At 42.3% G+C, this 55,792-nt stretch overlaps 2 protein-coding genes across 3 annotated transcripts in view; both read left to right on the plus strand.

Annotated features, from left to right (window-relative positions):
- eif2b3 (eukaryotic translation initiation factor 2B, subunit 3 gamma) overlaps positions 1–1,358 on the plus strand; it is a 34,644-nt gene extending 33,286 nt beyond the window's left edge. Inside the window, exon 12 of one of the 2 annotated variants that reach the window (XM_083928477.1) lies at positions 1,002–1,358. In XM_083928477.1, coding sequence (XP_083784603.1) covers positions 1,002–1,054 — 53 coding nt within the window. In that variant the 3' untranslated portion in view covers positions 1,055–1,358. The remainder of the gene's footprint in view (positions 1–1,001) is intronic. The other variant, XM_083928476.1, reaches the window with a different exon arrangement.
- Positions 1,359–12,411: 11,053 nt separating this feature from the next.
- ptch2 (patched 2) lies at positions 12,412–40,038 on the plus strand (the record flags this gene model as incomplete). Its single annotated transcript, XM_083928876.1, has 23 exons — positions 12,412–12,558; positions 14,169–14,361; positions 23,565–23,754; positions 23,845–23,914; positions 24,006–24,097; positions 26,353–26,461; positions 26,585–26,671; positions 26,781–26,902; positions 27,819–27,966; positions 28,930–29,061; positions 29,171–29,326; positions 29,429–29,521; positions 29,616–29,741; positions 30,642–31,029; positions 31,152–31,679; positions 32,279–32,421; positions 32,602–32,782; positions 32,893–33,173; positions 34,665–34,802; positions 35,250–35,392; positions 38,406–38,811; positions 38,928–39,456; positions 39,665–40,038. The coding sequence occupies 23 exons, from the start codon at positions 12,412–12,414 to the stop codon at positions 39,697–39,699; spliced, it is 4,437 nt and encodes a 1,478-aa protein (XP_083785002.1). The 3' UTR covers positions 39,700–40,038.
- Between the last annotated feature and the right edge of the window lie 15,754 nt (positions 40,039–55,792).

Consider the following 55,792-nt stretch of genomic DNA (forward strand, 5'->3'; position numbering starts at 1 on the left):
CACAGTTTTATAAGCGTAGGTATTGTAGACAATATGCCCTGTAGAAGTAAATCTCTCTATTCATGTTGTTTGTGTGTGCGCTGAAATCGTGCCGCTCACCTGAAGCAGTAAGAAGAAGGGCTGTAAATATGTCAGAGTGAACTGACACTTCAGCCTTATATCCGGCAAAAAAGTGCCTTAAATCAGCAGCGTGGGAGCATTTTGACTGTCTGCAAAATGACCAGGGACTTGTTGTATAAGATGGATATCAAATTTGCAAAGCGTGCTGCAAAAATGTGAATGCAAAGGGGTCCAACCCTTTGACTATGTTCCAGCATCTTCGAGATAATCATCCACCCCTTTAGACTCAAATAAAGGCAACTTGCGAAGGCAGCTTGCGAAGGCAACTTGCGAAGGCAACTTGCGAAGGCAACTTGCTAAGGCAGCGTCTCTAAGCTGGAAAAAAACTTGGCTGGAGTAGTTCTAAAAGTGTCACTTTCTGAATGTTGAGGTGATATGTAGTAGATCCCTGGATGTAACTCCAGTTTTATGAATATGTGCAGACCAAAAGATCGGTTGTTTGGCTTTTTCCTTCCATAGTGTCGAATAATACATTTCCTCATTAATATGAAAACTGTGACGGTAATCATGATCACCCCTTCCTTCAACATGTGAAACATACTGTTTATTGATTGTGTTTACCATTATATTTATATTCTAATTCAGTGTTTGCCCTGTCTAAACAGACAATAGTATTTACATATGGTTGAATTGGAGTGATAGTAGTGATAGTATGATTAAATCTGCTGTTGGCCAAGGTAAAGACAGGCTTTTTTTCCCCACAACGTGTTGTTTACTTTACTAGCTGTCCATGTCCACTGACCACTACACACTTTTTTTGGGGAAGATTTAAAAGCTGAAGAATCTTACTTTTCTTAACCCTCAGAGAAACAGCCAAACTGTAGATTTTTACCTGCCATTGATATAATAGTTTTTTGTGTGAATGTATCTCTGTTCTTCAGCTGAGAGGACTAACGAGCTCATTGTTGGAACGGACCAGCTGATGGAGATCTAGCTCCTACAAGGATTGAGTGGCATCCCCTCATTAACCAATCACAGAAGACAACTAATTCACTGGCTGACTGACCAATCAGAAACCTGAATGCTGCTGGATGGTTCTGCACTCTCTTCTCATAGGCTTTTTTTGTACATTGTGTCCAAATAAAGACAAGTGCTTAAACCCACGCCTTAGCATGCCAGTTTTGTTGTTTTGTTCATCTATTAGGTTTTTTTGTAATAGGTCTTCTTCCCTTTGAGAAAACAAATACAAAAGATGATGTCATCTGAAAGAGACAGCTTGACTCTCAGTTATAGTAATATATCCGTCTAAATGTTTTGCCACACTAGTTCTTATTAGATTGTTGCTGTCTCCTATAATGGCAGGACTCAATTTACCCTGTTTGAGAAGGTGGACACTCGTACACGTTTGAATGTGCATGAGTGTTATCTTGCACACTGCAGCTGCGAAGACCAGAGATGGAGGAAAAAAGCCGTGGGAGGGGTGACCACAACGGCGTGGGGGTTAAGTTTATTTGTACACAAAAATGGTGTATGTGTAGGCCCCGGACCACCCAGCTTGATCCTGTATCAGTTAACACCGACACCCCACCCTCACACACACAAACACAGCAGAGGAGGAAACTAGCTCGCTCTTGACACTTTTCTTTCTTTTATCCCCTTTTTTCCCCTCTATGTCCCCTTTGCTGTCACAAGATTTATTGCATTCCTTCAGCAGAGCATTTCTTAAATTACAGGTTTGAAGTTTCTTCATCACTAAGGAGGAGGACAGGGATGTCTGTGGGGGTGCTTTGTGTGTACGGGTGTGTGATACTGTCCCCTGTTTATTGTGTCTGTGGCCTTGACTCTTGTGGCATGATTGTGTGTCCGCGTGTGTTAGGGAGAGCGATTATGATTTCTCGTTTTCCAACTCTACTGTCCATTAGATGTCCATACTGACAAGCTAATAATCACGTTTTTATGATAATTCCTTAAGAAATTATGATACTTTTGTGGCTTTCATTTGTACCATGTAGTATTTATATTCATCTGCAGTATACAGCACAAAATCGTAATCATGCGGAGGAGCTTTCTAAAGTCTGAGAATATAACCCTGCTGATGTCATCAGCGTTATTTTGAGTTTGGAAGCCATACTGGATCATTTTATTATGAAATACGATTAAACCTTTTCTCAACCCTGTCGCCAACAAAGTATGTTTACATTACAATTTTTCAGTGTTTTGTTGATGTACACATGTTTTCCCACAATGCAATGCACCAAGGAATAGCTGCTCACAGCTGTAAACATTTAGGTTGTGTGTGGTGGTGGAGGAATGGCTCCACCCACAATCTTTGGAAAATAAAACAAAAAAAGCTTCATATAATGTGAAAGTATGATGATTTATTTTTATTGTTTGTATACTTACAGCTTAAACAGTTATGATTAGTATGTAGGATGGATGTGGGATACTTCAAGTCTGCTCGAGTGCAAAAACAAGGAGTCCCGCTTTCATTTGACTGGTTTCATTTCACCAATACATTCCATAAATGTGAATCCCACGCTGAAAAGATGAACTGCTAAACAAAGTATTCTATGGCCCGCCGCTGAATCATCTTCCCACTGTGTTTACTTAGATGCGGCTTGAGCTCACAGACTGAATACTTCATTTTTCACTACTTTTCCATGCCCTTTATCTTACCTGTGTTCCTCTTCCTGTTGCACTGTTCAGATTTCATTCACATTGTGTACTACATTTAATTTCATCAATTGTCAGCAACTGTGAATTACAACAAGCTAGGGATTTTTGTCATTTAGCAACCCGGTGTAGCAATTTTCCTCAGAAGACAAGAGAGACTAGATGAGAACGGGAAAGACATTTTGTCAGCTGAGTTTTGACTTAAAAATGGTGAAAACCACAATAAAAGTTCACTTTGTCCGTGCTCTTTGTCTTGGCTGTGTTAACCTTTTCAGCGGTCCCACACTCCGACCTCTCTCTTGATGAGATCTGGCAGCCGGGTGTGTTTGGGTAGAGGTTTGTATATTTACTCAAAGACCCCAGAGTCCCCTCAATACAACGCCACCATGGCTGAGCCCGCCTTCCACCACATACATGTGTTTGCTGGTGTATGTGCACACATGTGTGGAGGCTTACCTATGTGTGACCATTGTTAATCCTCTGTCACACAAACTAATCAATGCTGTCTCACACCCCTTTGAGTGAGTGAATGCATGCATGCATGTGCACACATGCGTACACAAATGTGCATGTTTGCTTTGCAGATCTGGAGATCAGATGTCGAGCCGCAGATCATATATCAGGCTGTCATTGGTTTTGAAGCCTTGTGGAATTTTCTGACATCTCTACAGAAGATTTTCATCTAATTATGCATCCCAAACAAATCTATTTTAACACCGGAGGGAAGAGAAGTGATCTGTAAAATAAAACACTTGTACGCACAGATTATCATCAGTTCCCCGTTTTGCTGGCAGCACATTTGTCCAAAAGATTTGTTTTTAAGAAGGATGAAAGCATGTGCTAAAGCATGAAGATGCTTTAGCACATCTGCTGTGACATTTAAAAATGTACTTGTTTTGTTTTGTGTCAAAATCTGTTTCTGTTGCACCATACTCCTTGGCTACTCGATGTGTAGTTTTATTGTGTGCAGAGTGAATCATGAAGACCTCATTTTTTAAGGACATTAATTTCATAGAAGTTGACAGAAGTCTGGAGATTGAAAGATTGGTTCACATCAGAGTTTTTTCAGAGTCTGGGAATGGACCCAACGGGTGTCAACATTTAGTGCTTTCAGTCAAGATAAAGGCATTATATGACACTTCTGGACATGTTATCTTGAAACTTACATGTCTCACATGTACCTCCAAAACACAGTTTTCTGAATAAAATCCAGCTGGTTGTTTAGTATTTTAAAGGGTTTCCTAAATCACATAAAGCATATTTACCCATAAATGTAGAGATATTGACCTCTGCCACCACCTGAATGCATGGAAGTGAATGGAGTTTTGTTTGGGGTGCAGAAAGTATTTACAAATTACAGGCAAATATGTGTTTTGGGAGAAAAAAATAATAATAATCCAGAGACCCAAAAGTCTTTCTACTGAAGAAGAAGCTTTGATGAAAACATTTCCAAAGTAAAGTCTGTGGATTATCTAGAGAAAGTTAGATAAAGTTAGGGAGGAAGTGTATGAGCTTCCTCAACTTTGATTTATGAAGTGAGATGAGGACTAAGAAGCAACCAGGTAGCACTTTTTAGGAACAGAAAATGTTTGGTCAGGATTTTATTTGACAAGAAATATTGTCCCCCTAAAGCAAAGTGGTGGGTGAGTCATTACAAACATTGCAACCAAACATTAAGTTTATTCAAGGAGAACAGCACCTACATTTAGAATTCCAATATGTTATTTCCTTGCCCTAAAAAAAGTTCAATGAATATTTCAGAACATGAGCTACTTGCTCTCTCAAAGTCTGAAACCAGATAAGTCAGTCTCAAACTTGTGATGTCATCAAGTATACAATTTGGAGCGGCTCCATATACAATGAATGGGAGACTGATTTTGATTGTTTTCTCTTTTTTTATACCCAAAAACAGTAAATGTTCCCATATACTCAGAATATTACCCCGGTGCTCTCACTGTCACCAATAACATATTTCACAATTCACTGTCTATGAAGCAGCTACAGACTTTAAACTTGATGACATCATGGTTGAAATCTAGCACTCTAGTTTTTGGAGAGTTGTTCATGTTTGCTAGTATTTTTGGACTGTCTTAGACCAGAGGAATAATGTATGAGTTTTCAAAGTGGGTTTAAATTTTAAGATACCAATGTATCATGAACTGCGTATTCATGAGACTGTCGATTCTTGTGAAATTAGTTGGTTTTAACGATATTTACGGCTAGATATGGGGCAACAAAATGGCAACGTGTGTTAAGGGCTAACGCATGAACATGTTGAGGGCCTTCACACATTCTTCGACATCCTCTGCAAACACATGATGTCTTGCTATTGCTTCTGCTGAGCCCTGAGGGAGGGAAATAGATAATAAAGAACATAGTCATAGCAGATAGATGGATTGGATGGCTGGTGGAGACAAATGTGATACATAGTCATACCCAGATGCACAGGGAGGTGGGGTGGAGTCTGAGCACCGGGTTGGGGGCTTGCCTGAGTAGCTGGGTGGCTTCATGGCTTGAGGGCTGATCGTGGGTGAGCAAGAGACAGACAGACAGAGAGAGAGAGGGAGAGCGGGCCACCCAAGTGGCAGTCAGTCAGAAACCTGTGTGTGTTTGCTTCTGACCCCTACACATTAGCACAACACTTCCTCAATTTGTCTTCTGTGTTCTCCGGCCACAAATGAATTTCCTCCCTCCCTTTTTTTTCCACACACTACGTTTCAAGATGCTACCAACACCCCCCACCCTAACACACGCGCACACACCCACCCACACACACACACACACACACACACAGACACACCAACACTACCCCATCTCTAACTTAAACATCTGAATACATGCGCACACACTCTTTTTACAAGCTTTAGAGATAGAACAGTTGCTTATGTTGCTTTGCCAACAAAGAGTGTGTGTGGAGAGACAAGATCCCATGTATGGGATAACAACCTCAGTGACATGCCACACACACACACACACACACACTAAGCCAGATATCCCTGTCTGTCACTGCGGAGGCCCCCAGCTAATTAACTAAACATTGACTGGGTGGTTGATTGGGATCACATCTTAAATTGCTTTAGTAAAATCACAGGAAGAGGCAAAAGACTGACCTGCTTTACACCCCCGGGTGACCTTTTCTTTCTAATCTTATTAGTTAGAATGTTTATAACATCTACAGCTGTAACTGCAAACAGATTGGCTTTTCCAAATCATTAAAAATAAACTTTTCAATCATGTTTCCCCTTTATTTTGCACTTTGATTTAACTTCAATCACTGCCCCCTTAAAGCCACTTCCCAAAGTGGTAAAGACTTTTGGATTATAAGTGTAAGAGATAAAAATGGTTAAAGAAAGTTCCCATGTGGTTAAAAAAAAAAGAAGAAAGAAAAATCAAAAAGGCTTATCTTCCTACTTTTCTGTTACAGCGCTTCAAAAATGTATCTAAATATAATTTCTGTGCATTAAGGAAAAAGGCCAATGTATGTTGTCTCAAATCGTTTAGATCTGAGCTTTTCCAATAGGCTTGCTCATAACTGATCACAATAGTACAAAGCTTTTTTGAAAAGCTACACCGTTTCAGCTATGTTTGCTCTTGTATACACACACACACACACACACACACACACACACACACACACACACACACACACACACACACACACACACACACACACACACACACACACACACACACACACACACACACTTGTGAGGTTCTGTGCTTTCTTTTAAAGCTACAGGTCTGAGTTTGCATTACCACCTGCTAGCTGCGTTTGACAATACCTCTGTTACAACCGCACAAACAAAGACTTAAAGAAAAGTGTGTTTCTCTGTCTCTCTCTGTGTTTTGTGTGTTTTTCCCCCAGAAAGGCAACCATTCATTACGATGACAAAGGGGTAAAGAAATGCATTATCATAATTAATCTTGTGTGAGACTGTGGGTGGCAGGCAGCTTTGACTCTGCTCTGAGACTGACAGAGGTGCTCAATGCAGAAAGTGTCTCCCTTCTATACCGGGCAACTTTTTGCCTTTTCACTGATATCTGAGAAACATGTAATTACAGACTAGTAAAGTTGAAAAACTTCTTATGGGTTTTCCCCAACAATATGTGAGATCAAACAGCCAAAATGAGAATGTTTTATGACTGAGAATTTTTTTTGGTTTCTTAGAATATGGTGATTATTTTTTACCATCATCAAATCACACAACTCTTTTTATTTGCCTAGTCTGCCGGCCCATTACCAAATATTCTGTTTGGTTATAGTGAAAATGATTTGTTCATTTGGATAAGACTTGACCCCGAATGTGTTTGTGATTGTTCCATTTTTATGTTTGGTTTCAGTCTTTTCTAAGACCTGGATGTGATGCCCTTAATAGTTTTGTGCTTTTAAGTGGTTTGCTGATTAAATTATCGTAAATTTCCCTCACACATAGATAAGTATACACAGGATGTAATTAAAGGGTACAAAAATGATTATCATCATACCCCCTCAAGCACCGTCAGATTCCTCAGTGATTGTATTATGTTAATAGGGCAGTTATCTTTATTCTTTATTGCATCTTTAGACCTGCATCAACCTGTTTTTTTCTCTTTTTTTTGGTGCCAGATCGGTTATCTACATACCTCATACCTGACTGTCGTGTTTGTTGAGGCACAGCTTTTAAATCTTAAGTATATTTGTCATTTAGATGCTGTAATACATTTAGACATTCACGGACAAGCGTGGAAACGTTCTTACTTTAATACTTATCTTTGACTATGTGATCTCATCATGTTTCTCTAACTATGTGCGATAGCTGTTATGGCCACATACTTTCTATGAAGTCGCACTGAGATAATACACACACAAGGACTAACATTACAAGTTTGGTTTTCCCCTCTCCTTATTATTTCAATCATGAACATGTGACAACAGTACAAGATAACATGCAACAAATAGTCATCATATGGCTACTCAGACATGGATCATAGACATTCTCATTTCCAGTTGTTCCATATTTAATCCGTTTTGTTACTCGATTGGCATCTTTTTCCAATTTCAGTCCAAAAAGATTTCCTTTCTTGGGAATATAAGCCTCTTCCTTGTGTAACCTCCTCAGTGTTCCCCAGATAGACAGCACTGTTGATTGCAATGACATATCCCATAATTCATTTTTACCCTACCTCTACTGTGTATCCTAAATCATACCAATTATCACTGTTGCTCCAGTAAAATAAAAAAAGCATGATACATATTTTTGATCACTCTTTTATTCTACTCACTTAGCTTACTCCTTATGAGAGAGAAAAAAGAAGAAAAGCACCAGTCTCACAGCCTTTCTCTACGATAAAAAATAAACACTCTCTGGGCCTGAACTCTGTGTCTCGGCTGTTGGCGACGCCTGAATGCCAGAGCGGTTCCGTAGCTCTGCCTATAACACATACAGAACCCCGGGCCGGACAGCAAGCCATGCATGCATGGATGAACGGATGGATGGATGGAGTCACTGGGGAGACATGAAATGGAGGAATGAAGATAGGGAGGGGGGAGGAGAAAGAAGGAGGAAGAGCACGAGTAGAGAAGCAGATGAAACAGAGGGGAAAGATAAAGGTGTTAAGAAGAAAAATCAGAAATAAAAGGACGAGTAAAGGAGATAAAGAGGGAGGGATAGATGGAGGGAGATGTCATATGGGACATAGGACATGGAGAAGAGAAGGAGGGAGAGAGGGCTTGGGCAGTTTTTGTTTGGAGGCCGGGGCAGTGTGATGGCAGATATCTGCACAGCGCATGGTCATCTCAGATGGTTTATTTATCCAAGGCCTCCAGACCAGGCCTCGGACCTCCCTGAGTTTGTTAGGCTTGTAGGGGCCCCCTACTACACAACCCAATTCCTCACATTCCACATTAGCTCCCATTTCCAGCTGCCTGTTTCCCCTCTACCACTCAACCTGACCCAACCCAGTCTAGGCAAACTATACCCAGTTCCAGAAAGTGATCAGTGCCACTCTAGAGCGCGTTATAAGAGCGTATGGTCGGCCCCATTTGGACAGATGGACGAGTAAGTATATATGTTTAGTGTATCATTTAACCGCGTCAGAGCTGCGATGTGGCAGTAAAGGAGAACAACAGTATCTGTGATGTATGTTCCACTACACGTCAATACATTCTGTTTTATCAAGAACAATGTACAAATGTTTGACTCTATCTCTTTAAGATATTTAAGGCTTCAAAAATGCATCTTCAACCGCATCTTTGTTGTTTTTTATAACCAAAGATGCAGTGTAAAAAACTGTTCTTGCTCATTTCCTATTCTCCTGTATGAACATGGGAGAAGAGGAAGATCTGAAATGAAAAGTTCAAAGAGGTAGATTACGAGATAATGATAAAAAAGAGTTGCACAGGCTTTTAATGTTTTTAATAGCCCAATTTATGTGAAAATATTGCCAGCCTTTTCACTTTTGAAGTAAGCGCAGACATAACAATTTAGAGCTTTATCATAATTTATATTATAAGGATTGTGATCGGTGGTGAAATATATAAAAGTACCAATACAACAATAGGGAAAACAATCATTAGCCTATACTGTAAGTAAAAGTCCTGCATTTAAAATCATATTCAAGTAAAAATACAGAGGTACAATCTACTTAAAGTAACAAAGTCAAGTACTTGAGTCCTGAAATATGCTATCATCAGACTGTTAATGCGGACCAATCAATGTGTGAATAACATTTATTGTTGTAGTTGTTTGAGGTAGAGGTCATTTAAATTGTTTTATGTTTAATCATCTTAATGTATAACAATGCATGAATGCAAACTAAAGAGTATATACAGCTCTCAAATAAATATAGTTGAGTAAAGAGTACAATATTTTCTTTGAAATGGTGTGGAGTAGAAGTATAATGTATCATGGGTTAAGTACAAGTACCCCAAAAATGATACTGAAGTATAGGACTTGAGTTATTGTACCTATTTTCATCACTGATAATTAGTATGATTTGATTCAGTCTTGAAATATAAATGTGTATCATTTGGATACTGCTGTTTAACTTTTTAGAAATCTCTTTTTTGGTCATGAACTTACAGTCTTACAGCCACATTCAATCAAATGTCACACCTTATTGCATATGTTTGGTTTGTTTATGCTGTTTTGATATGTAATACTAGACAAGGCATACCCGACAAACATGTTATATAACGTATGATGTACTAACTAAACAACAATATAAAAAAAATATTTTGTATAAGTATAGGGCTGTATCACATATGTGACATTGGCTATACTCATCTAAGACAAAATACACACATACTTGCTTGTTTTATCATTGTAAATTGTATATCTTTGGGTTTTTGATGAAAGAGGAGATTTGAAGATGTCACACTGGTCTCTGGGAACTTGATATTTTCCAGTTTGTTCTGACAATAAACAAATAATTAAATTAATCATAAAACATACGGTCAGATTATCCAAAAAGGAAAATAATCAGTAGTTGCAGATGTCAAAATCAATTCAGTTCATCCTGGACACTGAGTGAATGAGAGCTGTTTTAAGGAAGACTTAGTCTGCCATTACACAACTACATTATTATTATTAACATTATTTACAAATTTGTATTCATTCATTATCTACTTCCTTATTTTTCTCTCTATGAAGCCATACAACACTGCCTAATGCCGATCCTATGCAACCTTTACGACCCTAACACTGCACATCCACTATCTGTTTCTCATGTCCTTTGTCTCATGCCATGTAAACAGTGATGATGGACGTAAAGGCTCGGCAGCAAGCTGTGACATGGATTGAACGTGCACCTCCTGTAGCTGTCACAAACAGAATGAGCGTATAACACCGACACCTACGTTCAAATTGCTTTGCGTCAGCTTCAAATTGTTTTACATTCCCCCAAAGGGTCTCAAATTAGCACCGGCCACCTGACAAATGTTCCTCAGCAGCAGCACAGGTTGGTGTGTGTAGGCAGAGAAGGAGTGTGTAATCTGGTAAATTGTTTCTTCTTCACCCACATACTGTCATGAGTGGGGCCAATGGGGGCTTACATTAGCAAACCACCAAGACACCCCTAACCTCTTTTCTTTTTTTTTGTTGAGAGATTAGAAACAATGTGGTATGAGAACTCCCTTTCTTTTTTTTCTCTTTCATTCTCCCTCATTTTCAGATGTTGTTCTTAAGTGAACTGTTCTTTGAACTGATGAAATCATGCATGGCAAGACATGGAAACCTTCCAAAAGTCTCCACAAAGATAAGGGTGTCACACTGAATCAGGGAGCTCCAAGGTGTCGGTGAATATTTTATTTATATATATATATATATATATATATATATATATATATATATATATATATATATATATATATATATATATATATATATATATATAAATATATGTGAGTGTGTGTGTGTGTGTGTGTGTGTGTGTGTGTGTGTGTTCCTATGAAATGTCTAAGTGTAACTTTACAGGCATGAGAGGTTACATTTTCTAGGGTGTAAGAAGGCCTATCAACCTACTTTTAGAAGCTTTTGGCCACAAGAGTTGAGGTTACAGCTGTTAGTGCTAAAAAACCTACATACACACATACACACATCTTCTCACAGCTGCCTAAATAGTAAAGACTTGAGAGGGTTAAAAAAGTATATTTTTTGCTGTAACACATGTGAGGTTCCAGAACCTCATCAAACACAAGATGACCTGAAGTGATATGAAAAGTGTTGAAAGTTCTGTAATTCCCCTTTGTATGGAAAAAAAAAAGGATCACATGTTTACATTCTTGTCTAAAAAGCTGAATTAAATTGTCTCTTTTTCTTCCATTGATTGGCCTCTGCTGATGAAACAGAAAAAAAAATTGTGAGCGTGCGTGCCTGTGGCTGTGATATCAATAGATGGCATGTGCGATTGCCTCTTCCAAACTGGAGGGCCCGGCCACTGGGAATAATGTTCACAGAGCAAGTGAGGCGGGCAGGCAGCAAACTGTGTGCGTGAGAGCGTTTGTGTGTGTGCGTGTGTGTGTGTGTGTGTGTGTGTGTGTGTGTGTGTGTGTGTGTGTGTGTGTGTGTGGGCGTGCGTGCGCGCGCGGCTGTGCAGAGTTTATTGAAAGAGTTCCTCTCTCCCTCCCCCTCCTCCTTCCCCGTCCTCCTCCCCCTCCTCCCCCCTCCCTCCAGCCCAGGCAGCAGCAGCCTGGGTGGTCCCCCTCTCTCTCCACTTTGGTGAGCTGTTGCTTAGCAGCTAATAATAGGCGATGTTTGCAAAGTAATTTGCCTCTTCCTTGGCCAATGGGAGCCGGAGCACTTTTCCATCAAACCTCCCTTTTCAGGATTTACCGAGAGGCGAACTTATCCAAATGTTACCGCTACGGGATCGGAGTTAGACTTGACACGGACGGCTCAGACATAGGCTACTAGACTACTACTACTACTACTACTACTACTACTCCTCCTCTCTGAGACGTCGTTTAATAAACTATCTGGACGAATGAAGACTGAAGGATCTATACGGATTTCGGCGCATAATGTTGGGATGGAGTTTCGAGACTTGTTTGGCTCCAAGGAAGACTAGAAAACTTTCCTCTAACTTGTCGCCGGCGGTGCTGGATGCGCTCCTCTTCTATGTTGGATTATTGTCGCTTTTTCTGAACTCGAATCGATCCTCTGTCGCTTCGCTCTGTGCCCCGTTCACCCTCTTTGGACTATGGCCACGGATCGCGGGGTCCCAGGGGCCGGCGTCTATGGAGATTTACCCCCGAGTTATACGCGCTCTCAGCCGCCTGCGAACCCAGACGTACTCCGGAGACCCAGCTACTGCCACGCTGCTTTCGCACTTAAACAGATCTCAAAGGTGATACAACGATGATCACAGTAATAGCCTAGTGTGGACTTACTATGAAGGAAGCTTTCATTCAGTCCGTAAATGTGAATGAAAAGTTTTCAAAGGCATTTAGCCCTTATCTAATCGGGAGTTGAGGGCACATGTGGAAATGTAGGGTAGGCTGAAGCAGCAGCTCCAAAAACCGGGGTCCGGGGACCACCAGAGCTCCCTGAGGGAGTCCACAGCGAAACCAGGAATGGTTCAGTCAAACTGTTTATCATTTAACGGGGGGGAAACTATATAAGTAGTCATCAGAGATCCATGTAGACAACAGAAACATTATACTTTATGTTTACTGGGACAAAACCTGTTAGAAGTCTGAGCTCGCATGATATTCCGGGAAGCTCCTGGAGTAAAGTGATTACGACTTAACAAGAGTTTCATATTTGGCAGCATGTTAACTTTGCTTTTTTGTTTCAATGGACACGGTGCTCTCATTCATTTATGTTGTTAAAAGCCACCGGGAGGGAGTCAGTCAGTGAGTGAGGGTTTGTTCCCATATCCCAGCCGTGTTGTGCGTGTTTTTGACTTTGTGCAGACAGCGGAGAGCGCACTGGCCCGGGGTCTGTTTGGAAATGTGGTGGGTCCTGTAAAGGAATTCACTGATTGAGTTTGATCTGACAAAGCATCTTTGGACCGCCCGGATGCTTGGACGTGTTTCAGCACTGCTGAGAGAAACCACAACACCAGTGCAATGTCTTCTGCAGCAGTGGCATTTGTAGCACAGGCACTGAATGGTCCAGATTCTTACAGATATTTTACAAATGAGAGGAAAGCCGCTGTATAGCTCATGTAGACCACTGCAGGGAAATAGATGTCAGCTGAAGCTTTATTTGTAACCAACTCATTTTGTTAGTACTGGTATATACTCATGTAATAGCGATTGAACAAAGGCTTCCACTCACCCAAATAGTTAAAAAAAAAAAAAGTTAACCACCACTATTCTGTTCTAAAGCAGTATACATATGCTGATAACCCTGTGCTGCATTCTTCTTTTTTTAAAAAGGTTCAAACTGTAACTTTAATCCGATTTTTCCTTACTGTAGCTTCCATTAAGTCCTGGGTTTTTCAGCTCTTTTTTCAATCACCATTGCTTTGAACTCTGTAGGATACTATTAGGAATTAGTTTCCCCGGAATTTTAACACAAGTACAAATTGTTGCCACAAGTGTGCAGACTGAATCATCTCAGATGTGGGGTGTCATGGGAGATCATGCCCCAGGTCTGGACTGAGTTCAGGCGATGGACATGATTTTAGCAGGAATCTGACAGCATGTATGCAGAGTAGGACAGCACTGACATCAAACCTGTTGTGTGGCAGTTAACACCTTAACTTATCATTGTGTTATACAAAGCTTCTCCTTAAATTCCACACAAAGTCACCTCTCTCTGTATACAGATGTTGTCCAGGGTCTTGGATGTAAGTTGTCCCCAAATTCTTCAAACTTGTGACACAGATAGGGGATACGAGCTCTGAAATTTTGGGGACAGTTGTGCAATGATGTGTGATTAATGTGCGGCAACACAGTGATAATAATTCTTTCTTTTTTTCTCGCCCTCCCTCCTTCTTTGAAAATCTAGGGGAAGGCGGTAGGTCAGAAAGCTCCTCTGTGGATCCGGGCGAGGTTCCAGGCCCTCCTGTTCTCTCTGGGCTGCCACATCCAGAGGCACTGTGGGAAGGTCCTCTTTATTGGACTCTTAGTATTTGGGGCTCTGTCCGTGGGACTCCGAGTCGCAGCCATCGAAACAGACATCGAACAGCTATGGGTGGAAGGTGAGTTTGAGATATTCCTTTCGATCTTTCGAGCGATGTTGGTGTCGTTGCTGTTTCTCACATAAAAAAGAGCATCACTCGTCCTTCAGGTTGCATCCTTCTGTGTGTTCACTTTAAGGTGCGTGGCTGGATTTTACTGACTTTTTCTTCAGAATAGTCAGCTGGGAAAAGGTTGTACATTTTGATGAGCTTGTTTTTTCACACTGGGTTTAACTGGAGTTTGAATGACAATAGTGGCTGGTGGAAAGATGCAGGGTGGCCATGTTAGTGTCATCTTAGTGCCGTGGGAGGGCACTCGGTGTTCAGGGACTGATAGACTGACTGCTTGACTGGCTGAAAGCAGAAGATTGACTAAGATTTGTAGAATCTGGTGTCAAGTTGTTTTATCAACACTGTCATCACTATATTGGAGGACCAGCTTGTAGATGATCATTTCTTTTTGCGTAGCAGTATTCCAACTATCTGTTCCGTATGTGGATAAGAATATATGTTGTATTCGCCCTGTGCTGTTTGCTCACGTCTGTTCATGTCTTAATAAGTCACAGTTTACCTGAGAAACCCAATCACACTGCATTACAATAGTCTCTCTCTCTCTCTCTCTCTCTCTCTCACACACACACTTCTGTCATACACACACTATCTGTGGCTTGTCGTGCATGACTGTGTTTGTGGGTCTAAGCTGTCTCACAAACCTTTAGGTTTGACACTTCTCTCATTTCCGCTCTTTCTGTGCATTTTAGATTTAGGCTATGTGTACATTTTCAGCGGTGGAGGCAGCTTTATTTGGTTTTTCACACCGGCCAAATTCCTTTTAAACCCCCAGGCTTTCAGTGCCGGGCTGATCCCCACAGCAGATGGACTGTGTGAATGGTTAGCCATCTTTGAGGGCTCTGACCCCTCCCCCCCTCGGCTCCCTGTGTGGTCCCTAACTATTCTTGGATTCCATTCAACAAGAGGCAAGCAGGCAGGCAGGCAAGCAGGCACCACCTCCCTAACCCCCCCCCCCCCTTTCCACCTCCTCCTCTCCTCCTCACAAGAAGAAAAAATATAAGTGAATGCAGCTGAAGTTTACCCACCTGTTTTGCACACTCTAAAAGCGCTACAGCAGTTGGTGAATATAAACAGACTCTATGGGGTTTTTTAAGCCCACCATGTCACCAGAGGACGGGGACAGGCGGCTCCCACAGGAGCCGTGTGGAGGTGTTGCAGAAGTCACACGCTGCTGGTTTCAGGAGTGTTTGAAAGCTGCGCAGTTACTTGCACAGGAATTTAAATATGTTCCTGTATCAGACACACTAAAAAATCAAAAGAACAATCTGTGTATATCTAGTCGTTGAAATTATTAGCTTGACGTTGCAAAAGCCTGAATTTGGAACTAAAGAAAGCAGGCAGCAAGCGTTTTAATTTCCACAGTCTCCTTTTCTTTGGTTTCATTCTGGTTAGTGTAAAGCTTCAGGATTACCTCTTGAGCTAATTGGCAGATCCATCTCTTAAAGGAAATGTTTAGATGTTTGTGTGCCAGTTGTTTTGCTGCGGGATTGAGAGAGTTGAACAAGGGGGGGCTGAAAAGGAATGCTGTGCCTTTAAGAGGCCGTGGCCATGTTTCTAAAGTTTCTGTCTGCCTTGTTTCCACCAATAGCCCATTGACAAAGCTGCTAGGGCCTCAATGGAGAGTAAAGTGGTTCGGTAACAAGGAGAGGTTAGCTCTCTCTCTTTCTCTCTCGCTTTCGCTCTCTCTTTCTCTCTCTCTCTCACACACACACACACTCACAGAAACACACCCACATGCACCATTGCGCATAAACCAGAAGAGGCAGGAATGATATTCTCTTTAATAAGACAGCTGATTTCATATATTAGGGGACTTTTTCCCTATTAGTTTTTTAAGTTTTATTGGAATGGGGTTTTTTTTGTTTATATTTCTTAACCTAAGACCGATTTCATTTCTCATGCAACGTAATCTCACGAAACAGCTCTTTGAGATTGCCGCATAAACAAAAGCTTTCGCACTTGTATCCTCATTTGTTCAGAATAAACTAGCTGGGAATTGACACTGTATGTGTTAGCACTGCCAATATGGTGTAACCTATGAGTGTGTGTGTGCATGTGTGTGTGTGTGTGTGTGTGTGTGTGTGTGTGTTTGTGTGTGTGTGTGTTTGTGTTAGAGGCATATGCTTCCCATCATATATTCATACTACAGGCAGCCACACATACACTTGTCATCTTTGCCACCTCTGGTGTGTACAGCCTGCCTAGCCGTCTGTCTGCCCGCCTTAATTTCCTGACTGCGTGCCTGTCTGTCTGCCTATGCTTTGTGTATGTCTGTTTATATTTCTACCTGTCTGTCTGCCTGCTCTGTGAAGTCAGGCCACCAGGGCTTTTTTAATTGCTTCCTCCCCTCCTACAGGACCAAAACACTGTGAAGCAGAGCACAGCAGTTTTGGCTGTCTAGAGTAGACAGGGAGAGACAGAATAATGAGGTCGGTGATGTTAGCGTATATGCCTACCTGCCTACCTGCAAGCAAGTATACTTCTACAGTTTACAGCCTTTATTCGTATAATTTCTGCATTTGCAAGGGGGCAGGCAACAAAAGACTAAAAGGGCCTTCAATTTTCCCACCTGTGTAGGTGAGATTAAAGCCACAGCATCAGGGTGTTTAGTCTGACAGGGGGATTAAGGACTCTTTCTGGTTTACTGCTCCATCATTGAGAATCTGAGACAGACATAACCCATCACAATACCTCCAGTTACTCACACAGGTCTTTGGCAAGCTGTGTTTTAAATGTTGCATCATGTGTTATTGTAAAAGTGTCTGTAGACCTTAGAGACAATAGTCCAATTACTTGGATGAAGACTATACGAAGATGTTCATTATTCCTTCAGCAGCATATATTATTTTAGAGTGCCTGAGTTACATTATATTTCTATAATACCATATAATAATAATACTAAGCTTTGCATACTGTAAACATACATCACGCTACCCTATGCAATTTATGTTCATATAGCCTGTCCAATTTTGAAGGTATGAAAGTTGGTGTGAGCTTGGCATCGTGTGACCAAGTCTTTATTGTCCACAAGTAGAAAAGAGAGATCGTAAAAAGAGGTGCAGGAAGAAGAGAAGGAGGATAGCAGACATTGGGGGGTTGGGGCAGGAACAGAGGAAGGTTTACGGCTTAACACTTTTTTTTTTTGCCTGATTCACTCGAACAAACATAAAGTGTGACACTGTCTCATGCACATGTCTTTCTTCCACTGTAAAGGATTGTGAGAGGGTAATTTTTCATTAAGCCTAAGCTTGTTAAGCCTAAGCTTGAAATGTTTTAACAAAATCTGTTTTCTTTTTGCAATGTATTTGGATAATTAAAAATTATTTATTATTTAAGTCAATCCTGTATGTAAGCGTTAGGGTTAGGACTTTTATTATTCTCCGTTTACAAAGACCCATTTGAAATGATTTTGTGGGGGAAAAGAGGAAAGAAAAGGCCTCCATCTACAAGTGGTGGTGTTTACTCTTACATTAACTAAACTCATCCTTCTTGGCAGAGTTTGGGTGAGACATGACAGACATGTACACAGACTCAAGCTGTCCAAATATGAGTAGAGTGAGACAGGGCCTATCCGGATAGCAGGCGCACCACATGTCCCATAAAGAGGCCATGTAGAAAGAGGATAGGAAAGGGGGAGGTAAAGACCATACACGGCACATAGCATGAATGCATAGAGACTGAAGTGTTAGCTTAGCTAGCTAGCAATGAAATCAGACCAAGAAATAGATTGATTAAAAGAGAGAAAAGACATCTGAGTTTGGGCAAATGAGCGAATGCACACGTGGGCATTTCAGTGTTTGGAGCAGTTTCTCTAAACAAACCTCAGCGCTGCACAGCAGGTAAATGCTATAATTCATTGGAGCGCACACAGCGCCCCAGTTCAGACAGAGAAAGGGAGCTCTATGAGGCATTATTGGAGGTGAATAGTGCGCGGTGGTGCCCCAGCTAGATAAATAAACTCCCAGCGCTCAGGGCCCAGGACCTCACTGGTAGAGAGAACAAACAAGACCAGAGTCAACCTGGGTCACTTCTAAATGTTTATTTCACCACCACCCCCTTCCCGCCATCCTTCAATCCTACTCTCCCTCATTCCATCCCCTTTTTCAGCATCCCCCCAATACACACACACACACACACACACACACACACACACACACAAACACACACACACACACACACACAAACACACATACACACACACACACACACACTCTCTTCAACAGTCAGACCAAGTCCAACCCCCAACAAATAAACACACATTGAACGGCTATAGACACGTGCATATTAGCGCTCCCTACCTGTCTTTTTGAAGTAGAAATTTTAAAACAAAAGTAATTATCATGTGGCCACGTTTACAGTGATGACATCAAACATCTTTATACTGTTGTTTTGGAGCCAAAGCTTTTATAAAAGACAGGGCACCACACTGTCAGTCTTTGCAACATTGAATGCAATATACGGAGAAAGGCTACAATGCAACTGAAAACGGGATAATGAAAACTCAATCAATATAGTGTGGCACCCTTTCTTTACTAGCTGAAGAGCAACCTTTGTCTTTGGTCTGCGCCAAATAAAGCGGCACCAGTCACCTTGGAGTTTGCACCATTTTGCCTCTGTCTTTACACCATGAAAGTATAAAAAGTAAAGGGAGATGGAGAGACTAAACATTTTCTTGGTACTTGGGAGGGAAAAAAGAAATGGTTCTTGGGCTCAATAAATTCATTTCTCGTCTGAATGAGACCAGCAACGTGGAAAAATTTTGCCTTTCAGGCAAGGATGAATGTATGTTTCAACCACACATTAAGCAGTATTAGCGGTCAGTGGAGTGTCTAATGTGACTATTTTTCACAGTGGCCAACTCTGCCCATGATTAGCATAATTAGCAGAGGCAAGCCTATACATATGGAAATAGAAAGTGCCTAAATGCCAACCCTGGTGGAAATTTATGTGTGGTGGCTAACACCACTGGCACATCTGAATAGAATGTAAGTGAAACTGATTTTTCATGTTGTTTTCACTGTTTAATGCTACTTTTAAGTTGTGATCTCATTTTGGTTGTCTGTCATGATGCTGGGAGCTGCATGATTTAAACACACTGAAACTGATCACTTGAGATTTCCCATGTTTGTACATTAATTACAACATTCTCCTCCTAAAACAACACAACTGTCTTTGACGATTAATGAACAGATATAGCATCCATGTGAAGACAAAAACACGCTCACACACAGTGTGTTTCTATAGGTAAGATACCAAAGTGCCAGTTTTTCTTTCTTGCCCCACAGCCTCACCCTCCCACAGCCAACTCTGGCATTGTTTTACAGGCTGGGAAAGTTTGGGTCCATTTGCTTTTGTTGTGGAAAAAAAAGAACGTTCCCTCTTTATTTTATTCTGCTGTTTGTTGGGAAACATCTGAATGAAATTGAAGGGTTGAATGACAAAAGGGTCTGCATTCAGTCTGGAACTGCTGCACTGAAGGATTGTATGGAGGAACAGCCCATCTGCTGGGGGCAGCCTGGTTTAGGCGGTGCCCTGGCTAGGGAATGCCATAGGGCAGGGCCAGTCAGAGGAACCGAAGTGGGGCCCAGTCCTGATTCTGGTGGGTCCACATGTGACAAAAAGAGGGTTTTTTGGGGGCGGTGCTTGATTCCAGGCCAAGAGAATGAATTTTTCATTTGGCTCCTTTGCCGAAAATAAAAAGAAATAAAGGACCTCTATTGCAGAACATTGTAAAAAAAAAAACAACCAGCTGACTGAAAAAGTAAATGGATGGAGGTTGGCAGCCGAGGGATAACTTATTATTACTACTTTTTCTATTGTTTCTACTCTGTGGTGATCAGACCTCTTTTTATTTTATTTTTACTAAGAAGGTTCTGTGTAGAAATCAGCTGTTAGCAATATCTCTCATGTTGCCATGCAGTGTAAATCCATAAAGGGTAACTTGCAATGCACTACGTAGCAGGTAAAAGCATACATGTCACTTTCAGCCTTCTTCGTCCTGGGTCTTCCACCATATCAGCGTGAGGCCTTTTAGAGGCCCCCTAATCCAGCTAATCTACCACACTGAACTTTGAAGGTGGCCTGGTCTGACCTAGCATGGCCTGGAACTGGGAATAGGCCCATAAGCCATGAAGACAGAATAGAATACAATAGAATAAATTTGAAGCACAGCACTTTAAAGATGGCCTTGCCTCGTCAGAAGCCAGATGTGAGAAGCCACACATATTTCACCAAGTTAGCGGATTCTGGGTGTTCGGGTTTTGGGAATGGAAGGGTCAGGTGGAGAGGAAAACCTGTGCGCACACACACACACACACACACACACGTACATTATATTTGTACACACACGGCCAGGGAACCATGTCAGGGCTTGTTGTGACATTTTTCATTGGCTTTTCACTTTCCCAATGTCGTAACTGTTGTGAAAGTGCTTTTCGTGGTGAAGCTAGTAAATTAAATCACATGTTGCTCCCAGCACAGTCGAGCTGTTTGCTAAAATTTGTGAGCTGGTGGTCGAGTTTCTCAAAAACATGCAGTGAAAGAGCTGTTGATGTCTTTTAGAAGGAGTTGTGATCATTTTTGCAAACAAAATTTTGCGCAGTGTTTAATGATGTTGCCAAACATGGACTAATATTTCATGTTACAAAACTGCTCATGTAATAAAATTACCAGTCACTGGTGTGATGAAACCCAGGGCTTCCATGCTCAAAGGCGCTTTCTTCCCAGGGTGGGGAAATTTCCGGGAACTGTCTCTTTAAGGCTGTGTGGAGCGCAGGCTGAGTGCAGGGTGAGAGTGGAGGGGATTGAAAAAGAGTGAGAAAAAGAAAGAAGGAGAAAGAGGGAGTAAAGGGAGACGAGAAGCGAGGAGATAGAAAGGAAGACAAATAAGAAAAGGAAGGACAAGGTTCCCTCTGGTGAGAGCAGCGAGCTGAGCTGAGCTGAGCTGAGCTGAGCAGAGCGGAGTAGTCGAGAAGCTCAGAGTTGGGTGGTTGGGGCCGGACCAGGGGTTGAGGGAGAAGGCGAGAAAGAGAGAGAGAGAAGAGAGAGGACTGGCTGCCTGGGTGGTCCAGATGGGAGGAACAAGACACAAATAGCTATAATTTACTTCAGGAGGCCTGTAATTACAGAGCCAGAGTCTCTCCGAGCCACCCAGTTCCTGTTGGGATCAAAACCCCACACTGCAGAGGTTAACATACGAAATGTCAAAAAAGGTTTAACAGATGTCAAAGAGGTCCACTAACGGAAAGGGTTCCATTTTGTAGTAGCCTTTTTTGATTCCAAATCTGTGTGGCAAGGAAACTGAGTCGTGGCGACCATTTTTACACCAAGTCAGACTCTTTGGCCTAACGTTAATTGAAAGTGTGAAAATAATTTAATAGAAGTCAAATAAACTCACAGAACCAGTATTCTGTTTAATAAAAACCTCTGCATTTTCTCAACTACAAGAGTTTTGAGGACATTATTCTACTTTTTTGTTGTTGTGGCTCTCAGTGAAAAAGTGTTATAATGAAAATAAAAATATTAACAAACTGACTTTTTTGTAGGACCAGATGTGCAAAGAATATCCAGCAAGAACATTTTGAGGTTTTTTTTCTCTTTCTTTTTGGGATGCACTGAGCCAGACATAAAAAAAAAAAAACACCCATGACTGCAGATAAACGAGGTGACCTTATATTCTGAAGCCCCTGTGTAGGTAATTAAAGCCTTGAAAGCAAAGCCTAGAAATATTGGACTGTGTCTCCAAGGCCCAGAGTTCTAACCTGATCTCACACTTTTGCGGCGTAGGCTGAATAGTTTGTTTTTTCTTTTCTCCCCATCAATTATAGGAGCCTGCTCCAGGCTGGGGGAGGTGCAGAGAACGTGAGGGGGAGAGAGAGAAAGAGGGAGACAGACAGAGAGAAAGACAGAAGCAGGAGCTAAAGAGAGTATCATGAGAGGAAGAGATGCAGTCAGGATTGAGTGTGGCCTTGGGAAAGTGGGCAAAAGAGTGATGAGAGTTAGAATTAAGAAAGAGGTAGCCCTAGTTTCCAAACTTCTCCCCCCTTCCCTCCCTCTCTTTCTCTCTCTGGGGTTGTCATGCAGTGGGACAGCGAGAGGGGCAGACGGGCCCTCTGTGATCCAACGCGGCATGTTTCATGTTCACTTGGCACCGGCACAGATCCCCCCGGCTGGCAAACTCTTTTCAGGGCAACCTCCTGTAATTAGGGGGCTGGAGTCTACCACGCAGCACAGCATAGCGCTCTCTCTCTCTCTCTCTCTCTCTCTCTCTCTCTCTCTCTCTCTCTCTCTCTCTCTCTCTCTCTCTCTTTCTCTCTCTCTCTATCTCCCTCTCTCTCTACAATATTTTTTCATCCTCTCTCTATCTCTTTTTTGTTCATCACCAACTCTGACATCTAATACATCTCTCTCTATGACTCTTTTTACCTCGATTTATCTCTTTGTATCTCCAAGTTCTTTGACATCTTTTATTCACAGTTTTGTGTGCGCCATATCAACACCATTTTCTCTTCTCTTCTCTTCTCTTCTCTTCTCTTCTCTTCTCTTCTCTTCTCTTCTCTTCTCTTCTCTTCTCTTCTCTTCTCTTCTCTTCTCTTCTCTTCTCTTCTCTTCTTTCATGTACTCAACATGTCTAAATCGATAACTGCGGCCCTGACTAGAGTGGCAGAGTCTTTCGGGGCATCAGGGGCTGGTTTTCCAAATGAACAGGGCACATCTGTTTCGCAGAAGGAGCCAATGAGAAGCTGTATTACTCATTTCTCTTGGCCAGACGTTGGGCTTGTGTGAAGTGCCTTCAAAACCAACACTGGCGAGGGCCAAGGGCGTTGGTCGATATATATGTATGTGTTCGTGTGTAAGTGTAACACACTTTGTTATAGGATCCAAATGTGTGAGCAAAGAAATTCTGTGCAAATGTATGACTATTATACAGTATCTATCTATCAATCTATCAATCTATCTATCTATCTATCTATCTATCTATCTATCTATCTATCTATTTATCTATCTATCTATCTATCTATCTATCTATCTATCTATCTATCTATCTATCTATCTATCTATCCATCTATCTATCCATCTATCTATCTATCTATCTATCTATCTATCTTTCTAGGAATGCCGTAATAATTCGTCCTTTATTCTTTGTTTTCTAGCTGGTAGTCGAGTGAGCACGGAGCTTCGCTACACCAAGGAGAAGCAGGGAGAGGAGTCAGTATTTACCTCACAGATGCTTATCCAGACCCCCAAAGAAGAAGGCACCAATATTCTTACCCAGGATGCTTTGCTGGTTCACATGGAAGCTGCCCTGTCTGCCAGCAAGGTCCAGGTGTCACTGTTTGGAAAGTAAGTGCATCACGGACATGTTATGTGAAAAAAGTTCTTTGTGCGCCGAATATAAGAGATGTAAATTAAAAAAACGTTTGTCTCTTGTAGGTCGTGGGATCTTAACAAAATATGCTATAAATCAGGAGTTCCTATTATAGAAAATGTCATGATTGAAAGGGTAAGTTCACAACACAGAGATTTTTTATTGATGTATATTTTCTCTAAATTGTGATATTTAATCATGCTTCCTGTCTTTTTCCTGATCCCAGATGATTGACAAGCTATTCCCCTGTATGATAATCACCCCTTTGGACTGTTTTTGGGAAGGGGCCAAACTACAGGGCGGCTCCGCCTATTTACCGTAAGTCTTGGAATATTTGACGCAACTTTTTGCATATTAAAGCTCTTCATTGGAAGTTTTGGCTCACCCTTTGCTGTCATTGCTTTCATCTGAATTGCGTTGCAGACTAGTGCTTTTAGAGGGGTCCGTAACTTTTAACACATGCTCGATGGAGACATACAGTTGGGCTTTCAGTATTCTGTCAGTGGGTGCTGTGGCTGACAGCGGCGGTAGGTAATAGAGTTCTTTAAGGGCCCAGAGAGGGACTAGTGGGGGGTGTCCTGTCCTGACAGAGAAATTCAAAGAGAGAAAGTGAGGGAGAGATGCAGCGAGGAAAGGATGGAGAGAGAGATGGCTGCAGCAACTGGGTGGTGGGTTGGTAGAATGGAGGGCGGGGAGGCGGCGGTGGTGGTGGTGGCAGGGGAGCCCTTTGGGTCAGACAATGGTAAGCATTCTTTCAGTTTACGAGTGAGTGTCCATCAGTGTAGGGGCCCCGGAGGGGGGGGGGGGGGGGGGTGGCTTTGTCAGCTCACGGCTAACACTCGGCATTCTCATGGTAATGCCCCGGGCTCCCAGCTCCCAAGTTGTCCAACAAATAAAATGGGCAGTATTCAAACCTCAAGTCCCTCGAGAAAGACAGAGAGAGGCTACAAGACGGTTAACAGTGGAGTCTGGGCGTATTTGGCCATTTGCGGATTCAGTTTTTTTTATTCTCCTTTTTATCAGGACTCTTGAGAAATTGAGTCACTGAAAGAGAGCTTCTTTTGTCATCAGAAGTGATATTTCAATTGAGCCCTTAGTTTATAAAAGATAGTTTAGATCATAGCAGATGTTTCTTTGCAAACAAACTATTTGTTTATATTCCTGTCTCGAGCTGACAGCGGTATGTTGCATGACAAGCCAGCACATATGCAAACAAACACAAGTTTCCCATCCTTAGCATCTCCCAGTTGGCTTGTTTTAGCCACAGAGAGGGAAAATGAGGTCTTTGATGATTCACACGTCATCCAAGTATTCGTGTAAATCACACAAAGTGTTCAGCATCTGTTGTCATTTATTAATAGTTTTCTTTACTTGTTTTTTTTTCTATGGCGCTGAGAAGGGAACTTGTGGTAGTCACTGAGGCCCGTGTCCCTGTTAGCTTCCGCTTCACTTCAGCTCTGGTTTTAAAAGCAAGAAAAAGAGGGAAAAAAAGAGTGAGATGGAGGGAGAAAGGCAGATTGGGGAAATATAGTGAGGAAGAGTGAGTTGGAGAGAGAGAAAAACTTGGGAGGACAAAGAGCAGCAATCTATGAAAAAACAAAAGGGCCCAGGCCCGGTTCACTCAAGCAAAAACTAGCTGATAAAGGAGTGTGTCTTTGCGAGCAGCAGCAAAAGGGACCCTGGTATGTGGGAATAGGAGAGGAGCTCTCTTCATGAGCCATTGGAGGGAGATTGAGCCCAGAGTTGAGATACTTTGGGATTCTTTTATTTCCATCTTCTTTCTTACTTTGTCTCACACCAGAAAAGGTCCATCCTAATCTTGCCAACATTGTAGCAAATTATTTCTTCTGTTTTTATGCTTTTCTAATTTAACGACGCTGCAATCAATACATTAAAAACAAAAACAAGTTTCTGAAGCAGGATATCCAGCTGTACATTGGTTATATTTTTGTTCAAGACATGTAAAACATTCCAGATAGACATGAGTCCCTTCAGCAAGTCGCCTGTAAAAGCCAATAGCACGAGAAAGCTGTTTATTTCAATCATTTAGAGTAGATATATAGACCTTAATATAGAGCAAATTATGACTTTATCTCAAGGAGAAGGGGGATGGTGGTACAGGTGAGGCTCAGAATAGACTGAGCAGACCTTATGGCTTCACCTCTCATCCCTCACCTATATCCCTCCCATTCATCCTCCCAACCTTTTCCCTTCCCTCCCCTCCTTATCAAGATGTTTGGGAGGCAAAGGTAATCGTTATGACTCAGTGCAGGACATTGAGGAATGGAAGCGAGCAGGCAGCCACCGTGCCTTTTCCCCGGGCATTGTGGCAGCGTGAAACAGGATAATAAACGCTATTTTATCCTGTATCCACAGCTAGCCTCCCGCATAGCCCGGCACAACCAGGGAGAGAGAGAGAATCAAACTGAACTGAAAGAATCCAAGTTTTTCTGCTCACAGTTAAGATTAGGAGGAATGCAAAGCCACACAGCCTTGCAGGCACAAAGTGATAAAGGTTATTTTACAGTTGCTATGTTTGGGTTGATGCTCATCAGTGTCTCTTTTCTATCCAGGGGTATGCCAGATATCCAGTGGATGAATCTAGATCCAGTCAAGCTAATGGCGGAGCTGAGTCAGTTCACTTCACTGGAAGGATTTAAAGAAATGTTGGATAAAGCCCAGGTGGGACACACTATAGCCTGACAGATTTACTGAATATATTCTCCTATGAACAATTACTTACAATTCTAGTTGCATGCTTTTTTCCATATACTGAGGCTTTTGTAACATTGTGTAATTCTTTAGGTGGGACATGCCTACATGAACAGACCATGTCTAGACCCCTCAGACTCTGACTGCCCTCTCAGCGCACCCAACAAGGAGCAAGGAGAGGTAAGAATTCAATTTCAGTCATTATGTAGAACAAGAAGTTGTATATATATCAAAATACAAAAAAACTAACATATTGTTCCATCTGATCCTCTGCTGCCCATCCATTCAGAGTCCTGACATTGCCGGGCATCTCCAGGGTGGTTGCCATGGTTTTAGCCGGAAGTTCATGCACTGGCAGGAGGAGCTGATCCTGGGAGGGCGAGTCAAGAGCAGCCAGGATGCTCTGCTGAGGTGTGTGTGTATTAAGACTTATAGAGAATGATCAGATACGGCAGTTCCAGGGGATTTTACATAGTATGTCAGCAGTATCTCTTGTCTTATTGGAGGATGTGATAGTAAGACCGCTGTGACTGTGGAATCTGTGTAACCCCTAATGACCCAACAGACACATGCTAGGAATGCCTGGTATTGAGAGGGATCAGTTTCCTACATGACCCGCATCCAAGATAGGCCAATTAAAGATGATTGACGGCCACATATAGCCCCCCCCCCATCCTGTAACACATTTGTTGTGTAAGGGTCCAAAGAATAAGAAGTGAAAAACACATTTTCTTCTAATAAGATGCTCTCCAGAGTTTTGTTTTTTCCTACTGACTTCGACTGCATTTGAAAGTATGGCCAATACAAATGGAGTGACAGTGTTGGGTCAGAGCCCAGGCCCAACAGAGCCTTGAATGAAAGAGGACTCCAGTCCCATCTGCAAGAGCCACACTTACTTACTTACTTACTTACTCTTGGATGTGATTTATGATCATTTCTTTCACATTTTGAGCAGCACTGCTGCTCGCTGTGTCTGTGCCAAGAAAACCTGAGGACATCTGGAACTGCAGCTGAGAGACCAGCAGACAGGAAGACTAGATAACACCTGCTTTTAGCTGTTTACTTTGGCAGACAGACAGACAGGCAGGCAGGCAGACAAATCCTAGAAAAAGAGGCACCTGCCTTTAGCCATTCCCAGAAAGGCATGTTCCTGTGTAGGTTAAGGGATACCAAGAACATCTAAACAGTCTGATTGATGATTTTGAATGTGCTAGTAGCGAGATGAATGATGCAGTTGAGGTTTCAGCTCAACACACAATAAACCATGTTTGCAGGGGGAGCCAGACATTTCTGATGTGTCCTAAGCTGACTTCTGTGTGTTTTGCAGTGCGGAGGCTCTCCAAACCATGTTCCTGTTGATGAGTCCTAAGCAGCTGTATGAGCACTTTAAAGACGACTATGAGATCCACGACATAAACTGGAATGAAGAAAAGGCTACCGCCATCCTCGAGTCCTGGCAGAGGAAATTTGTGGAGGTGCGGACATAGATTGTGCATTTAATGTATATTCGAAGCTCACATACTTAAAAAAAACTTATGCACATGAAGCTGGATAGAAGTATAGATTTTTTTTAATGTAGCCACCAAGAAAATTAGGGAGGAGGAGGAGAAAAAAAGGCGAAAGCATTTCCTTGCTCCTTCCTGTGCAGTCGTGTTTTGCTTTGGCACACACACACACACACACACACACGCACACACACACACACACACACTTTGTCTGAATTCCATCAGTCTTCAGCTCCCTTGTAAAGCGAATCGCGGGGCACACCGTGTGTGTGTGTGTGTGTGTGTGTGTGTGTGTGTGTGTGTGTGTTGGTGTGTGTTGTAGGCCAACCATCTCTCTCTGTCAGAGCCCTAGTTATAGGAACAAGCTGTTGCTGTGATAGCTGACACCCACTATGCTGAGGGTAAGGAGAGAGGGAGGGAGAGGAGAGCAAGGGGTGACAAACTTAAACGTAAACTGACAGAGACATGACACCTCCCCAGTACACGTTAAAGAACAGGAACAAATCTAATTGAGATTGCGAATGGTGACTAAATGCGGACAGGTAAATAGCTTTTGGAGAGATTTGGTCCATTTGTGCCACAGAGTGGAGAGAGAACAACCTCCCATGCCATGTGATCCCATCCCTTTCACCTTTGACCTTACAACCTCTGGCATCTGTGCTCATTACTCCTCAGTTGTCATACATACACACGCACTCGCACACATGCTAGCACATGTAAAAACATACACACACGTTCATACTCACTTTCACACACACACACACACACACATTTCAAAGGGACAGAATGTTTTTTTTTCTGTTAGAGTGCCCTGAAATACGGCGCTGTAGGAAAGTCTTCAAGTAGCGTTGGTGAGACGGAGAACGTGTGTTTTCATGTGTAAATGCATGTTTGGTCTGGCTACAGCTACATTATTTGATCTATGTCCTTTAGGTGGTGCATCAGAGTATCCCGTCTAACTCCAGCCAGTCCATCCACGCTTTCTCCACCACCACCCTCAATGACATCATGAAATCCTTCTCAGATGTCAGTGTCATCAGAGTGGCTGGAGGATACCTGCTCATGGTGAGCCTGATAAATAATTTAATTTCTGTCATTTATAGATAGTAAGTTTGTGAAAAAATATTTAACCTTGCTGTGAAATAACTAATATAAAATATGGACCCTTCTCTAGCTTGCCTATGCCTGCGTGACCATGCTAAGGTGGGACTGTGCCAAGTCCCAGGGGGCCGTGGGGCTGGCCGGGGTGCTGTTAGTGGCTCTGTCAGTGGCTGCAGGACTGGGTCTCTGCTCCCTGCTAGGCCTCTCGTTCAATGCTGCCACCACACAGGTACAACACAAAGGAAACTGCAAACTTAAAGGGGGGAAGCTGTCTTTCTGTGATTTAAAGGTTTTGATGTGAAACGTTCATTCTGACCCATTCCCCTTCCAGGTGCTTCCCTTCCTGGCACTCGGGATTGGTGTGGACGACATGTTTTTGTTGGCTCATTCCTTCACAGAGGGTGGAAGTAACATCCCCTTTAAGGTACCTTTACGACCTTAAGACCTCCTCTCCTCTCCTCTCCTCTCCTCTCCTCTCCTCTCCTCTCTTCTTACAATTATCTGTTTTTGTTTTAAAGGAGCGGACAGGTGACTGTTTGCGGCGCACCGGCACCAGTGTGGCTCTGACTTCCGTCAACAACATGATTGCATTCTTTATGGCTGCTCTCGTGCCCATTCCTGCCTTGCGAGCGTTCTCTTTGCAGGTATGTTTTGTACACATCCTCACGCGCATGCGCACAGACATAAACACATGCGCACAATCGCACACCAAGAGGCCAGAGGCTCCTTTGAAAATGAAGGAGATAACTTAAGAGAGGTGACATTCATTCAGAGCCAGGAAAGCCTTTGTTCCCAGTTTTATTGCCGCTGCACCTACAGGGCAAACATTTGTGTGTGTGTGTGTGTGTGTGTGTGTGTGTGTGTGTGTGTGTGTGTGTGTGTGTGTGTGTGTGTGTGTGTGTGTGTGTGTGTGTGTGTGTGTGTGTGTGTGTGTGTGTGTGTGTGTGTGTGTATGTGTGTGCGGAATAATCAGAGCAAAAAGAGTGATGAACAGAGGGAGAGGCAGACAGAGAGAGAGAGAACGAGAAGGAGAGGGAGGGAGGAGTGGATCAGTATATCACTGGCCCGTCAAGGCGGTTTGCTCTGATCTGTGACTAAACTGTGGGTGGTCTGAAACACACAAGCAAACACACAAATATGCACACACACACTGGAAACCACAGCCAGTTAGGACGTCACCTTCAGGGGCTGGGGCAAGTGGGGAGGCAGCAGTAGTGGTGGCGAAGGGTGATGGTTTTGCTCAGACTTGCAACATATATATTCCCATCCTGCTCCTTTTTTTAAGTCTTTCTTACAGTTCTTTTATTCTGGCACTCTTTCCTTTCTTTTCTCTATCTTCCTCTCCCTTTCTGGCTTGCTTAGTATTCCTGGCTGGTGATAGAGTAAGGCTTTTCTTTATTTTCTAGGCTGTGGTCTGAGATACTAAAAAAAAAGGAGAATTGACTCTCCCCAGCTGGGTTAGGGTGTCTGTAATTTTGCATACTGTTCTCTGTCTTTTCTCACTTTGTTTTTCTCATTTTGTCTCTCTGTGTTTTTCTCCCTAGGCGGCCATTGTGGTTGTGTTTAACTTCGCCATGGTGCTGCTCATCTTCCCTGCCATCCTCAGCTTGGACCTCCATCGGCGTGAGGACAAGCGTTTGGATGTCCTCTGCTGCCTGTACAGCCCCTGTTCCGACCGCGTCATCCACCTCTCCCCACACGAGCTGTCAGACGCTGGAGAGCAGCCGCACACGCCTACGACGGCAACAGCGCACACGCACCAGTACTCGGCGGGGTCGACAATCACCACGAGCACCCAAATTACCACCACGGTGCAGGCGTTCACGCAGTGTGACGCAGCCGGCCAACATATCGTCACAATCCTACCACCTACCTCACAGATCTCCACCAGCCCCCCGTCCATCATTGTATGCCCCACTTCACAGCCTCAAGGTAAATAAAGCTATATTCATTTCCTGACAATTATGTTATTTCGTAAAGAGGATTTTCTAAATCAGTATGAAAACATAACAATATCAAAACATTCATTTTCTGCACATATTCCCTTCCCTTAGCCATCTCACCGTCCCCCGCGACCACCACCTCTGTGCTGGACCCCTATGGCTCACAGCTCTTCACTCCTACCTCCAGCTCCACACGGGACCTCCTAGCCCAGGTGGAAGATTCCAAATCGGGAAAGAAGTGCGTCCCACTCCCTTTCCTGCACTGGAACCTGTCCAGCTTTGCCAGGGATAAATACGCTCCTCTGCTCCTCAAGCCCAAAAGCAAAGCCATTGTGGTCGTTCTCTTTCTGGGCCTCCTGGGCCTCAGCCTGTATGGAACCACCATGGTGCACGACGGCCTCTACCTAACGGATATTGTGCCACGTGACACCAAGGAGTACGATTTCATCGACGCCCAGTTCAAGTATTTTTCCTTCTACAACATGTACCTGGTGACCATGGACCGATTTGATTACGCCCGGTCACAAAGGCTGCTGATCCAGCTGCATAATGCCTTCAACTCTGTTAAATACGTGGTCAGAGACAGCGACAACAAACTGCCCCGCATGTGGCTGCATTACTTCCAGGACTGGCTAAGAGGTAAGAGTCCAGGCTCAGTTCTGTTATTTGTTTGAGTGAGTCAGGTAATAAGTTACTCCATGTCCCCTCCTGGGAGTTTTCGATAATGATGTCAGAATCCGGTAGGGGGTGCAACAGGTTTTTTCAGGTGTGCTTTTTCAGGGCACAAGTGAATGAGTGTGTGTGTGTGTGTGTGTGTGTGTGTGTGTGTGTGTGTGGGTGGGTGTGTGTGCGTGGTTGTGTGTATGTTTGAGGTGAGAATGTGTGAAGGGTGAATGAAAGTTCAGTCACGCTGTTTACCCCCATCCACCTGGGCTCAAGGGTGGTGCAGCAGACAGGCCGGGGTCATAGGTTATCTTTGCATGTGTGTGCGTGTGTGTGTGTCCTCAGGCCAGAACATGCCAGGGGCCCAGTCAGGAGGAAGTGATAACCAACAGGTCAATCAGAGCGAGCCTTAAAAAAAAAAAGAATAAAAACAAAAGAGACGGAAAAGGAAACTTGATATTTCAACATCACTGCCCTCGCAGACAGAAAGCTATAATACAAATCATAATATTTATAAATGACAACCACAATAATCTTTTCTCTTCTTCTCTGTGTGTGTTTTACATTGCACGCAGGTCTTCAGGCTGCTTTTGATGCTGACTGGCAGGCAGGCAGGATTACCTCTGACAGCTATCGTAACGGCACAGAGGACGGAGCGCTGGCGTACAAGCTCCTCATCCAGACCGGCTCCAAGAAAGAGCCTTTTAACTTCAGCCAGGTATGTCTACAAGAGCTACACAAAATACTTCAAAACAGAATCCACATGTCATTCCTACGACGCTGTGTGCGGCATTGTAGACAATTACATTATCAGCTGCCTTTTTTCGACCATTTATTCTGCCAAAACTCAATACATGAATGACCATTAAATCTGAATTTTTCAATCACTTTTCTCTAGTTGACTTCCCGTCGGCTGGTAGATGCAGAGGGTTTGATCCCTGCGGAGGTGTTTTACATTTACTTGACAGTCTGGGTCAGTAATGATCCTCTTGGCTATGCTGCCTCCCAGGCTAACTTCTACCCCCATCCTAGAGAGTGGATTCATGACAAGTATGACACTACAGGGGAGAATCTGCGCAGTAAGTATCTTATCTTCACGCATTATTTTGACCAGAGTGGATACCCTATAAAATTATATAAATGCAGTACAAAGAGCAAATCTAACCTGTTTTCTCTTCCTCTCTTGCAGTCCCAGCTGCGGAGCCCCTGGAGTTTGCCCAGTTCCCCTTCTACCTGAACGGCCTTCGCCAGGCCAGTGACTTTGTGGAGGCCATCGAGAGTGTGCGGGCCATCTGTGATGAGTTTAGCCGCAAGGGTGTGTTGAACTACCCTAACGGATACCCCTTCCTGTTCTGGGAGCAGTACATTGGCCTCAGACACTGGTTCCTTCTGGCAATCAGTGTGGTGCTGGCCTGCACCTTCCTGGTCTGTGCGATTCTCCTGCTCAACCCCTGGACCGCCGGCATCATCGTAAGCAAACAATCACTTTGCCCCACAACTCTTCATCATACCTCTTCCTCATCCTTCATTAGCCCCTTCCTCCTCTCACTTTCTTCTCACCCTTCTCAGCACAGCTCAATAACACTGTCTAGGGGGCCCCTTTTTCTCTGTGGAGGGCCAGTACGCACACACACACACACATACACACACAGAGACCTTTGTCATTCTAATGTAGGCTGGGTCGGCCTTAGAAAAGGAAATGCAAAGGAGCAAGAAAGGCTTTGCTCTCCTGAAGCCTCTACCTCCAACTCCCTCACTGCTTTTGTCAGAGGGAGAGGGAGAGACTTGGGGACAGGACAGATCTGCCCAGTTGCGACCTTGGCCTGCTCAACCCATCCATCAGGGATGTGTGTGTATGTGTGTGTGTGTGTGTGTGTGTGTGTGTGTGTGTGTGTGTGTGTGTGTGTGTGTGTGTGTGTGTGTGAGAGAGAGAGAGAGAGAGAGAGAATGAGAGAGAGAGAGAGAGAGAGAGAGAGAGAGAGAGAGATAAAGAGACAGTCAGAGTGATCAGAGACTGGAAAACATTTCATACACAAGCTGGTGAGACTGGTGGTCCTTAAAGGTCCCAAAACTCACACACATGCACAAATCCACATATCCCGATCATTGTTGGGGGGGGGATGTAGCACAACAACAGTGCCAGTTTCAGTTGGAATGTGTTTAGTTTAAGTAGTGGTCCATAGTAGCACTGAAACAGCCACATAGCACAGTATCTTAGAAGGAGAGAGACACGGTTACATGCATGTATGGTTTCCAAGCATCAGTCTGCCTGTGAAAGTTTCGCCCTGCCTGTATGTGGTCGAGCAGTAAAACGGCTTTTATCATTTCCAATTTAACTATGCCCCAGCTCAGAGACCCCGCTGGGATCAAAAGCTCCCGTTGGCCGGGAACCATTTTCTTCTCCTCCTTCTCTAAGAATTGTTGTTGTTGTTTGCGTTGCGGTTTATAGTATCACAGCACGTTTACTATTAAGACATTAGTAAACCAAAACACTGCATTACACTGCAAGATGTTGCATTATACATCGGAAACAATAAAAGAAACAAACAGGCTACTATCACGTAAGAAACAAGACAGCAGTAGGCTGTACGGTGTTCTGGTAGTGACAGAGTGCCTCAGTGTTGTCTCAGGCACTGTCAATCATTTCAGCCACCTCTGAGAAGGAATAGGAGAAAGAGAAGGAAGGAGGGAGGGAGGAGGAGAAGGTATTAGCCTTGGGGTGGGTAATTTGATGCCATGTGGTTGGGAGCCTGTGCACAGGGTCAAAGATTGTGTGGGGTGAAGAGGCAAAAGGGCTCAGCTCAGTCATAAAGGAAAGGCATATACACTTTTATCGTTTACAGGCTTTTTTTGTTGGTGTTGTTCTATTGCCTGTTTCTTCATCACCCCACAGTTTCTCAAATACTGGCAGTTGAAAACAATTGAGTTTGTAACACTTTCTTTCTTTTTCCTTCTTTTCAGGTTTTTATCTTGGCCATGATGACGGTGGAGTTGTTTGGCATCATGGGTCTGATTGGCATCAAGCTGAGCGCCATCCCCGTCGTTATCCTGATCGCCTCCGTAGGCATCGGAGTAGAGTTCACCGTTCACATCGCACTGGTAAGTCAAGACTCAGCACAAAGCAAGAGCACACACATGGATTAGCTGTTAGGGGGACTGAGCTCCCTACGATTAAACACCTACTTTACTTGAAACCTGATGCTTTGCTCTAAATGTTAAAGACCCGCTACAGACCAACACATCACCACATGATTTGCTTACCTCCGCGAAGAATTGCATTTTACAAGTAGACTTATTTATTCTTATTTATTATTGATAAAATTACATTAGGTATGTACAGTAAGTGTTATTAAAGATCTACAAGGAAACTGTTGGCTTCCTGGTTCATGTCGGCAGTTTTCTGGCATAATGTAACCGTCTTGTAGTGCAGCGTAGGGATCCCCAACAAACGCTTGAATGCCAAGCCTCGCCACAAGCACAAGGTTTTTGTGAGATCTGCAAGATTTCCAACTCATTTCTCCTCCCCTCCTCCACCCTCCAATGCAGGGCTTCCTGACAGCGATTGGCAACAGAAACAAGCGCTCAGAGGTGGCTCTGGAGCACATGTTTGCCCCGGTGGTCGACGGAGCGATCTCTACGCTGCTGGGCGTTCTCATGCTGGCAGGGTCAGAGTTTGACTTCATCATGAGGTGAGACGCTGTCTGTGTATGTGTGTGTGTGGCAATGTGTGTGCAACATTGTTGCTGTGTGAGAGGGTGGCGGTACGCACTCACGCAGTGATGGTGTCTGCAACCTCCACAGCCCATTTGGTACCTTCAGAAGTAGTAGTGTTTTGGTTTTACGCCATTAATGTGTGTGTGTGTGTGTGTGTGTGTGTGTGTGTGTGTGTGTGGTGCCAGTTGTCTATTCTCACTTTGGGACATGAGGAAGCCTTATGGGGGGTCGTGGGTGCATGCAGGTGGAAATGTTATACCCCTATTTATGCACACACACACACACACACACACACACACACACACACACACACACACACACACACACACACACACACACACACACACACACACACACACACACACACAACACAAACACACACACAGTGACAAATATGCACCTGGTTCTGTCAGTCTGGTCACACACACACATACAGCTCCCCAACCTCTGAGCACAACAAATGGGGAAAACATCAAGGGTGTGTAGCAGCTGCTCGTAAACATGGTGTTCTGCTACCCACTGTGTGATGTCTCTCTCTCCCCCTCTCTCTCTCTCTCTCTCTCTCTATCTCTCTCTCTCTTGCTCTCTCTCTCACACTCACATTCACACATGCATACAAGTGGGAATCTGTTAAAATTCCTATCATCCATTTCTTTCCCTCCTCATTGGGTGCTAAAATTTGAGCTAAATTTGAACTGGACAGCCAGTCAGATGGTATGAAGCCCACCAACATCACTCCCCTCTTTGTGTGCGTGTGTGCGTGTAAATTGTGTGTCCGTGGGTTTTCTACCACTGTTTCATGGTCAGAGTGGAAAAAAGGCAAATAGCTCGATGTTTTTCAGCCGAATGTGGTCTAGGCCCAAACCCGAAACCACAACCTTGAGCTCACAGACTGCAACAGGCCTCCATGACATAAAAAGCATTTTTTTTCTGCAGAAACAGAGACAGAAGCAGAGGCAGAGGAGGAGAAATGCTCCGAGGGTGGCTTTTCTTAAAAGGATATGAGGTCCTTGTGGGTGGGTAGATGAGCGGATCCTCCACAATGTTGGATTGGAAAGATAAAGAGGTGTAAATGGGGCAAATTGAGAGTGGGAGTTGAAGGAAGAAAATCAGAGAGAGCATTTTAAGCATTTTGGTTTTCTTCTCCTTTTTCCATGGTGCTGTGAGAGATCATTTTTCAGAGGACAGGGTGAGGAAGAGAGACAGAAAGGTCTAGTATCTCTGTTGGAGGTCTTGTTTAGCTCTAGCTGTAGCTGTGGTCGGGTGAATGGGGCAAGCCAGAACTGGCTAGCTGGGGAGTAGCATAAATATACTGCTGTAAACATCTCCTGGCCTTGTAATGCACTGAATAAACAGCAAGCCTAATTCAGCTCTGCTCAGAGTCCTCTCTCTCATGTACACACACACGGGGCATACACACACACACACACACACACATACACAAGGAGAAATGCACATATGTACATGTAAACACTTACGCTCTCTTCCTCGCACACACACATACACACGGCTCCCCAGGCCCTGACAACGAATGGAAAAGATTACGGTTTATATAAACAACAGAATTCCTAACAGTGAGACACTGTTGGAGGTCCCACCAACGTCTCACTCTTTTTCTTTCTGTCTCACTCTTCTCTTGTTTTTTTTTTTTTTCTCCATGTAAAAAAGTTGTTTTGGAGAAAGATAAGGAAGCTAGCGGAAAAGTGGAGGCCAATGCTCTGCCATAAAAACAACGACAACTTATTTGTGATTTCAGTGTCCGCGCTGTAATTCAATAAAGCGTGCGGATTAAATATCTGTGTGCGGTTGAAAGAAAGTTGTGGTTTGAGCAGACACCAAGAAATTGAAAATATCTCACTTAAGTGTTTTGTCAAAAGTGGTTAGGATGACTTGCGTTGTGCTTCTGATAGAGGAAGAAAACAAGGACAGAGGTTAAAGAAGGAAATGTCAGAGAGAGTGGGGGGCTGACATGGGTGCAAATGACACCCAACATGCAAACCGTGAACTTTTTCTGAAGCGTGACCTTTGTCAAGTGAAGTAGTAGTAATAATCATTGTAGAGAAGCATGTTTCCAGAACACCACACAGCTATTATCCTTGTCCTTGTTAGGTTTTTTTTTCTTCATTCCAACAATCGTTCTTTTCCTCCCTCTCTCTTTTACCTCTTTAAGTCTGGCTCGTGGTTAGCATCTCGCTGTCTCTCTCTTGCTCTGTTTTCTGTTAGTGTTTAAGTGGAGTCCTCTCTAATTTTCTTGGGGAGCTCTTTCTTGTGGCCTGCCTCCACCCCTGGCCTCCTCAGAGCTCCACTGAGATGCACGCATACACACAAAAAAAAAAATGCACACACAGTGTGAGTGAAAAACAGAGCGATAGAAAGTCTTGTAGCAGCAGCAGTGGAGGCATCAAAGCATGTTTTAGTTGGACTGAGCGAGGAATCAGATTTACCCTCCCTGCCTTTGATACACAAACACTGGGCTTTCCCTGATTTCTTCCCCTGAGCTACTTCCCTTCCTCATGTGCCAACAGTGTGTGTGTTTGGAGTTGTGCACACTTGTGTGTGTGTGTGTGTGTGTGTGTGTGTGTGTGTGTGTGCGTGTATATGTGTGTTTTTGTCTGTATAAAACATCAAGCCAATGTGGTATTGTCCCTTTTTTGTCACATTAAAAGAAAAATGCATACAATTAAGAAACATTTTCAAAACATTGTCCACTGTGTCATGAGTTTGGCTGAAGCTCTAAATCCATCCAAACTTTAGTCAAATCCCTGAAAAAGAAATAAGATTAAAAGGATTGTGGCTATGCATCCATGTGTGTGCAATCTAGCTGATGCAGGGCCAGAAGAGAAGGGTCAGGCAGACCAGTTCGGTGTAAACAGAGGTGCTTTGGTATAGCCTGACCTCAACTAAAATCTTGGAAACTTTTTTTAGCACTAACTGTGTCGTCTTTCAGTTAATGTTCAAACTAACATACCTCATCTCTCCATCCTCCAGGTATTTCTTTGCCGTGTTGGCCATCCTCACAGTATTGGGGATGCTGAATGGCTTGGTTCTCCTGCCAGTCCTCCTGTCCATGATGGGCCCTCCAGCTGAGGTCAACCCAGTCGACAATGCCAGCCGCCTGCCGACGCCTTCCCCTGAACCCCCATTGCCCCCACCGATGACTCACCATGGGTACTACACGGACCACCACAACCCGCGGTCATCTCGTCAACAAGCTTTTTCTGAGTCGTCGGACTCTGAGTATTACTCAGAGATGACCACCACATCAGGGATCGGGGAAGAGGATTATAAGTACTGTGACCAGAGCGCATATATAGCATCGCACACAAGCGTTCCACCTACAACATCTCACATACTGCTAGAAGCCAGCAAGAACCCCAGCTTCCCCAAGCTTACGGTATGTTGCATAACCACACAGATATAACAGAAACCCTCCCTGTATGTTCAAAGTTCTTCAAAGTGTGTCAAATGGGTTTTTCCTGAAAGTAACCGATGAAACTTAATTTGTCGTAGGTTGTGAAGCCATTCAGGGAAAAGGAATCTTCCCACAACGCACAGTCACGTCTCAGCTCCCAGGTTACTTGCTGGGATGGAAACAAGCGGGAGCAGCAGCCGGGCCTCCAGAGGCTCCAGGCACAACACTTCTCCTGCGACAGACCTCACATCCCTGGGAGGACTTGTGAAATTGGTCCCAGGCTGCCGAACAGCAGAGGGCCTCAGTCAAACAGGACTAAAGGGCCTAGCTATAGCAATAGCAACTCCGCCCTGCCAACGCAACAAGGCTCCATGGGGGGGGCTGTCACTATGGTAACAGCCACAGCCTCCGTGACGGTGGCTGTGCATCCGACCTTGCCGGGGGCGGCATACCAGGGCTACATGCATGAATGTTTTGAGACGGACAGTGAGTCGGACTCTTTTGAGGCTGCTAAGAGGACTTGTGGTGACAAAACAAACTTTTCTTCATGTAAGAGAGACTCTCTAGAGCTCCAGGACTTGGAAGCAACACAGAGCCAGACAGAGCATCAACTCGGCAAAACACAAGGTGAGTTTATGACCAGTCAATCTCAGGTTTACCTCACATTTAATGTCACATATGCATATTGAGAACTGACATTGAACTGAATAACAAATCAAGAAATATGCGCAGTATTTTTGCACTAACATTTCCAGTCTTTCTGGCCTTCGTTTGTTTTTGTTTGAATGCCCATTTGGCAATGTCTGACTCTCTTTTCTCTGTTTTTCTGCTGCAGGTGGGTTGAGGATCCAGGCAGCCAAAGATTGCTAGACTCTCTCACATGCCCTGCCTTCTCTATTTGACTGTCTTGGCTGCTTATCCAGAGCACCTTGATGCCTCACATGGTGTCAAATCATGTCTTGAACTCTCAACTGTACATAGACTTTACACAAAAAGGAGAGGATTTATTTCATGGACTTATTAAGAAAAAAAAACATTTTAAGAATTATATAAATCTATGAGTATATATTTTAATACTAAAAAAGAAGGAAGCTATTTAAAAGAGTACTGTATAACTTGGGTATACTCTTGTGTAAAAGTTCAGATGTAAAAGATTATTTTTTGTGTGGGGTGGTTGATTTTTTTCCCTCCACAGTGTATAGAATAAGAAATGTGCTATATGTAAAAAAAAGTGTCCACAAAAAGTGAGATGTTATTAAGATATTAGGCTATTGAACATACATGGTCAGTGTGTTATTCCTATCTGTATTGTTATTTTTTTCTTTTTTTTTCTTTTTTTTGCTGCTAAACTTCAAAATAATTTTAAGTGATTTGCCTTAAAAATGCAGTACCCCCTCTTCCCCCTCTGGTTTAAGTCAGTATAATGTTTTACACAGTATTATACTGTGATATTCTCTGACACACTATCTAGTTTAAATATAGATTTTCTCCGTCAGTGTGCACTGTAAAAAAAGAAAAGAAAAAAAGAACAAGAAGCAGAGAAATTACACAGCAGAAACTGTTTTTTTAGAAACCGTTGTGCCTTCAATTTGTCCCATTTTCCCTGTTATCACAGCATTCAGCGCTCAGTATTATGTTCCCACTTTGGTGTAAATATGTTTTGTCTCGTCCAGACACAGAATGTTTGTCAAGAAGCAGTAGTAGATTGAAGCTTGTCAGTTATCCCCATTATCTGTCCATCTATCTGAATATTTTGAATGTGATACACCTAATTCATATTTCATGTTAAGTCTTGAGTGACTGAGTGTCCCAGTGTCCTCTGCAGTTTTAAACTACTTGAAGGAGCTGTGATAAGATTTTTTTTCCTGCAGTTTTTGTAAGCTCTACAGTGGGTGAAGTTCACATTTGTCACTATGTGTTTGACAATTCTTCACCTTCTTGTATTATTTTGAAAGGGAATTATAAAATCCAATGCAAAGGGAGTGATTTTATTTTATTTTATTATAATTATTTTTTCCTTTTTTTCTTTGCTGGCTGCTTTAGGGTTGTAACATGTTCATGTTGTTGCGATCCTGTGCAAATATTACACTCTGTAAACCGGTTCAGTTTTTATAATGCTCCAACCTGCTCTGACTCACTTTTTCATTTTTTCACTCTTCGTGCTAATACAAAAACCTAATTTATGCCACGTTACATTTTTCTCTCATTCTTAGGATTTTCATGTAATTTGCTTTAAAAAGTTTCCATTGTTGTTGTTGTTATTGTTGTTCAGTATTGGTCTCATCACTGCCAGGTTAAATTGCAGGGAAAAACTTGCGGATCTATTTTTGAATTTCATTTTTTTTTTTTTTTTTTTAAGTGGCAGCTTTGGTTTCTTTTGTGCGTATGAAAGAAAAGTTAAGTAGCTACTGTGCAGAATGAGCAAAGCACCATTTACAGTTTGATCAGACCGTAGACCGCCAGCAGGTGTTGTCAGACAGTGGTGAGGAGTTTAAAAGGGAGGGGGTTGGGGGTTGGGGGGGGTGAGGTTGCATTGGTTTGTAGTTTATTTCGAAAAAAATTGTTAATGTCATGCCATATAAATTATTTATATTAAAATTTTATTTTTGTAGTTTGTACAGATGTTAGTATCTAGACTGAAGTTCTATTTTTAAAGAGTGAATATATATTATATATAAATATATCTATTTGTTGCCGAGTTTGTTTTTGTTTTGTTTTGTTTGCATTATGGGAGGGGGGCAGGGACCTTGGGAGGGAGAGCTTGACAACACTTTAGTGCAGAGGCCTTTTTTTTTTTTGGTGGAGCGAAGGGGGAAGTTGGAGGACCATGAAGGAGAAGGTGTGTAGGATTGTGTCACTGTTACACCTTGTTTTTAAGTTTCCTCTTGGCCCTTCCTTCTTCATTGTCATTTTTTTTTAAATGTTCTTGTCCATGTCTAAAACACTGTGACTTCTGAAAACTATGCTCAAGAAAAACCCTTGTGTGACCGTTATGTTCCCTCACCTGCTATAGAAATTTAACTAACAAAATAAATTGAATGAAAAAAGTGATTCTGTGGTCTTTGCCAGTCTTTTTTGAGTGTGGTTTTGTACGTGTTTACCTGTGACCCTGCAAAGACTTAAGGGTCAGGACTGTTATCACAAATGCAGTTGAGCCAACTTACAAACCAACAGTGTTTGCTGGTTAAATATACTGGATAATTAAGCCTACTCTACTATCAAGGTGCATTGTTGAGGCGTCAAACAAAAGGTTTGATTTCAGTTTGTTTATAATTCAAACCTAGAAGAAGCCATGTATAAGATAAGAATTTAAGATAAGAAAAAAAAACAATAAAATGAGCTTGATGCTCCAGACTCTCCAGACTACAGAGTCTCTTAATCATTGATAAACACAATCGTTTCACATTCGAGAGAAGTTATACAAAAAAATTACGCAAATTGTGATCATAAGGTCATTATTATTGAGGGTTACTATTGAAAGTATATCCTTGCTGGGACATCAGATCCTTATAAATTATATATCAGTTTACACTGATAAATGCCATTGGTAAAATTAGAAATTAAATGCACAATAATAAAATGTTTCAGTGCAGATAACCCATTCCTCGATCATATATCAACTGCCTTTCTGTTGCGTACCGCACTGAAATCTGCACTGATTGCATGAATTCCCAGATGCATCAAAACTGTTTTAGACTTTGGAACTGTAACTCATAGTCGTATGTAACTTATTACCTTGTAAAGTTGGTGTGTGATGTGTAGTTCAATTTTTGTACATCAGCCATAATTGAAACTGATATCATGAGACGCTAATGATATAAAAAGTAGGTTTCATCTGACATTCAGCTCTCATGCAAGCCATTTCAACCAGTCTCTGATTTTTTTTTTATCCACATATAAAAGCAGAAGTAGAAGAAAGTCTGTATTGTCAATGTACTGTACAGTAAACAATGAAATTAAGACCGCTACTCGTAATCAGTGCATTAAAAGACACAGGAAGACACTTCAAAAACAAAACAACGTCAGCAAGCAAACATCCGCAGAAAGCTTGACACAAGTAAAATAAATAAAATGTCATTTTACGCTAGTATGAATGTAGTATGAATGTAATTGTTGCACTACCATAGTTAATCAGCGTGTTTGTGCTGTTGGTGCCTTTTGGGGAATTGTTCATCCAGATATCGGTAATAGTACAGCTTGCTGTGCGTTTAAGCGTGTGTTCCAGCTTTTCCAGTGAGTGAAATTCTAGTATTATTTTATTTATGTTAACATTACTATTTCTCAACAGTTTCTCAACAGATAATCTTGTGCAGTGTTGTCGTTATCAACATTCCATATACATTTCTGTCCTCCACGGATATCTATCATTGTCAAAACTAAAAAATATGTGCACTGCAACAGCGCTGTGGGGAATTATAATCATATAATCGATATTATCATTAGTATTATCTCACTGTGGATGCAGCAGTGCAATTTAAATTCAGGTTAAATGATTTGTTTCAAATTGTATTGACTCGTATGAAGTGCAGTGTTTAACACAAAATTAGATTCTAATTGTGGTGGTAACTGACCTGGTGAGACAGTTAGCCTCAGTAGCAGCTCAAGTTCATATGGCGCAAACCACAGCACAGGGATCAGACTCTGTATACCGGAGTCCCCTGACTCAGGTTAGACCCAGGCCATTTGTGCTGCCTGAATTTAGGTTGATACAGCCACTTTGTAACTTCATCTCCAGGCTAATGCCCTCGGCTTTCCTCCCTGGTGAAACAGTCTTGCTTCCATCTTAGCCTAGCTTGTTAGCCTTCGCTAGCTTCCTAGCTTCGAGTCAGACTTTTTCCATCCCACCTCGGCTCCACCTCTTTGTCCATTTAAATTAGATAACTTATTGCAGATTAGTATTACATTGATTTTAGTTTTTTTTAAGATTTTTTATTTTCATCATGATTGGCTCCATATTGTGCAACACTTTGCTTCCTGTAAATCACCTGACACACACAAGCCTGGCTTAGGAAATAATCCCTCAAAATAAGTGACTTTACACATTTTAGTGTCAAACTTTTGCGTATATTATATGATTTTATATTTCTATGACGTTTTCTTACTGCAGAGTTTGAAACTTTTCCACTTCGTGAACAGTGAATTAACACTGAGAGCCACTGAACTGGAGCCTTGAACCACCTGGAAAGTGTCTGGGATCACTGGCTTCCTGGAACATTGTTGTGACTCGTCTGTCTAAATCTCCACCATTGTGAATGCACACACACACACACACACACACACACACACACACACACACACACACACGCACACACACACACACACACACACACACACATTCGCACATACAATGCTTATGTACACACTCTAAAAATCGCAAACACAAAACAAACTACATACACATATATACACTACCTCGCCTCCTGATACACAAATACACACACACACAGATACACACACACATACACACAGGCCCACCTGTGTAGATGAAAGGTAGATGCTGTAAATTCCTTCTCCTCTCACACAACAGCTCCTCGTTTGTCAGCCCAAGCAAAGCAGCCCATGTCTGAATCTGATACCTTAGTCTTTTGAAGTTACTGTCATGCACGTCCACCTCTAAACCAAACCTCATACAGACTCAAACACACACACACACACACACACACACACACACACACACACACACACACACACACACACACACACACACACACACACACACACACACACACACACACAAAGCTTACAGTACATGTTCATACCTGTAAAGTTAAATTTAAATTCCATTTACTAAGTATGTTATCTCACATGCACCCTAAAGCAGTAAACAAAATGATCAGACAGATTTGGATTTAGCTTTAAAGTTGTAGAACACATTTAGGCCCCAGAGTGATGTCATCCTGGGAGTTCATGTTGTATTCAATGTCACGGATTAGTGACAAGAAAATGAAAACAGGCTGTCCAGTTAAGGGTCATAGCAGGGCTACAGCCTATCCTCCCAACATGCATTTGGTGGAAATCAGCTAAATAGCTATTTAGAAAAATATACACAGCTATGAACAAAGTAGCATTTCAAATATACCAGAGAAGCAAGGGACCCAGGAGACCACAGGGCGAAAAATACAACATTCATCCAAAAAAGGCAACCTTTCTTCAGTGTGTCTTCCTGATCACTAAGCTAACCAAATCTTTATAATCAAAATACTTATCGTGTTTAATGGGGTTGTATACGAAAACATTTTAATTTAATTGTACACTAAAGCAAGATATAAAACATTTAAAGTACCCATTAATTATCTTTGAAATGCCCTTGAAAGAAATTAATGAAAAAATCAGAAGCAAACGTGATGCCACAGGCTGGTTTCAATACACACACACACACACACACACACACACACACACACACACACACACACACACACACACACACACACACACACACACACACACACACACACACACACACACACACACAAAACTCTGGTGTATTTGAGTTTCCCACAGGAATTAGGCATTGTACAGAGGCATATCAGATAAGAAAACACAGATAACTTTAAAGTTGTATGGGGTTGACCTGAAATCTTTTGTTTTGGTTAGGAAATCAGGTTATTCAGGTTTTTGATAGGTATGGGACAACATGATAGTGTAATGCGTACGAGGGACACCAATCAACCATACCAGCTCCAGGGTGTTGTTCCATATGACCTCTGACCTCTAAAGAGATTAGGTAAAAATAACAAAAAAACAATGTCCACTATTAAAGCTCTACATGAAATTGAACTTTGTCTCCTCTATCTGGCACAATGACTGCTGAAACACTTCAACCAAAAAACAGAGGTCAAGGTCAAGGTTTTTATTTATCGTATGCACAGCAATTAGGGAAGCAGTCATGTCAAATCTTAGGTCTCAGGCTCCCTCCAACAATGCACATTAAATATAAATAAGAAAGCAGGGTTCAGTTCAACAATGTTCTGAAGTTTTAATAAAACCACTTAATTAAAAGTATGTAAAAAGGTAAGTGGGTGATATGGTGTAGTGGTGGTTTGTGCTGTCACCTCACAGCAAGAGGGTTCTGGTTCAAATCCCAGCTGAGACCCTTCTGTGTGAAGTTTGCATTTTCTCCCCGTGTCTGCGTGGGTTTTCTCCGGGTTCTCCGGTTTCCTTCCACAATCCAAAGACATGCTCGTGGCTCGTGGTTAGGTTCATTGATGACTGATTGATTGCCCTTAGGTGTGAATGGTTGTTTGTCTCTGTTCGTCTCTATGTGCCCTGTGATAGACTGGCGTCCTGTCCAGGGTGTACCCCGCCTCACGCCCGATGTCAGCTGGGATTGGCTCCAGCCCCCCCGCGACCCTGATAGGGAAAAGTGGTTGAAGATGAATGAATGAATGAAAAAAGGTAAGTGAGGTTAAAATAGTGAAGTGATGAGCACAGGAGATCAAAGGTCTTAGAGCGTACGGGATGAAACCAGTGGGGCCAGTGGGAGCAGGACCTCAGCCTCCCGGGGGCCTTCATGTGTGTAACACAGGCACACATACATACAAACACATGCACGCACACACACACACACACACACACACACACACACACACACACACACACACACACACACACACAGACTCACAAGATGAACACAATACCAGCATCGCTGTCAGGGCTGGTAATAATTAAACATTACAGTCTATGGCATTGTAATGTAATGCATGAACAGTGAATGTAACTGTGGTTTATGGAGCTCGCCCCCACCTTTCTGTTTGAGTGCAGTGTGTGGACCCAGATAGCAGCTGATAGTCCAGATAAAACGATCTCCCAGTGCCAACTCCTGACCTGTGTGTGAAGGTGAGATCAATGGATGAAAAGAAAACACAATGAAGGAACAAAAGACGAAACTCGTGATTTAGTGATGCTGGTGTGTGTGTGTGTGTGTGCGCGCGCGTGTGTGTGTGTGTGTGTGTGTGTGCACCGCTTGGGTGGCCCAAGGATGAGCGCCCATTGTTGCTGGAATTCAATAGGGCTGATTAGGAAAGAAGAGTGTGTGTGTGTGTGTGTGTGTGTGTGTGTGTGTGTGTGTGTGTGTGTGTGTGTGTGTGTGTGTGTGTGTGTGCAAAAACATGCACTGGCATGCGTGTCTGTGTAAAGCAGGGGGTGGTGTATGTGTTTGTACTTTTGCACTAAGCACAGCAGAGAAGAATAGGGGAATTAGCTGTAAAGCCAGCAGACTTCAGGGTGACATACCACACAAATCCGGGGAATGGGGATTGTTTCTCCCCACGTCCACAGCAATGCTTTGTTTCAATAGAACAATTCTCTCGCAGGCCTCCATACAGTGATATATATGTATAAAAAATATTACATAAATGTTTTTGAGCACAAATTAGTGTGAAGTAAGTTGGTCCCTAACTCACACTATACTACATCAAAGTGAAATGAGGAAAGGCAAGACAGGTTTTTCTAAAGAATGGTAAATTGAAGTGGACCATGTGCCAAAATGGAGGAAAAGACAGGTTTTATCATACTTCTTTTGATTGTGAGCAAATGACTTTGACCCCAAGTGTGGCCGATTTGGGGAAAATGTATTCACTTTCTTTCCGAGAGTTAGACGAAAAGATCGATTGTGCCTTCCACTCTCATATGTGTCTGTTAAGTTTGAAGCTAGGAGACAGTTAGCTTAGCTTAGCATCAACTCTGGAAACAGGGAAACAGCTGGCCCCACTCAAAAATATGCCTTCCAGCTATTATAAAGCTCAGTAATTAGCATGTTATACCTCCTGTCATAGTTCAAGCACATAACCCCCATAAACCACTTCTTTTGTATTAATTAAACAAAGTAGCATGTTCTAATTTGTGAGCTTTGGAGGTGCTAATAACCAGGTCCTTCTTAACAAGAGCTAACTCAAGGTTCAGTTGTCACAGATTCAAATTAACTCATTCACATAACTCATAATTCCTAATTTTTCAACTTTCAGTCATAGGCTCTTTTTAGCATGTTCATGCACAACACTGGATTTTGATACCATGGGACAACAACAAAATAAATGACAAAGGCAGCAACATTGTCTCTTCCTTACGGGGCTGTTGCACCTTTATTACGACCTGCCGTCTGTGTGAAAGGCACAGAGATAGACTGAGGGGTCAGATCTGTTACACCTCTGAGCTCTGAACAGTTCTGCTGCTTTAATGTATAAAGTTGGCAGTTTACGGGTTGGGTCGTCCTCATGCTGTTGACTAACAGTAGGCTACAGACCAGCTAACACACTAGACGCCTTTGCGTGGTCTGTGTGAATGACCAAAAAGCTGGCATTCTGGCTTTCCTTCATTCCGGCGCTGTTGCGGAACCTCTGTGTGAAAAGTATTTTTCGCAGTGACCAATAACTCAGACCATCAGTCACTTTAACTAAACTTACTGTTAATCAAACTAAATGCAGCCTTTTTTAATGTAACTTTCCTAAAAAATATATTTTAACCAAATCATGCACATTTTAATATCACTCACTCCATCACTCACTTGAGTTTATTTGCTGTCTGTTTTAACAGAGGCTATATGCTCCTGCTGTGATTGCACACTGCACTAGATTGTTGCTTGGACTTCTTATCGTCTCTCGCAGAAACAGAGGAAGAACGAGATCAATATTTATTGAAAATACTCTTCAACATAACAAATGTGTTTGTAATTTATGCCTTGTGCGTGTGTGTGTGTGTGTGTGTGTGTGTGTGTGTGTGTGTGTGTGTGTGTGTGTGTGTGTGTGTGTGTGTGTGTGTGTGTATGTGTGTGTGTGTGTGTGTGTGTGTGTGTGTGTGATATACCTTGGCCGTGACCGGGCCTATTGAGTGGTGGCAGGAGGAGGAGGAGGAGGAATACGACGTTCCAGGCAATCATGCAGACAGGCGGGAGGGCCTGTATAGTGTAAACATGTTTTAAATAAACAGGAACCAGCGTAATGCCCTTTTAATTGATTCATTCTGTGCTTTGCTGTTTACAGAAGGGCCTAAATATGAGCCTCGTAAGGCAGAGGCCTTGTGTTTATAAGTGGTTTGTTTAGTTCAAACAATAACAGTTTGAACACCAGACGTAGCTGTGGATCAGTCGTGATGCGTTGTGCTGTAATGTTCTGCGGCGTTGCATTTTCTGTTGTGTTTTTCATGTTGTCCCTCTTTCTCCTCATCCCTCTCTTTGTGTGTGTTTCCATTTGAGAGCTCCATTTTAGGGGAGAATAAAAGAGCTAAAGCAGCTCTCTACAGTACCCCACTGTCTCCTCTTTACAATTTGCAGGCCAGCCAGGGTATGTTGGTGTGTATGTGTGACTGAAGTTTAAATTGTAGCCACAGTGTAATGATATGGTGGCATGGCATTGAGGGGTACTCTAAAGTGAGGGCGGGGGTTGGTAATTAAACATATGCAGACAGAGACACATGCAGAGGGTGAGACACATACACGCACACACACACACACACACACACACAGTCAGACACACAGAGAGGCAAAGAAAGAGAGCAAAGCTAAACACATCCAAGTGGGGTAGTAAAAGCTAATGAAGGCTCAGCGCTAGGCTGGCACAGACAGCCATTTCATGTGGTGAAGAGGAGAGGAGGAGGAGGAGGAGGAGGAGGAGGAGGAGGAGGCGGAGGAGGAGGACTGGGGCAGGCTGGGGAGCAATAAGGCAGGGCCTTACTCTAAAGCAAGCAAGGCAAATCAGAGGATAAACTTTAATTGACACCATGCATATGTGTGGTTTTTCAATATCGTTTGTCACAGGGTCTGCCAAATGACTGTCTATGCAATGGAAAAAGCAAACAATGACATTAACACGTTTGGGGAGCACTAACAATAAAACTAACACTACAGTGTGTGTAGCTTATTAAAGTACTGTAAGGGTTCAGTACAAACGCGCTCAGGTCCACTTAAGAAAGTCAGGCACCCTGTGATCGCAAACAAGAGTATTTGACAGTGACAGTGTTGATGTTGGGATGAAGTGTAATTTTGGAAATAAAACAGGAGAGTTAGTTCATTCGATAAAGCCTTTGACTGTGCATAAAAGCAAGACATGTGGCCAAACTATATATATATATATATATATATATATATATACCAAATATATGCTTCTTTGATAAACTACACTAATGACTGTGTCACTATGAGGTTTAAGTAGTAATGTGCAAGATTACTATTCCCAACCTTTTGTTTTTAATGATGGTGACAGCTTTGATGATAAACCAAAGTTTGCTGTGGTGTTTTATAACCACACTTCAGAACTCACAGTGTGGCCTGTGGTTTCTTTATTTCTATAATTTTGTTTATAAATTTTGACCGTCTGCGTTTTTTAATTTCTGTCAGTTCAGCTTTCTTGGTCATGCTAACTACTAATCTTTTTTTTTTTTCAACTGAAGGCTTTTGCTGCTTTTGTTAACAAACAGCTCATTACTTATCACGAGCCAGAGCAGTTTTGCCAAGTAATATGCAACTGAAATGGTTTTGCTTTACAAATCGTCAATGCAGACCTTTATCCAAGCTAAATGAGTCAGGGGTTCACAACCTTTTTTGGAGAGTTGACCCTTTAAGCTTTAATTCCACAACATGAAAATATTATCCAGGCTCATTATCCAGGCTCATTTTGCATTCATCTCACCACGCTGGCAGATTTTTTTCTCTTAATAAAGGAAAATAAGGCTTTTGGAACTCAATAATAGATACAGAATGACTTGATAAAATGGAAATGTCTGCAGTACATCTCATCGCTGTAGTTTCAGAGAAGGCTGTAAAACTCTTGGTATAAGTGTAGTTTTTCTTTGAGAACTTTGGGGTCCACATGTTGTACCCTGCACTATGTAAGCAAACATGTGACTTCTCTGGTGAGTCCCATAAAAAGGGAAAAAAGAAACACTGGTGGGTTTTAAGGATTCATTTCAAAAGCACACTGACACATTTCTGTGCTATTCATGGTTTGTGGTTGCAACTGGTGTTCCCTTAAAGAGGTTATGCAGGCCTGCAGTATCTCAACCTTTATGGTTCATATAAAGAAACCGATTGAATTCAAGAATAGAATTAAGGGGTAATTTCGCTGTTTTATTTTAACGCTAAAGTTTCAATGGACAGGTTTAAAGTTTTAAGTTGAAAACCTTATTTTTATTTCTTAATATTCGCAGTGCACTAGCCTTCTCTGCGCGTTATAGTTTGAAATGGAAAACTGATGAAGACCAACAGGGAAATTGTGAGTGACAGAGAGGCCCTGTGGACTAGTTACTGACCAAATGGAGAAACAGCGAAACCAAGAGCTGCACTCTGTGAATGAACATGTGTGTGGCTGTGGGTGTAAAGCAATAAAACTAATGGCATTCAATGCTCTAGCCCACTTTAATGTGCTTAAATGTCCTGAAAGTGCCCTAAAAGTGTCCTACACGTCTATTATTTACTAAACACGTCAGATTATATCACTTTAAATATAGGTGTAACCAATTTTGCAATTGGTTATATAGTTATTGTTACTTGTGCACATAGTATTTCTTTTAAATAGGCGGTATATTAGTTTGTATTTGGTGACTGAAACTCTTGTATTGGATGTACACAAAGCTTAATGATCATGTCCTCCAAGGCCTCTAACATGCTCTGACCAACAGGGGGCAGAGTTAGAGCCAAACTAATTTGGACATGATTATAGTATAGAGATTAAATATTTATCAAAATTGATGTTGTTTAGTTGATCGATCAAGACTTTGTTCTAGCTGATTATATTAAATGAACATGGAGCTCAGAGAGGAGGATTGGTGTTATGGTAAGTTTTGAAATGGGCCATCATTTCCAACCAAAGATTAATTGTTTTTGTATTGGTTTTTAGCACAGTGTAGTGGTCTCCAATGAGGTGGGTGGGTGTGGTACGTAAGGAAGTCTGTCTCAAGCTTTCATTTTGTTTAATGAAACATTTAATTTACTGAGTGGGCAAATTATTTGCTGCTTGATAAGGCTATCTTGTAAGTGAAATGCACTGATATGCTAAAGATCCAAAGATCGACTGCTATCATGTTGTGGTACTGTAGAAGTAACCAACCTGTGGACAGACAGGTCAAGCTTTCCCGTAGTTTAGCTGCAGCTGTGTGTACGGCCAAGACCACTCTTTACTGCAAAGACCAAATGGATAAACAAAATTAGAGTTGAAGAAACAAATAAAATTTGCCAGCTGGGGAAACTGGGTCCCGTTCTGTGTGGCAGAGCCCGCTGAACAATTTCCCTGCTTAAAATGTTGTATTTGAAGAGTAAGCCTAGAAATATGGCAGCTTTTCCTAAATGATGGGCCGGGAACCAATATGGGTCACTGGCATGTTTTAGTGGATCCCCACATGCCAAGAATACTAATATGCTGTAATGAGTGAATGTTCCAGAATCACTCAGTAGCCTATTTGCTCAGTTTGGCTCCTTGGCTGGAGAAGTTTTTAAACCCTCGCTGCTGGAGCTATGTTGGATGCACACTAAGTTCCGTTATGAACACAATTAATCAAACCAGACCATCAAGTGGTTGACACTATAGAAAAGTACATGGAGAAATGTTATATTTTAATATCAGCCCAGTTATTTCCAAGTCCAGAGTTTGCTGTAACTGCCTGTATGTTGCTCTTTCTGGTTGTAACTATATTGCTCTCTGCTGGCCATTCTGTATAATGCAACATAGACCATAATAAGATTACAGAAATAATATGAATAATAAATTCAGTATAATAAAAACAATCAAGCTTAACAGCGTATGTGTTTTTGCTACAATATCCCCTTATCATCCTATCGGTCTGTGTTCCAGCATCACTGTGACTAGCCAAAATGACTGATGCTGCCCCAGAACTAACCATTTTGTAGACTTGAAATATTAAAGCCAACCAAAAGATGTAAAGTATGGGTATCATATGCTATGTTTATCAAACAATTAAAACTATTTTCTCTAATCGAAAGCTTAAAAGTGACAGAAAAGTAGAAGAGTCAGTAGTTCAATTGTCTTCTTCAATCTCTTTCCTTCTTTGTTCCTCTCAGTGCTCCTCTCCAAGTCTCTAAACCTTCCTGGGTGGTTTTTAAGTGTGCTCAGCTCACACACTGTATGCATGTGTGTTTATTTAGTCTGTATAGGGGGAACAGAGCCATGGCCTCTGCCAATTTTCTATACACTGAGAAAATATGCTTTTGGACAGATGGAAAAGGGGGAGCAGTTAAACAGACTCAAGGCCAACAGATACAAGAAAACCCCTCCTTCCTCAAATCAACCACCACAACTACGGACTAGGGAGACTATGAAGAACTTCTGCCGAGATGATGACAAATAAAATCGGCAAAAGCAAAACAATGTGTAACAGAGTTTGTCTGAGGGAAAGGCTCAGTGATGAAATGAAATAGATAATTCTAATTTATAAATGGCTGAGCAAGATTCCAAACTCTTGTGAAATACCCAATGGGCGCAGACAAAACCTAACAAAACCAAAAGCTGTTGTTGAATGCTGTGACATCTAGCTATAGCACGCATATACAGCTGTGAAGAATAACTGAAACATTCATCATCACCATACTGTATGTCTCTTCACATCATGTGTGTCTATGACCTGGCCTTCATGTAAGAAGCTGTGATAAGATGAAGACCACCACGATACTCAGATGTGAAATATACTACCCAGAGACAGACATACATATGGAAGCACTTATATGACTAACTTCAACAAAGATATCATGAGTAATTACATACACGCAAATACCATATGCTTAAAGTGGCATAACAACATGCAAGGATGCACACATGTCCACAACTGTTTAATCTCCCTCTTAAGCTCATTTAGACCACAAAGTTTGAGTTTTACTCCATATATGTTACTTAGAAAACACCATAATTGTTGTCTATGGATGTGATCAGGCACAATCACTCCTTCATAAAAATATTTATATTATATATTTATTTATTAATTAGAAGTAAATAATGAGTTCAAGTGCACACGTGGCATCATTTTAGACAATGTCATTGCAATTAGTGTTGTTATAGAGCTGACACATGTGTACAAAAACACGCAGGACCAGGACCAGGACCAAGTAAATACACAGACTTACTTACTTACTCCATCCAATCAAGGCCACTAAGGAAGTGTTTAGCCTAAAACTAGAGCTGTGAGAATGGATGGACTGATGACTGGAGGGGAGGAAAAGGGGGGAGGAGCACTTGGAGTAGAGAGGAGAGGAGAGGGTAGGAGTTTGGGGGATGTGAGAAAAAGAAGGAGGAGGGGAATACCACCCACTAAGCCAGTTGTGGAGCGGTTCTGGGGGTTGGGCTGCGCACAGGAAACAGTTGTGGCTCCATCCCAGGCCTCACACCGAGCAGCCCTGGGCCACCCAGTCATCGACAGACAGACCTACCAAATGGCCTGGCTGGGCCAAACCGACAGGGATTTGTTTATTTTTCATCCTTTGGTGGTGGGGGGAAAATTGTTCAGCACAAGCTGTTTATTAGACCTTTGATTTGTCATGTGTCAGCCTTCGCTTGCGGGGAATGTGTATACATAAGTCCAGCTTGTGTATAGTTAGGAGGTTTGGAGGGTGAGAGGGTGTGGGCACGGAGGAGTGGGGAGGCTGGGGGGCAAAAATAAAAGAGGAAAAATGGGAAGCCTCCCACGCTGAAGGCTAGTCTGTACTGCATTATGGGTCATTCTCCAGCTGTCCCTGATTGTTGATGTCAAGGGGGACTGAGCTGTTGGTGCCTGGTTTGCAATGGATGTGAGAAGAGAGGGAGCATGTGGACAAACACAGGATTCCTGTGGTCACATGGATGAAATTCAGTAGGCTAAATAGATCAGCATTTGGCAGAATTTTGGCTGAACTGTGGGCTGATCAGGAAGCAGCACTATTAAAAGTTACTGTGGGAGTATCAAGTCATGGATTCACAAATAATCCTGTGAATGTAGTATTGTCATAAGCAGTCCTGTTCAATTATCGTCAACATCGCCCCAGTGACATATAATCAGGAATATTAAAATAGGAATTGATAGAGTATGTACAGTATATATTTTTTTTTTATTAACCTTTATTTATACAGGTAAAATCTCATTGAGACCCAGGGTCTCATTTGCAAGAGAGACCTGTTCAGGTCGGCAGCAGCAAAACACACAGGAGACACAACACAGAACACAAACAGTAAAACAGTAAAATAATACAGTGCAAAGGGCAAAGAACAAGATAAGTTCAAGTTAAATAATGTACAAGTGCAGACCCCCACAGACTGTCTCAACAGCCTTCCTACAAGCAGTTTGGAGTCCCCTAAAGAAATAAAGCTGGACAGATGCACGACATTGCAAACTCTCTGACATGTCACATTTTTAATTGACTCACAGTATGTATTACTGATACTTGATATTAGCAGTGATTTATATACAGAATACATATAGGCTGTATGAAAACGTATTTACGCTACTCCATGTACTTCAGTAAAAAGAGTACACACTCTATGAGAAAAGTCAGGCCACAATGTAATAAACGAGAAGAGTCCTTGTAATACTATATTTCAGGTCATCATCAGTTTGACTGAGACTCTTTTGTGATGTTTTTCTTACATTTTGTCACATATATGTAATATTCACCTGATCTGGAACTGTCATATTTCATGAAGTCAGAATACAATTTATGACAGGGGCATTCAGTGAATAGATTTTCAGAAAATGATTTCCCATAAAACGGATGTAAATATGATTAAGTCCTACTTACGTGTAAACATAATATTATATTGGTATCACATGACTGTTAGTAATTTTTAGACAATCAGATGCATCAGCTGTGAGAAGTATTATGTTGTTGGTGGCTAGTAGCCTAGAAATTCTTAACAGTGCATCCAATAGCCTATTATGAGCTCACCCTGTGTTTTGCATAATAACCTATTTTTCCAATGTGGTAAAATACATCAAAGTAGAGCAATAGAGTTAAAAACAAAAACCCCAACAACATATGATTATCTCTGATGTGTAC

Source organism: Echiichthys vipera (assembly GCF_963691815.1).
Source record: "Echiichthys vipera genome assembly, chromosome: 15".
NCBI lineage: Eukaryota > Metazoa > Chordata > Actinopteri > Perciformes > Trachinidae > Echiichthys > Echiichthys vipera.